This window comes from Rosa chinensis, chromosome 4 (assembly GCF_002994745.2).
Source record: "Rosa chinensis cultivar Old Blush chromosome 4, RchiOBHm-V2, whole genome shotgun sequence".
Lineage (NCBI taxonomy): Eukaryota > Viridiplantae > Streptophyta > Magnoliopsida > Rosales > Rosaceae > Rosa > Rosa chinensis.
The window spans coordinates 50026831-50087778 of NC_037091.1; the positions used below are offsets into that span (position 1 = coordinate 50026831).

The following is a 60948-nucleotide window of genomic DNA, read 5'->3' on the forward strand; positions in this document are numbered from 1 at the left end:
AAGTCTAATTTAAATATTATTTTATTATTTTTTAGAATATTTTATAACAAAGAGAAAAACTTTTTCTCTTTCTTCTCTTTCTTCTCTATCTTCTTCTCCTTCTGTTTCTCAGTTCCTCTTCATCTTTTACAGATTTCTTTCTTCTGTTTAAGTCTCCCCATTTCTTTCTCTTATTTTCTTTCAAGAAACAATAACACATGAATTCCCATAACTTCTAAAGGTCTAAAATCCTCAATTCCTCCAAAATATAATTACAAACTTGTCCCATGAAACCTCCATATCTCCCAAACATAGATGGTCAGATAGCCACATACTCTCAATGACTCAATCTTTATTTCTTTCCCTCTTTATTCCTCAAAATCGATCTCCCACCTCACCTTAATTTATACATACATCATCCTTTGGTTTAACATATATACACAACCTCTGTTGTGCCCATCGTCGGCGAAAAATGGCGACCTTTGCTACTCCCAAATTGCTCGGCTTGGATGACTGGGTTTGATGCCCAGCTCAGCGAAGACCCACTGAAGAACGGTGGTGATGCCAAAATTGCAAATCTACTGAGTTTTTGCTTTTGGTCTCGGTAGGAAGAAGAGAGAGAGGATGAGGAAAGTGGGAGAACGAGAGATAAACAATAAAAAAAAGAAAAGACAGTTTCATTTGGGTCTGTCAAATTTGACAGTTTGAAACCAAATTGTCATCCACAGTGGCAATGACATATGGGTTGGAGGGTAATCTCATGAGTCATTTATAGCTGTTGGGCTTCGAGGTGGCAAATGACCAATCCATTGGAGATGGTCTAAAATCTTCCAATCCTTAAATAAATAATACATTTAATCTAATTACGCGGGACATGAACTTTACCTCTCAAACAAACTAGTGACCGTCAATTCAAATCGTTTGGTAACGCGTTGTTGAATAAAATTGATTTTACAAAGATCTAAAGTGTACGTGTTTGGCGGTGTGTTTTTTCATAGGGTCCTTGACCCAAAGAAGCACCAAAATGAGGGAAAATTATCCTACTTACCCCAGCAAGATATTTTTATTCTCACATACCCAAATTAACAAAAAAATTACCATTTTGCCCTCAACCCAATTAAAGAATTACAAAGCATGCCACTATGTCCTCTCTCTCTCTCTCTCTCTCTCTCTCTCTCTCTCTCTCTCTCTCTCTCTCTCTCTCTCTCTCTCTCTCTCTCTCTCTCTCTCTCTCTCTCTCTGATCTGATCTAGCCAGATCCTCGAGGCTCTACTAAGTTCTGCAAGTGAAGAACAACGCGTCGTAGACGAAGATCAAGTCGGCGTATAGGAGCTTGGCAAAGCTGCACCACCCGGACGCCTCGTCGGAGGTCTAATCAGAAGGCCGGGATTTCGGAGTCAATCTGAGTTCAAGGGAAGCTCTGATTCAAGGCCGGAGTCAATCTAGGTTCGAGATGCTTCTGCTCCACCGGCAACTTCGCAGGGCTTTGCCGTCAGGGATCGGACGACATCGTTCTGTTGGACGACGTCGTTCTGATTTTTTTTTTTTTTTTTTTTTTTTAGTAAATGGGGACAGAAGGCCTATAATGCAAGAAAAAAGAAAAAAAAATGTTTTATTGGGGCCACAAATCAATTTATTTATTTCCTTTGCCTTTTTTTTGGGGTAAAATGGGGGCAGAATGCCCGGAAGGGAAAAAAAAAGGGTTCTATTGGGGCAATAGAGGTTTGTTAAAGGTCTATTGGGAGGGCAACAGACGTCTATTGGGGAGCAATAAACGTTTTGAATTTATGTAATCTCCTCGTTTTTTGTCTTTAATCAAAGTTTTATTTGTCTAAAATTAGGGAGATTATTTCTCATTCCAGCTACTGAAAGCTCTATTAGGGGGCAATAGAAGTCTATTAGAGGGCAATAAAAGTTTATTGTCCCTCTATTAGGGGGTAATACACGTCTATTGGGGGCAATAAACATTTCCGACGACCTATGAGATCTCCGACGACCTCTTTGTGGACCTCCGGCGAGATCTGGCGGCAAATGATTAGATTTCTGTGACCGGTGACTGGATTCCAGAGAAAGTTAGCCGGATTCCGACGACCGGTGACCAAGTTTTGGTGAAGTCTCCTATGGTTTCTCTTTCTTCCATTTTCTTTCTCTCTCTCTCTAAGTAACAAAGAGGTGAGGGTAAAATTGTCTCAAAAATAAACAAAAACAAAAAAGTCAATGGGGTATTAGGGAAGACTTTCTTATAATGTTTTGGGTAAGGGGGAATTAAAAAAATTTAACGGGGTAAGTGGGAAAAAAATCCCTAGAAATGAGGTACATGAACAAAAACCCTTTTTCATAATTATTCATAAGGGTTTTTGTCCATTTACCCTATTTCTAGGGATTTTTTCCCCACTTACCCCGTTAAATTTTTTTAATTCCCTCTTACCCAAAACACTGTAAGGAAGTCTTCCCTAATAACCCATTAAGTTTTTTTTTTTTTAAATAGCATTTTACCCTCACCCCTTTGTTACTTAGAGAGAGAAACCATAGGAGATTTCGCTGGAGCCCGTCACCAGTCGCCGGATTCAGACCAACTTTCTCCGGATTCCTGTCATCAGCCGCCGCCCACTGGATTTTTCCGAAAACCTCGCCGAAGATTGTTAGAGATTTCATAGGTCGTCGGAAAGGTTTATTGCCCCAATAGACGTTTATTGATCCTCATTGCCCCTCAATAGATGTCTATTGCCTCTCAATAGACGTCTATTGCCCCCAATAGAGGGGTAATAAATCTCTATTGCCCCTCAATAAACGTCTATTGTCTTCCAATAGAACTTTTGGTAGCCATAATGAGAACTAATTTTCCTAAAATTAGACAAAAAAACGAAGACATTATATCAATTTAAAAACATCTACTGCCCTTCAATAGACGTCTATTGGCCCCTAATATACATTAAAAAAAAAAATTCCTTTCCTTCTGTCCCCTAAAAAAAAAATCTAATTTGGGCACCCATGTCCTCTTCTCCCATCTTTCCGGCTGCAGACCTGGGACCGGAAGTAGTCTTCCGCCGAGGCAGGGGTCGTGGATGATGTCGCTGACGTCCTCCGAGAGCTCGAGCCCAAAGCCTCCTCGAAACCCAATCAGATTGAGCGACCTTGTCCTCCTCCTTGACGACACCATCTCCGCCGGTTGGAAGCTCCGGAGACTGGATCATGCTAGGGACAACTTCGTGTGCTACTCAGAAGCACCAGAACAGCTTTAGGAGGACATAGGCGAATCTGTGGATGCGATTAGTGTGATGACTTGGATTTCTGTTATTTAATTTTGGTAATTAATAATGGACCAGTTGTACGAATAATTGTTATTGTGCTTTATTCGTAGGTTGTATGTGAAGTGTAATGGTTTTCGTACGTGTAATTATTCGAATTTCATAGTTTAAGGGGTCGTGTGAAGTTTGACTTTTTATATGTTGGGATTCTTGGAAAACTTCCTTCATGAAAGTTGTAGAGCGCATCGATACGAGTTCGTGGACATGCGAAACGTGTCAATCGGAGATAGTATGAGAAAGTTATGACTATCAGAAGAAGTTTCCGTTTTAGTATAAATATGAAAAATCAGAAAATGAATTTATAATTCCACTTTCCTTTTCCGGAAAGCCATTTTCTCTCTCTTTTCTCTCTTGGTCGACTCCTTAAGAAATGAAACCTTTCGTCTGACCCGACCGGGATCCGGACTATCCGACCAGGCAGGAACTTGTAGCTCTGGCGATCTCTGGCCGTGAAACTTGGTCAGCTGATTCATCTCCTCCATCTGGTCGTCTCTGTGGCATCCTCTAGCGGCGATATCCACCGTGTATGGCGCAGAAAGGAGGCGTAGTTTGGTGTTTTCGGACCCGACTGGAAAACGTAGCTCCGGTGACGGTACGACTTCAAGTTTCCTCGTTTGGCTTCATGGGAGCCTTCTGGATCGATCTATGGTGTTTGTTTGGATCGATTTATGTGAAAATCGGTTCAACTCGGATTGAGCAAAAATCCAAAGCTTGTGAGGTAATTTTCGACCCTTTTTACTTGTTTTCTGACTTCGAGCTGGTTATGAAAATTCACAAGCATGCTTAGATGAACAGCTTTGATGTTGAGAGTTTTGTGAAATATTGAGTTTTGGCCGGCGGCAGTGCGCCACTACCTATGGCGGCGTTCTGGTGGCTTTCCGGCCATGTAGGGAACTGTTTTTGGTATTATATACATTCTACTCGTTGATACGAGTGTTTCAATATATAGTACGCAAATTTTGGAGTTCGTATGGATTTGTTATGATTTTTACGGTTTGATACCGGTCGATTTATTTGATTCGTGAGGATTCGAGCTTCCGATCGACTTGTGGTTTGGACATATCGATCGTGGAAGTATTCCAAAAACTTTGGGAGGTCTCGGATGTGATTTTGCCTCGATTGGCGCCACTTTGGGGATTTTAGTTCAAAACAGGAGTTTCAGACTTAAATCAAATGTGAATCATTACTGAGTTGGAACCGTATGTCACTACAAGTAATATGGGCTAATACAACGAAGTGATCTGCAAGGACTTAGCAATTCATTGCATTTGGTTGGATTATATAACAAATTGTACAAGTCTTTGCTTTTGGTTTGAAGGATACATAAGGAATACAGAAAGTCGTTGCATTAGGTTAGCCAAACTGAGAAAAAATATAAAATCGTTGTATAAACTTTTCATTTCCTTGCATTGATCGAGCGGGATCTTTGTTGCTCACATTATTTGCTTCTTTTTAATTTGTTTTCCTTTTTACTCTCTCTCTCTCACTTATTTCCCCATCTCTCCTTAGATCCGCTCACTCTCAAAAACCCAGACCGAAGAACACACCAAACAGTAAACACCAAATAACCAAAATCTGAATCAGACCTCCGCCATCCGTCTCGTCATCCTTCTCTCTCAGCTTCTCAAATCCTGTTTCACTTCCTTTGAAATCCAATCTATACCCAAATTCCTAATACCCAAATCACAAACCCTAACACCTCAGCCCCAAACACCTCCTTCAATCTCACATGCTCTCTCTTGATTCTTTAATCCTTTGTCTTCTCTGTGTTTTGATAAGGATTGGGTTAGTTCTATGAGGCTGAGTTAATCATCGACTCATGACAGATTACCAAAGACATCGGAAAATATATGGGTTTCCAGATCACCGAGCTGTCCGGCCATGACTAGCCATCTCATTCTGGTTACTCTGCTTTGCCGTTTTGGATACGTATTGCCAGACCTTTTCTGCTTCTCATTGATTTTTTGTCGCTAGTTTGGTATTTTCTGCCTTTTGGTTTACTTTTATAGTCTATTTTTGGTAAATTGAAGTTAATTTTTTGGTTTTTAATTGTGATTTTGTCAAGAGATTCTATAGGTAGTAGGCTCAGAGCAAATCTGTAGGTTGCAGAGGTCTTTGCTTTGGCTATATTTGCAGGTTTGCCCGTTTGTTGCATTTGTGTTTGGGTCTTAGAGGTACGTTTGTTTCTTCTATTTTTTCTTTGCTGGTTTTGTCATTTTCTATATTGTTCATTACACATTAAGAATACTTTCATATGAGTTGTAGTAAACACTAAGATTTGAGCTTGTTGCCTATTAGCTGGAAAAATATAATATGGAATTGATGTTATGATATCACTATGGTGTAACAACAGATATTTGTTAGTACACTGTAAGTTGATGAAGCTCACAAATGGTAATGCTTTCATATTTGGTCTGGTGCAGGGCCTAGCATACTGGTAATTGATGAGCGGAGGAGAGATTGCTTCTAAGAGTACAAAGTTCGTGGACTGTTTTATTGCATTAGATCCTCTGAAAGAACAAAACAAAGTTATCTATCAAATTTTCAATGGTATTAAGAATGCTCCTCCTTTCACTTAAAGCTACAATTTGTTGTATCTTCTTTCACTTTAATGATCGCACACATTAACTTTGCTCAAGGACACATTAGATAAACATACACACCATATATTAGTACATGCACTGACTCTTAGTCCAAACTGGCTTTGAGCTTGTTACCTTCATTATGAGCTTTGAATATCTTCTCTTCCTACTTGTCATTTTCAGCGCCTTTGCATGATGGACAAGTGAACTGACCCCAGGTGATGCTATTATGTGCTTGTTGGATTATATGGTAAGGCAATACTAGTAATCCAATACGTAATACCAAAATTCTCATCCTTACATGTAACCAGTAAGAGTGGGCTAGTACTAAGAAAGTCAATGGAGTTGTCAAGCTGATGAAGCTCTCTACATAGTTATGTACCCTAGCTAGATACCTCATTTTTTTTCTTTAACTATTACTGATTCGTTATCTCATCTGCCTTCTCTCTCCATTAGATCTAATCTTATATAGCTTTTGTTCTTTATATACATGTCTATTTCTTACTATTTTTATCTTTCTAGTTTCTACTCACTGAAAGGATATATGTACATATGGTGTGTGAGTGCCTTGTCATAGATTTCAACATGCTTGAATTCATATATTTTAAACAGTATAGCCTTTTTTGTTTGTATCAAATTTTCACTCAACTCTGGTACATGCAAATTTTAACTGGATTATGATGCATGCAAGATAAGTTTTGAGGCAAATTTGTGTTCACTGCAATAAGCTAGAGCTCTGTGAGTGAAGCATCTGCATTAGGCAACTTGGACCTAGATTCCCCTTATTTCTTGATGTTATTTTCAGGTATTCTCTTTTCCTTTACCAATTTCTAAATCTTCAATATTTTGTTGTATAACCACAGTGCTCTCATTCAAAAATGTTATCATAGCTTAGTCCAAGTTTAACCTAAGTGCATTCTGTGACTTGTGAAAAATGTATGTTTTGTGGCCAAGCCTACTTTTGATTGAGTTAATTGTAGTTAAGCAGTAAGTTATGTTTTAATGATGTTCCAGTGTGCCATCAGAATGTAAGTAAAGAATGATTCTCTATTAATCCCTTGACCTCGATTTGGCAAAGTAATGATTCTATTGTGCCAAACATGTTCTAGTGCAAATGACAATCAACCATTCCCCTGTACTCGAATAATATATTCCATTCCTATTTTTCTCTTTCAACTTTTTTTGGAAGTTGACCTCTCGAACAACTAATCTTTCTTTTCTAGTTTAAGAAACTTGTTTTTATGAGTTTTGTATTTGTCATAACGATTCCTTGTCAAGAATAGCTCCTCACTTTCCTTTTTGAGTACTGAGTCGTGTACAGTTAAGCTCTTGCCTAACTATAACTTGATATGTCGAAAATGAGTATTCTGGAGAAGTTCTCTTACACTTATTTTTATGGCTGATTGTCATGAAGTTAGAACTATAGCTTTAATTCTAAACTGCTGCATATGCACTTTGTTGGTTAGAATATATCAACTTTGGTTTTCTGTTAGCCTGTTATCATGTATACTATTTCTAATATTAACCAAGTCTATGCCAAACCCAAAATAGGTTTGGGCTTCTGATTTTTCTATGATACAAATAGGAACTTGTTTTCTGTGAGGTTGTTATCATGTATACTTCCTTCTAATGCTTGTCATTGCTTGTCTTTGTAGGCTCTATGTCGGACATCCTTTTGTTCACCATTAAATTAGCACTGCTTCAGCTAGAAGTGTTATGTGGTTGTAAACATGTAAATAAGAAGCTTTGAGATTATCTCAAAGTCTTTGACACATATCTTTGTGAACGTTTGAGTTATTACTGCTTCGGGAATTTTCCATATGTAATTATTACTCTAATTTATAATAAAAAGTAATTCATTTACTCAAAGCCTCAAATTTTTTTTACTAGATTTGGTAAGTAATTAATGATAAATTAAATGCAATTAAACTTTAAATAGCATGTTAATTGCTAAAAAGGGCCTTGCATCTACTAAATGCAAGGAATGATATGCAAGGAATTGTCCTTGTATATTGGTTAACCATAGTTAACCTCATGTGCTAAATTCCTTGCATTTGAGATTAATAATTCTTTGCATTTGCAAACTCAAATGCAAGGAATTTTCAAGTTGTTGTATTTGCTCTTTTGCAAAGGCCTCTTTGCAAGGACTCAAATGCAAGGAAAATTCCTTGCATTTGGGTTAATGCAATGAATTTCCAGCTTTTTACAAGGAAAAAATTCCTTGCAAAAAGCCTTTTTTCTTGTAGTGTGTATTAGGTACTTGACGAAGTATTTTGGATGGTTATTTTGTGGATTGGCTGCTTTGCTCTATATTGAAAACGCAGCGGGAGTTTCGAGGTGAGCAATCTCACAAGGTTCATTTATGAATGGAATTACCATTATTGCTTTGGCGTTAATTATTTAACTGCAAACTATAGTTGGTATTAGTAGGCATTCCTGAGCGAATGACTACGTGTATATATATATATATATATACACGTGAAATAAATATATTCTTGTGAATGATGTGTGATGAATAATATGCATGATGGTGTTCATATTATTATTGAAGGCGACTTTTCAGGAAACATTATTGTGGAAAAATATGTTTTCTATTGTTTGAAAAGTAGTGAATTTGATGTTACATGTTTGAGTCAAGCGTGACTCATTTTAGATGTATTGGTCCTTGTACCAAGAGCCACAGATGGTGAGCATGGATGAGGAAAGCCAAAACTAGATGTTGTAACGTTTTTAGGTCGGGTGTGACTTACTTAACGTTTGACTTTAAGACCAGACAGGGTCTAAAGATCATATGTCACAGATGGTGACAGGTCGCAGATGGTGACCTTGATGTTTGATTTTATGATCAGACGGGGTCTGAATATCATATGTCATAGATGGTGACAGGTCGCAGATGGTGACCTTAATGTTGATTTTACGACCAGACGGAGTCTGAAAATCACATGTCACAGATGGTGACAAGTCGCAGATGGTGACCAAGGCAGGAAATAGGTAATCACGTTCGTGGCCGGACGAGTGGTTACTATTTCAATAGAGCTATAGTCTGTCTACCATTATAACTTATGAAGGTAACGGTCGAGGTTGCTAGAGACTCATAAGTATATAGTTTAAATGAGAGTTCCGAGAGTATTCTTCTTTTATTGTCTAGATGAGACTTGAATTGCTTCTTGATGGTTAAGTTAACAAATAGAACATTGTCATAGCGGTAACTTATGTTGTCCTTTCTGTGGAAATGATATGGAAGGTTAGAAGGAATCATGGTTTCATGTTTTCCTTAAGTTGATGTGTGTGAGTTGTTGATTGATGTTCATGAGTTACTCGAACGAGCTTTCATAAGCTTACTGGGTTTGTTGTGTGGAAACTCGGTGCACCATTCTATGGTGTAGGGGTTAATCCTGCAGGTCAGGATAATCGTGGTTGAAGTCGAGGTAGCTTGTTGGCAGCTGAACAGGTGGGAAGCAAATTTTATTGGTTTTGCCATTGTTATGACTTCCGCTATGTAGTAAGCTCTGAGGAGCATTTACGTTTTATTTTGTGATGACAATTTAATTCGTAAGTTGTGTAATATGTGACTCTGTGGAGCGGGTCAATATTTGAAATTGTGGGTTCAGAACATCAATATGTACTTGTTGTAAAGGGAAGATGTCTCTATGTATTTTGTATTGATGGCTGAACGATCGCGCATGTATAATTATGAGATTATATATCGATTTTTATTTGTGTTAAAAATCAGGGGCGTGACAATGAGCAACGGAGACAACGACGAGTTTCAGTTTGCCGTTCTTGCAAGTCGCCGCCATGGCCAGATGTTTGGATTGGACATGATCGGACTCCACTTCCTGCTGCCACTGGTCTGTAGAGAGAGAGAGAGAGATATCGCCGGATAGGAGAGGGATGAGAGCGTTGGCTGCGAGAGAGAGAGAGAGAGAGAGAGAGAGAGAGAGAGAGAGAGAGAGAGAGAGAGAGAGAGAGAGAGATCAGAGTGGCAGATGGTAGTTTTTTAATTGGGTCGAGGGTAATATCATCATTTTATTTTAAAACGGGTTGGTGAGAATAAAAATCTCTTAGAATAAGTGGGATGATTTTTGCCTAATTTGGTACTTTGCGTCAAGGACCCAATTTATAAAATGCATCCAGGTGCTCTGCATTATCCATAATTGTGTAAAATTTCAAACATTTGTGCAAGCATTCGAGAGTTTGTCGGATATGTGAATGAAGAAAATCTCAATGACTAATCAAATTGGCTAATTAATTTGTCCTATACGAACAGGTTCTGCATATAGTTCTCACTGATATATTTAGTATTTCAATAATTGGATGCAATCAAACAAAATATAAGGCTGCTAGCTAGCTGGTTCAATTGCAATAGTAGGTAGGCTTGGGTCCAAAAGAAAAGTTAGGTATGTATGATTTAGCATCGCAACTTATTCACAGAAAATTAGCACGCGCGCGTGTATATATATATATATATATATATATATATATATATCATTAGTTGGTTAAGATAATATATAGTTAAGATAATATATTGAATAAATGTGGTTCATGCATCCTCAACCACCAAATAAGTAAAACTAATAAGCAAGTAAAAATAAACTTCTTGTTTTAGAGAATCGAAATTGGGAGAGAATAAACTGTGTATTTTATTGATAATAGAGATATCTTTATATAGAGAATTACAACCAGAGAATATAAGTCTTACCAGGAAGGAAAATTAACCGTACATTGAATAAGATATCTCCAAGAAGATCTGTAAAACTAACCCTATTATAACTTAGACAAATAACTAGAATTTGGGCCAGACACATAATCTAGATAATATATATAATTAACTGGATGAATCCCTGACGACTATACAACTAAAGTTAATCAGTTTAACTTTCAGTAAGAGCTGCATAGAGAAGCACATTCCAAGTATCAGGAACACCAGATAAGCACCAATGCGTGCAGTCCAAGCCTCTACTCCCACCAAGCCCATACACAGAGGGATGCCCATCCTTTCTTAGATGTGAAAGAGTTGTGACATTTAGCAAACTGGCTGGCTTCAACATGCTACGTAGTACTTTCTCCGCTACTTGCTCTGCCGGATGTGCACTAGGGTTTTCCGAACCTGCCGGGAGTGGTTCGGATTCTGCAGTGCAGTTCATCGCTTCGGATTTAGGGTTTAGCGTCCAGTCTGATGCATTCTGGTGGTCAGGGGAGACTCCTTGGAAGAAGACCTTGGTTTTTGCAAGGTCCACGTTCGAGTCCACCCACTTAGCCCAAGTGTTCAGAGCCTTTTCGTATGCCACCAACCGATCCATGTCCTCGTAGGTCTGGTTCCCCACCTGAATTAAATCCCATGGCTGCTTCCTTCCGACGTGAAGCCACCAATGCCACGTGTCAAAGATCACTACGCTGGTTTCATTCCACAGCTTCTGGTTTTCGAGCGAGATGGAGTCGAGTTTAAGGACTCGTCCCACCTTGGTGCTAACAACATCCACAAGAAGCGGATTCCGGGAGAACAAGAGCTGGACATTGTACTCCGGGAACGCGAATGTCGAGAGCTCGCCTTGCCTGAACAAAGTGTAGTTGGGCTGTGGAGTAATAGATGTGTACACCATGCAAGCTAGTGACTGCCATTGGTTCGAACTCAGCGAGTCTCCGACAAACATGATGCTCTTCCCTTTGAACCTCATTAGAATATCAGTGCCGTTAAAAGTCGGTAAGTTGCACTCAAATGGTTGCCATCTGTATTTGAGATAATCTTTGTCCGGACGGCCATTACCTACACAATCAAATGCTTTCAGTATGAAGGAGCAGCTGGATGCGTTATAGAGAGGATATGAGTCATCATAAACCCAGCTCCCGTTTGAAACATCGCAACCGGCTGTGTTATGTACTTGGTATGCCGAAACAACAAAAAGCATGAGAACTAGTACTGTATTCATGATGAGAGCTCCGAGAAGGAGCGTATACAATCAATGGCTTAACTGTTTCTGAATATGCATGGCGCTACGTGCCTCTATTTATAGGCCATAATTAACTTGATCGCCAAGGATCTCTATTTGCTAAGCACGTTAAACATCTGATTAATTTCCTGATTTTGGTCTTGGGAAACCTTGAAATTATCCTTTTTTATGACATCAAAGCTTAAGGTGTACGTTAACGTAAGCATTCCGAAAGCCACAGCAACTATATGTCTTTAAGTTGGGTTCAAGTTGAAATAGTGGAATTGGTTGTAACCGAAAAAAAGATAAAGTAAAATAAATTGGGTCTGTCGTGACAATCTCAATTTATATGAAGCTTAAAGTTGCATACTGCATGTTTGATGGAATTTAAAGAATTAAACGTACACTGAATGAACTAACTAGCTCTAGAGCCGGATCGAAGTGAGGCTTGAGGTCTTCGGCTGGGCCTGAATTTATATGAGCCCGAAAAAGATTTTTATGTTTTGGATATATAATAAAATAATATACGTATAATATGTATACATTTTGTAGCTTCAGCACAATTAAGCAACTTTATTTTGTTGACTGGGGCTATTGGGGCTATGAAGAAGCAGGGGTCGCCCAAGAAGGCCGAAGAGCTGGTTTTTAGCTTTTCTGGTGATGATGAGAACTCCAACTCTAAGGGGAAGGAGATTGTTCTTGTTTAGGGTTTGGTTGAAGTGGTCTAATCTAGCCTAGCTGAAGATATTCTATGAGCTTTTTTAGAAGTGTTGCTTAGTTTGCGTACTAAAATTACGTGCTCGGCGTGAATTAAGTAACAACCTATATTTTTCTTGAGGGAAAAATCCTCATATGATACCTAAATTATCGTCTATTGCCTTTTTTGGTACTTTAACTTTTAAAACTACCCTGAACCTAAACTAAAGCACCGTTTCCCAATATGGTACTTCCCATCCATTATGCCGTTAAGTTTGCTTACGTGGTGCCAACGTGTCCATATTACAAGTTAGGGAAAATCTTCATATGGTACCTTGACTATCGTCTATTGCATTTTTTGGTACCTTAACTTTTAAAATTATTTTGATGGTACCTGAACTAAAGCACAGTTTCCCTATATGGTATTTCCATCCATTCTGCCGTAACAAATTCAAAAATAATTTCATGTAGCTGAAATATAATTGATAATTCACAACCAAGGATTAAAATATATGTATCTACATATCTATCGGAACATTGAAAAAATGGAGATATCGAAACTGTCGGGGATATATCAGGGATATAGGAGAAAATATATCATCCGCCAAAATACATACATTTTCTCTCTAAATTTCAGTAAGCCTAAAAATCTGACCCTGCTCTGTTCTAATTGATAGGGGAAGATAACCATTTTTCTACGTCCTTTTTTTTTTTTAGATGAATGTCCTCCCTAATAAAAAATTTCAAAAATAGTTTCATGTAGCTGAAATATAATTGATAATTGGACTAAATACTGTTTAGTCCTTGAACTTTTGACCATAAAACACTTCAGTCCCTGACCTTCTAATTTCACACGTTTAGTCTCTGTACTTCAAAATTTCAGACCAATAGGTCCTTGCCATCTAAAAGTCGTGGTGAAATGTCTTTTATGCCCTCAGTTATTTTTTTTAATTAATTAATTAGTTTTTTTTTTTGGAAAAGAAATTTTTTTCCCTTTTTTTCTGTTTATTTTTTTCAGCTTTTTTTCCCTTTCTTTCTTTCTGTTTGAAAAAAAAAGATTAAATAAAATAAAGAAAAAAGAATAAATAAAAAAGAGAGAAAGGAATAAATTTATTATTAAAAAAAAGAATTGAGGGCATAATAGACATTTTGCCGCGATTTTTAGACAGCAAGGACCTATTGGCTGAAATTTTGAAGTACAGGGACTAAACGTGTGAAATTAGAAGGTCAGGGACTGAAGTGTTTTATGGTCAAAAGTTCAAGGACTAAACAGTATTTAGTCCTTGATAATTCACAACCAAGGATTAAAATATCTATATCTACATATCTATCGGAACTTTGAAAAAAGTGAGATATCAGAAATGTCGGGGATATAGGAGAAAATATATCGTTTTTGAAAAATAGAGAAACTGTGCTTTAGTTCAGGTACCATTACGGTAGTTTTAAAAGTTAAGGTACAAAAAAATGCAATAGACGATAGTCCAGGTATCATATGAGGATTTTTCCCTAACAGCAATATGGACACGTTTGCACCACCAATGGCAGAATGGATGGAAGTACCATATGGGGAAACGGTGCTTTAGTTTAGGTATCATCATAGTAGTTTTAAAAGTTAAGGTACAAAAAAATGCAATAGACGATAGTTCAGGTACCATATGAATTTTCTTCCCTTTTCTTTAAGGGAGAAGTTCGTTTGTTAGTTTTAGACTTCGTGCTCTAATGTCATGTGGAGTAGCGTGTGTGCCAATGTAGGTGTAACCCTATGTCATGTACGTGTATTGGTGTGTGTATTATTCCAACCTTCAAGTTGTTTTCATTTTTCAATGAACCGGTTTACCCTTAAAAAAAGAGAGTAGTAAATTGATTCTCAGAGTGCAGATATAAGAGGTTTCTATACTTTAATTAATTCATATATATATATATATATATATATATTTTAAGAGAATAGAAATCGCTCAAAAGAGTGTCCCGGATAAAAATGGGAGCATATAAAGGCCAAAATCGGCTTGACCCTAGAGCAAACGAGAAGGTGTACTACACCAACAAGTTGTCCATGTGCATTAAAACACTGCTATGAAAACATTTATAGAGAAACTAGCAAAAACTGAAAATAAAGTCTCAAACTCCTCAAAATAATTACCAACAATAAATCATGACCTTGAAATTTGTAGATCAAACCATTATAATTTGTAATTCAAGCATGTAGGAAACTAGCGGTAGACCAATCAAAACTAGACTCGTCCCAACATAAAGAACATTGCTCGCTAAAACAAGCAATTGTGGTACTCACAGAGTGATTATGCTAAGTCGACTTTTAATATAATGTAGAAATCTACCTGAAAGTAAACGCAACACACCCACAAGAAACAATAATAGCAAAATTGAGGAAAATATCAAGCAAACAATCTCCTAAGTCCCAAATCTAGATCCATAGAGAGATTAGGCCCACCAAATGAGCCCGAAAACAGCCCAAAAATTTGGCAACCACTGCATTTCGATTTGGACACCTATAAACTGCAAGGCACCTAATCGTGATAGCTGACCGGTGCCCACTCAGTCCTCTTTTATAACTCAGATATCGTATACATCAATGCAATCTTGCCTTTAAACAAATCAACCCAACGCATCTTCATAAGCCAACCGCCTCCCTAGAACACCGCTATCAACCCCAGCAGTAGCAAACCAACCCAAATTCCGATCAGCTAATCCTTATGATTGGGATGATACCAATCGATCCATAACCATAACCTGCACCTCATTAAGCAACGATGGCAGCAAGGCTGCCCACATCAGGGACACAATGTACGTAGTCCACCATCTCTCACGAGGATGAAGTCGATCTGTCGCGCTCAGTCGGCGAGATGAATGAATGGTGTAGAGGATGCTAAGTGTTCGAGTGATTTAATTGCTCTCATTCTCAGCGCTAGGTTTCATAGTTTGTGATATAGTTTTCAGTTTTTTTTTTTTTTTTTTTTTTTTAATCAAACCCATAATAGTGGTAATATCATTCATCTCAAAATAGAATGACCATTACATACCATGATGTTGCTATCTACAGACAGACAAGAAGATGTGTATCCACAGTGGTACTTAGAACAAGTCCGCTCATTATATATCAGATACATTGAAAAACAGGTCTCTCCTTCGATACTACTCCAGAAAATTTGCAAAAAGCATCTAAAAGTGCATAGGTCTCTCAACACTAGAGAATTATCGAAACTAGACTAAATTACTAACATAGGGTTCCCTAAACAAAATAAGGAATAAAGAAAAAAAAATATTTAATTAACAGCTCACAAGGCCCAAAGGGAAGATAGCCCAGAGCTAAATCCGATCCCAATTCACCATCTCCTAGCATAAGTGCGCACCCCACCCCCGCCGCGACCTGCTGTCCGCCTCCACCGCCACGCCACAAAGACTGCGACCACACCATCACAACTCCACCAGGTCATATATTAATAAATTTCAGTGATGCAATTGATTAAAGGAACAACCTTTAGTTCTATCATACCACTTGCCAACAAAATATATTTATATGGGAAAAAAATCAGTCTAAATTAGTTTGGATATGTTTGTCTAAATTCTCTCATATTTGTATACTTTACACTGCCAAATTCATGAGCTGTGCATTTAAAACTTAAATCAATATTTATAAATCATATATGAAGAACATATATGATTGGTCATACAACTCCATCAAACAAATGAACAATTGATCATGATAGTGTCAGTCATTTTTTAAATTTTTTTATAAATAATGGATGAGGTGATATTTGTTTCTCATAGAAAAATGATTTAGGAAATATGTCTTACCCTCAATCCGAAGGTGAAAGATGTGCTACACTTTGACTCTTTGAGAACCCACTACTCGTCCTCTTAATTAAAATTATATTAATAATGAAAGATAAATAAAAAAGAAATGGGGTACAACATTTTACCCCTAATAGTACAATAGTATAATGAGGAGAGAGAGAGAGAGAAAGAAAATAAAGATAGAAAGACTAAATTTTCATCTTTGAAAAAGAGAGTACTACGCTTGAAGGAGAGACCAAATAGTCCAGCAACAACAGATAGTCCTTTAGAGCAGCAACACCAAAGAATGTTAGCTGGATGTTTATTTTTACCGTAATTATTCATTTATATGATGTAATTGCTTACAAGATGTTTGCGGGTTGTATTTTAAAAAACAAAATAACTGGATTGTTTCTGGATTGTGCCAATTAAGTCGCTACAGTCATTTCCCAAAACAAAGGACCACATCAGACTATTAGTAAGTAAACATTGATCACTACACAGTCACTCCCGATCAGTTTGTGTCATGACTGTCGTCATGCTAACTATGTAATTTTATGAAAACTGAGATGGGCTCTTCCTCTTAATCATTGTGTTTTGGCCTTTTTGCGTTGCATGTTTAAAGCAATGGAAAGCCGGCCAATATCATCATGTCATGGACTGAATGACCGATTGTGTTGGCCGGTGACCAATGGCCAGAAGAAACACAGAAAGAGATAGTCCATCTGAATATGGGTCCCTAATTACAGGTGTGAAATGGTATATGGAATCAATAATCCATCCATGTCGATCTCTTCTTCCCTATTCTCTGAAAGTGAGTGATTCCGAACAGAGAGAATCTGCCCTTGATCGAAGAAGGGTCATCACGTTTAGCTTACTTTTCATCACTGCTCGTCGCCAGTGAACTTCGTACCGGATGAACCCACTACTGTCGTGACAAGCAGACAACGAGATCTAACCTAAACCTAGTACACGTACAGGACCATCACCATGAATGGGGTTGATGCTGCCCTTAATACGGCGTCGGTCAGTGTGAAAGAAACAGCTCGAGAGTTGGTTAGATTCAGCCCTCGTTTTTAAGGTGGGAACGGCGACCTGATATTTCTGATTTCATGGTCAAAAGAAGAGACACGACGGCGCCATCGGATCGTCGGCACGTTGTACTGTCTAGTGTCTACGTGATAAAGTCAATAAGTCATCAATACCCTTTCACAATTCAAAGCCCACGGGGACTTCCATGCAGCCGTGGATCACACCGGTACCACGGGCAATAAATTCATAGCACACGTGTATATGATATACATAAAGAAAAATGAGAGAAAATAATCCGATCACTATTAATACTAAGCTTATACACATGCGATACACGTATGATTAGTGAAAAATCTTAAACTGTCATCTACTTCTCTAAATTTTGGGAGCTTCTATTCATACTAGCCCCTTAACATGTGCTCCGCACATGTCAATTGGCTTTTATTTGTTTTTTTTTAATTAAAAAAGTTACTACAATTTCTCTCCTAATTTTGGGGAAGCTTCTCCTTTTTTCATGGGTGGTATTGCAATTTTTCAAATATAATATAATTTATTGACTATCTTATCCTCATAGAGAAATAATTTGTTTATTAATATTTATAGTATGTAAGGGCATATATGGTACTTCAAAAATTTAACCATTCCCTCAAGAATTGGCTTAATTATATAAGATATATCTCTAAAATTAGCAGTTTGATATCTTTTTTTTTCAAATAATAATTAATTTTGTCAACTCATGATAAATTACCAATAAACACACAAAAGAAATAAAGAAAATAATAAGTCTCTTTTTACCTCTATGAACTATAATAGTCTTCAACTTGGATAAAACTTTCTCCACCAACGTAAACCCCTAAATATATATTGGTGAAGGGCTTTGACATCATATTTTCTAACATAAAATTATACTTAAGGGATTATATCGGTCATGGAAGAAACAATGAAGGAAGAGAGCCCCATCAAGGAGTTATAAAGAAAAAACAATAATGCTAGAGAAAAGGACTTGCAAATGCCCAAGGAGGTAAATTATTGAAACTCTTAACTCTTAGATCGAATGATTGAAAAAGACTTGCATACTATTCACCATTATTTCTCACAAAATTCAAACAGGCACTCTTCCACTTCAATTCATTTTTTGATGTCTTTGAGCCCACCATTCCTTTTGAGGATCGGCAACATTTGTTTTTCGAAAGAGTAGGACATGATAGAGACAGATGAATATGTAGTGGCGTATGATGGACTGGAAATAGTTTAAAGGTCTGAGATATATCAAAAGTGTCAAGTCAGGAATGTGAGGGCTGAGTTCAAGCAGCTCCCATTAGACCAAGAGCTGTTGAGTCTTATGTCGAAGTCGATAAGTTATCATAATAATTTTAGTATTGATGAAGATTAGCAGTGGATGCTGCAGGGAGAAAAATGAAGGATCCTCATGGCTCTTTCTTTATAGAAATGCGAGTAGGAGTAACATAATCTGTTTTTTTGTTTGGTTCTCATATTTTTTCTGTAATCATATTTTTTTTTTTTACTTTTTTAAAGAGGATAAAAGGATTTCACTCCTACCCCCATGGTGACTTGAACCCAGGAAAAAGTTTTTCTATCGGGACCCTCTATATTTGCTCATTTGACCTCTCATCTCTTTACACCTTCTATTTGCTTTTTAAAGAGTAAAATTTACTAATTAAACCTCTTTTAAATACCTAACTTAACCTTACTCATAAAAGAAAATATTTTGGAGCATTAAAGATGAGTTTTAATGCTCCCATAATTATTTGTTAAAGAAACTTGATATTGTTAAAAAAAAAAATTTGAGAATTTATTGAAAAAAGATAGTGTAACTAATTAACACAAATTTATCAAGGGTTTTTCAAGCCTACTATTTCATGCTTAATTATGGATTTTCAGTGCTTAGTTTTCATGGTTGCATGCTGGATTTTAGATAGGTTGCAATATTAAATTTGTTCATGCTCTGTTATTTTGTTATTTATTTTTGTCTTATACACAAACTTATTTGGTTAATTTACATGAGGGCTCTTTATCTCATGTTTCATGATTCTCAAGATAAAGACCTTTGTTTATTTTTTTTCTCTCTTGCATCATATTTTTATTTTTATATAATTCACCAAGTAATTTTGAATGCATTTTCTCTTTATTATTTCTTCTTCAAAAACTTTTATAAACAAAGAAAATGAGAAATATGAAATGAGAACTAAAATGGAAATGAATAGTTAAAGTACTATAAATGTGTTTCCATTATTATATTTTTCTTATTAATTTGTTGTCTGTAACAGTTTTTTGTATGAGGATAAATATGTCATTGAATAATTAAAAAATGAGGGAGATCTAGTAAGTAGATTAAGAGGTTGCAATAGAAACTCTCCATAGAAAATAGTCTTGTATGCTACTGTTGTCATATTTTAATGAGTTCATTGTTACATCAAATAATGGTCTTGTATCCATGTATTCGAGATTATGGTCTTGTACTACAAATAATTTGATTATTTATGAGGAATAATTTGAGATATATATCAATAAAAAAAAGGGGATCTAATCATCTATGTTGTCGTCTTTGATGTTTACTAAATGTTCCATATTCATTTGACAAATCAAACACATTCAATTGATATATAACAGAAGGATATGGGAGGAGTAACAAATGAATTCATCGTATCAAAGGTAAAATAGAATTGTTGATGGATAGCAAGGATCCCACGTAACTAGAGTCCTTTCTGCAAAACTCGGACTGATCGGCGTCTAGGGTTGAAAACTTGTTCTCGTCCGGTGGCGCTCATTGTTGGCGATGGTTCACCTCGCCAGTGAGGGGCTGCTGACGGACGGGGATTCTAATTATGCCTGGGAGTTTCTTGGAGAAGGTTTTGGCTTGGGATTTGGGCTGGATGGCTTGGCGGCTAGTCCGAACGACGGAGTTTCAGGCCGGGTGGCTGTGTGTACATCAAGGGGCACCTTATCGAGGGATTTCCAGATCCGGCGAGTCCGAGGTGACTGGGTTGCGGTGGAGGATCCTGGATCGGGGAGCACGACGTGGTGCAGCGGGTTCTGTGGCGGCGGAGCTCGGTGTGGGGCTGTGCGACTCAGAGCGTGGCGGCGGAGGTTGTAGCAGCGTGGGTCGATTGGGGCGACACTGGGGTGCGGCGGGGGAGACCGCTAGAACTACGCCGGAGTTGTATGCATGGCCAGTTGGCTGAGGAAGATAAAGTTTGGGCTTGGGCCCAACCAATCTTTGCCAGACCCGAGTTTTGAGCCTCTTTTCATGGGGTTGTCCTTTTTGGGCTTCTATGGTGGGCTGGGGTGTTTTGCCCTAGGCCCATCTCTATGATTTTAGTTTATCTATTTACAATAATTCCTTGTATTAGGAAACTAGGCATTTTATGCTCTATGTCTATGGAGTAGTACCGAATGAGGTTATCCGCTATTTCTACGTCTTTGAATATATAATGAGTAGGACTATATGCATGTACCACCTGTGGGTACTACCACTAGCTTCTTGTCTGTCTATCAGTGAAAGGGTATGTAACGGCCTATTCTGACTTGTGATGAATATAAATGTTGAATTTCATTCAAAAAAAAAAAGAAGGTAAAATAGAATTGTGAAATATTTAAAAATTAAAGGTGGTCCAATTACAGATTTTGGAGGTATGAATAGAACCTGGAAAAAAAGAAGAAGCTTTTATTGATTTTATTAAACGGTGGGTCTTTTGAAAAAATTAAGTAGGTGTAGATACCATATTGGTTATTTGTAAAAGTAAATTTGAGGTCTATTAAGTGAGGAGATCCAAATGCTAATTTTAAAGGTCTGAATAGAAGCTCCCTTAATTTTTTTATATTTATGTTTTATGTTTTTTTTTTTCTTTCTATTTTACTAAAACAACTATTTAGATGATTTCATTATGAATTTTTATTTTTAAACTAAAAGAGTGTTTTGGACAATCCATATTAAGGTGAATCCGGAGCACTTTGCTTTATATTATAGATAGATAGATATAGATATATAGAGACGGCCTCATGGATTAAGATAAATCACCCGATAGACGGGGTTAGCTCAAGCCGTGAACTATAATAATTAAGAGATTATATTCTATTGGGTGGTTGTATATATTCAGACCTCCTTAATTGATATTTGGACCTCTATTGATTTTTATTTGCCCAAATCTTCCAATTTTATCCCTTTTTATTACTATTTACACCTCCTTTTTATTTTATCTTTTTCATCCCCATCTTCTTCTGTTTCATTTTGGAAGAAGATCGATGCGAACAAATGGGAAGAGAAACCATTTGAAAATTCAATTTGTAGGTACAATCAAGTAGAAATCAAATGAAAATTTGAATTGCATTTGTTCACAACTCATTGAAACATTAAAATATTGAAACTTTTGCCTTCTCTGCATGCTAAAAGAAAAACCATGATTAGATTAAACTTGCACAGCTATTGATCTAATCAATCATTTATATCGTAGAAAGACTTGGGTCAAACTAAAATTATCATCAGACATTGGTGACATAATTAAACCAAAACATGAAAAACATGCTAGCTTCAAAGTGAAAATTGGATGGATATTCATTTTGTGAATGTATTGCAATAGTAAGTTCTTTATCAATCAGATGAGCAACACCACCCCTCGTCATAAGTATTTTGCTTTTGCTATCTTTATCATTTCTTCTATGTATATTCTTAATTAAAGAATCAAATGATCTCCTTCGCCCATTCCCCTCTCTCTAGATCTTCTCAGCAAAGGATTCACTGTTTTTTTTTTTATATAAAGGGTACAACAGGATTTTATAAATTACCAAAAAAATTAAGATGTTCATATAACAATTTAGGAAGTCTGAATAAAACCATTCGAGAATTCAATACAACAGAAATAACGCCATATGAACGAACATACACGTGTTTCAGAGACAGTTATCCGCCACCGTAGGATTGATATCCTGTTTGAATCACATTGACCAACCCGATCTGCCCTGTCTTGAACTGTGAACAATGAACATCTCCCCTCTATTTAACAACATGTTAAAATAAGCAAAAGGCAAGAAAAGTCTCGGCCTTTATTGGTCTGTACAATTCAAGACTTGTTCTCCTTTGCAATTTTTTATTGAGTCAAGCTCCTACTCATTGAGTCATTTCCTTGGCTTCGTTTGCTAACAAATAATCATAGAGCCTGCACTGTCAGAGCTCCCTCTCAGTTTCTCTATCTAGACCTCCGTTTTTCATCAGGTAATTTCTAGTTTCAGAACCCCTTTGATGTCTCTATTTGATTGCGATCTTTTCCAGTATGAAATATGATTCATGCCCATATATAAAGTTTGGATTTTTGAGAAATTATTGTTGATTTTTTTTTTTTTTTTTTTTTTTGGTGAAGGTGTTTATGGGTTTAGGGTTTGAGTGAGAGAATTGCTGGGAAAAGTTTTGAACTTTGAGGAGATGGACAAACCGCTCGTGGGTTCTGAGATTCATGGATTTCATACAATGCAAGGTACGGATGGAAGTGTCCTTTTCTTTTGAAGAATAAAGATTGGTACTTTGTTCTCTGTGTGTGTGGAATTTGGTATTATATTTTGGAAAATGATTGGTTTCAGTAATGGATGATCGGTTTTAGTTTAGTGATTTTTTTTAAGTGTTCAATTGGAAGCAAGAGCAAGGAAGATTGGATTTTGAAGTGCCTTCAGTGAAATTCGTTTGTATGGATGCTATAAAAACTAGTTGTGTAGGTAGGAAAGGTGTGTCGTGTTGGTATGGTGATGTGTTCTGATGACTTGATTAGAGTTGGTTTTGGGTATTTTGAATTCTTGTGTTTTTTTCTTTTTGCATGCCTCTTTTGGTTCTTGTTGCAGCGCTAACTATGTGTTAGGATTCTTTATCGGAATTCATGGCTTCGTATGATGATATTGATTACATTATGAATCAGGGTGTAAGTTCTGTGGCTTATTTTTCTTGTAATTGGTTTCTTGTTCTGTGCACAGATTTGGATGTTGACACTATTATGGAGGAAGCCAAAGGACGATGGCTCCGCCCAAACGAAATTCATGCAATACTCTATAATTACAAGTATTTCACCATCCATGTCAAGCCAGTGAACTTGCCCAAAAGTAAAGTTTCTGTTACATTTAGTTGTACCCTGGTTATATTTTATGGTTAACTATAGTGTTCCAGTTTCCAACCCCAAATTCATTCTGATCTGATTTGACCAACGTCTCGTAATATCATTCAGTCATCATGATGAAACTTACAACTATGTTAGTAGTAGCCTTCCCATATCTCCTTGAAAATGTTTCAACAGATTAGTTCAAATCCAAGTGCTTTTTTCTTTTTCTTTTTTTAAAGCATGATTAAAAGTATCAACTCTCTGTGGTGAAGCTGGGTGAATTATCAGTACACCATCTACATGTATATCTTGAGACGAAATGCATTTATAAGTATTTAGATTTGCATTGAGGGCAGGCAGTTGTGGCACTTTTATTGGTCAGTATGCAATCATTATCATGAGTTGAAGTTATATCAATTAGTAAGAGAGAAACAAATTTCTTGTGTCAACTCTGCGTGCACAATCTACTTCTTCCGGTGTTAACTTTGACAGGAAATCATGTAATACTGAAGCTGTTGTTTGCTATTTTTTTAATGTAACAGGTGGCACCATTGTATTGTTTGACCGTAAGATGCTTAGAAACTTCAGGAAAGATGGTCATAACTGGAAAAAGAAAAAAGATGGGAAGACAGTCAAAGAAGCTCATGAACACTTGAAAGTGAGTTTTTTCTTTATTTTGCCTTTTCTCCTCATTCGTGCCATCAACATATCTTTTGGAATTACCATCTAGGGGTTAGTAGTATTCATCAGGCCCATGGTTTGCTCCCATGTGGTCTGGAGTTTGGATCCCTTTCATTGTACCTACCTGGCTATTTGCCAGAGTTCCTGCCTCCTAAAAATTGCAGGGTTGGGTGGGAGGCCCCCGTTTCGATCCTGGGTCCTTGAAGGGTTTGGTGGATTTCTGGGTATCCAAAATAAAAAAGAACATATTTTTTGGTATTGGTAGTGTTTTACCTGCAGCTCTAGCCTTGTTTTCTTAGGTTCGTCATGACAACAATAAACTTCTCCTGTGATTGTTCTTTGCTAGAATTATAATTCATAGAATACTAAATGATTCTAACTTAATAAAACAGATGGCCCCGAATAACTTGAGTATTCCCATCAAAGTCGATTAATTATTCATGGAATTTTCCAAAGGACACGATGCCTCAAAAATGCAACAGATTTTATTGACTCCGCACTTGCATATATCAAAGCTTGGTTGAAATTCTTTTGCACCATCCTTCATATCTCTGGATATTTAAGTTACTGCAACTATTGTTTTACTAGTTAATCTGTTGCACCATCTTGATTGTTTCCCAAGTGGTCTTTTTGATTGAGACTTGAGAGGCAAAAGTGATAGACTGACACAGTGACACTGTGTAAGGAAAAGGTGTTCGTTGCTGGTAGTTGCTTTTTTATCCTATAAGTATTGAATGACACAGTATCAGAATCTCGAGAAAAGTAGCTTAGTTTTCCACAGAATGATTATTGTTATATATAACTTCTACATATTTTTGTCATTTCTTTTTATGGTTCAGGTTGGTAATGAAGAAAGGATTCATGTATACTATGCCCATGGCGAGGATAGCCCAACCTTTGTCCGGAGGTGTTATTGGCTGCTTGATAAGTATGTAATAATTACACTTTACATGGATTCATTATTAAATTTTGTACCATTTTCTCTTTAAAAGTCAGCTCTCTCTCTCTCTCTCTCTCATACAGTATTCTGACCAACAGTTTTGTTGTTAATCTTATTGCAGGAGTCTAGAACACATAGTCCTTGTTCATTACCGTGAAACACAAGAGGTGGTTGTTTTAGCTCATCAACTATTCTTTACTTTCATTGATACTTCTAGATGAACAAAGTTTTGAGAAATTTAATCAGGGCATGAATAATTAACTCTACTATTTTCTTATTTTTTAGCAATTTTGAGTTTACACTTGTTTTAAAACAATTAACTTAATCGTAACATAAGCAGTTTATTATAACTTTTTTAGACACTGTACACTAGCAAGAGTTTCATTCATTCCAGTAAGGAACTTTATGGACTAGTGCTTCTGACAAATTGCCATAGGAGATGCCTGTCTTTTATTCTTATTTTTTACTTTTTTAATGATAAAAAAGTGAGAACGTGGTACACCTTCATGCATAAGTGGCAGAACCTAGCAATCTCTAAAATAAATGCTTTGTGCCATTCTTTTCAGTAATCAGCTAGCTTCTGACCTTATATTGGGTGTTGTTGGTTTATAATACAGTTGCAGGGTTCTCCAGCCACACCTGTGAATTCCAATTCCAATTCCAATTCAAATTCTAGTTCTATCTCAGACCCATCTGCTCCTTGGCGTCTATCAGAAGAACTTGACTCCGGGGCTAACAATTCATATTATGGTGGTGCAAATGAACTTTTAGGTGACTATAGATGAATTTTCTGCAAGTTGACTTGCAAAGTATTTTTGTTTTGGAATTGTTACTCTGTTTTATTTCAGCAAACCATTAATGGAATTTCGAGTAGCAAGTTAGAAGAAATAAATTTACCTTTTCAGCACTTCACTATTATAATTTGTTTTTCTAGTATAGTAAAGATTGTTACTTATTTTCCTATTTTTATTCTTGAAAATGGGATACTAGAAGATTTTTACCCTTGATTCTTTGATGATTAACAGAGCCTGGTATCGGTTTGAATGTTAATAATCATGAACAAAGGCTCCATGATATCAATACACTTGAATGGGATGAGCTTTTGGTTACATATGATTCCAAAGGAGGTAAGTGACTAGATAATAATTATTGCTAGAACCAGAATGAGGAAAGCATTAATGATTATTCTCTCTTCTTTTTTTCTTTTGGTGGGGGGTTCTGGGTACCAGACAAAGTTTCAGGCTTTGACCAGCAGAATCAACTTGTGGGAAGTGGCGCCATAAGTGGTGTAAGTTCTGACATTCAATTTCTAAATGTGTTTTTTTTTCTTCTTCTTATGTCTTTCATCCGTTTGCCACAAGTCTTGTACATAAAGAAGCACCATTTCCCCACAATGAGATACCTGTTATTACCTGCCATATTTATGGTATAAATCTTGTGTTTTCATTCTCCGACTTGTTGAAAAATAAAATCAGCTATATACTTTCCATGTTTGTGATAGTGAAGTTTTTCTACTTTGAGTGATGAATCTATTTCATAATCTGGATTAATATCATATATAGTAATATTTTTCAGATAGTCTCAGTGAAGACCAATCAATAATTATGGCTGGCTGATTTATTACTAATTGACCATCTTAAGTTCTAACAACAAAACTCTCTCTCTCTCTCTGTTGTCAAGGGCCCCTGTGATTCCTCGGACATTTTGGGTAATGATGGATTGCGTAGTCAGGACAGTTTTGGGAGGTGGATAAACCAGATTATGACCAACTCTCCGGGTTCAGTGGATGACTCAGTGCTTGAATCCTCATTTCCACCTTCTCAGAGTTCATTTGCTTCTCCAGCAATGGAACATATTCAATCTTCTGTTCCTGAGCAAATATTTATCATAACCGATGTTTCACCTGCATGGGCTTTCTCAAATGAGAAAACAAAGGTATTCCCTCTGTTTTATACCCCATATTGTATGGTGGTCATTGTGCTATTGATGTAGCTTTTGTTTTTCCTATAATAACAAATGAGTTCGACTGGCATAGGTTTCATGGCCGTTAATGAGCTCTTATACTGAAATCTCAGTAACCCTAAGTGGGTTAGACAATAACTTATATTGAAAAACGGAATTTTCATCCTTTCATTGTATTGTCAAATGTCATTTCAATGGAAGTGGCATAACAGAAATATTAAAAACATAACAGTATCAAGCATAGAGGATTCTTTTGACACATCAACAATGACATAACAGAATATTAAAACATCGAAGCAATTTAAAACAAAATAAACTAAATGCTTAAACTTTGCACACCTTTTAGATAGTTGAGAAATCAGATTGTATTCAGTATCAATTGCCTGGCCTCTAACTATTCTTTTTGCAGATTCTGATCACTGGCTTCTTTCATCAAGAGGTTTTGGATCTTGCGAAGTCCAATCTACTTTGTATCTGTGGCGATGTATGTATTCCTGCTGAAATTGTTCAGGTTGGGGTATATCGATGTTTCATACCACCACATGTGCCCAGATTTGTGAACCTTTTCATTAGTCTTGATGGTCAAAAACCCATCAGCCAAATACAAAATTTTGAATATCGATCTCCTGTAATGAGTAACTTAGTAGTTCCTTCAGGAGAGAACAAATTGGAAGAGTTCCAATTACAGATGCGGCTTGCTCATTTGCTTTTCTCATCATCTAAAAGCTTGAACATTGCATCTAGTAAAGTATCACCACATACCCTCAAAGAAGCCAAGAAGTTTTCCCATAGAACTTCTCACATATCAAATAGCTGGCAATATTTGATCAAGTCAATTGAAGTCAACAGTACTCCTTTACCACTGGCAAAGGATAGTTTGTTTGAACTTATTTTGAAGAACAGACTAAAAGATTGGCTGTTGGAGAAAGTTCTTGACAGCTCTAAAACCAAAGAATGTGATGGTCATGGTCAAGGAGTAATCCACTTATGTGCTATTCTAGATTATACCTGGGCTGTTCGATTGTTTTCATGGTCTGGCTTGTCATTAGACTTTCGTGATAGACGTGGATGGACGGCCCTTCATTGGGCAGCATATCATGGAAGGTATGCTTTATTCTTTCTTTCTTTTGTTGTTGTCTTATCTTGGCTTTATGCCAACAATACTTGTCCTGGCCTTACTGAATTTGTGCGTGTTGTTTGAAATACACGCAATTGAAGATAGTTTATGTGCAAATATCATGATCTTGCATGCATTCTGTGATGGGATTCGAAGTATATCTTTTACGTCTGGTAATTCTAAAACACTTGTTTTGCAGGGAGAAAATGGTTGCAGTTCTATTATCTGCAGGGGCAAAGCCAAACTTGGTCACAGATCCCACTTCAGAAAACCCTGGTGGTTGCACTGCTGCTGATCTTGCATTCATGAAGGGTTATGAAGGATTAGCAGCTTATCTTTCAGAAAAGGCTTTGCTAAAACAATTTGAGGACATGAGTATAGCTGGAAATGTTAGTGGTTCCCTCCAAACTAACACAAACTGTTATCAGCACTCTGAGAATCTCAGTGAGGAAGACCTGTATCTGAACGATACTTTAACAGCCTATAGGACAGCTGCTGATGCAGCAGCACGAATACAAGCTGCCTTCAGGGAAAACGCACTAAAATTAAAGGCTAAAGCTGTTGAATCTTACAGTCCTGAGGATGAAGCACGCAGTATAATTGCAGCATTGAAGATTCAACATGCATTTCGCCACTATGATGCACGAAAAAAGATGGCAGCTGCTGCCCGTATTCAATATAGGTTCCGTACATGGAAGATACGTCAAGAGTTCCTTAATATGCGCCGTCAAGCTGTCAAAATTCAAGTAAGCCCTCTTCCCCTACCTTGCTGGCACGTTGCAAGCTAACACAGCTAGTCTGAACCACAAGGTTACATAATATTTAATTGGTCCATCGAGTATAGTAGTTGTTTTATAGACATGGTTAGAATATTGAACTTGCAACTAAATTTGCCCCCTCTCCCTCTAATTTTTGGTGTCATAATCTGTTGTCTGACCTGTGAACGAAACATATATCCTTGAAGTGTAGGAAAAAAATGTTGATTGCACTTTTCTTTTTGTGCAGGCTGCTTTTCGAGCCTTCCAAACGCGGAAGCAGTACCGCAAAATCCTATGGGGAGTCGGAGTGCTTGAGAAAGCTGTTCTGCGGTGGCGCTTAAAGAGAAAAGGGCTTCGGGGGCTTCAGGTTGATCCCATTGAAGCTGATGGAGATGATAAGCAGGAAAGTGATACTGAAGAGGACTTCTACCGAAACAGCCGAAAACAAGCTGAAGAGCGTGTTGAGAGATCCATTGTGCGGGTTCAGGCCATGTTCCGCTCCAAAAAAGCACAGCAAGAATATAGTAGGATGAAGTTGGCTCATACTGAAGCAAAGGTGAGTGATTTAGTTGGACCTCTTTTACTATCCTAAAGATATATTAACCAAACAAATTTTTATCTTCTGCAGCTGGAATATGAAGATATTTTCGACCCTGACAATAACATGCGTGGATAGTTAAAAGAAAGTCTTGAAGGCAAATGATAACATCTGTGGTGGAGTTCTGTACTTCTGTACTATGTGTAGCATGTACATGTTGTAAATGCCTAGGATGATTAGCTTCGAGTATTTTGACCCTTTCAGACGGTCTTAAAATTGTTTGGATGGTCAGTACTTTAATACTGGTTCTTGGTTTTCGATGTTCTTGGTATCTTTAGTACTGTTCTTGTTTTTAATATTGCGGAGTCAGGCCGTTGCTTCATCACCTTTCACTTTGATCCATGTTCCACCCGGGGAGATCCTTTACATTACAGTATGAAGAGATGGATTGGTCAGACTAAAGATTTCTTAGGTCTGCAATATAGATAACAATACATAGATACGGAACATTTGAACGAACACTACCAGGTTTGAATATAAGACGACCTATTAACTTTATATCAGCCCCTATGCTCCTAGATTGAATACTTCCTATGCTTATTCTTCTTTTGCCTACTCGATATACTGAGCAAGCCACTTGAATCCTTCCCCATAACCCATCTTGCGAGCAATGCTGCACATGAACACCTCCATGGGGCGGACATTGGAATGGTACATCTTGACCTTACCCTTGCCAGTTGTGAAGTTGGTCAGGCCGAGAGAAGCACGCAGCTCCTCCTCTGAGGCAGAGTAAGGCAAGTCGATCTTGTTTCCCAAAATAAGAAACGGCACTGTTGCCAGAGACTCTTCAGAGAGAAGAGAATCGAGCTCCCTTCTCGACTCTGCAAATCTTTCCTTGTCATGAGCATCAATTACGTAGACTACAGCATCCAGCTAAACAGAGAAAGATGAAAGAAGAATTAATATCTATATGAACACATGCACATTAATTCAAAGTATAATATGCAACAACTAATATTCGAGTAAATGTACAAACCTGGGCATAGTAATCCTTCCAGACTCTGCGAGCGGTCTGATGCCCACCCAAATCAAAGGCTGTGAAGTGGACACTCCCTATTGAAAAATCATCCGAGGTTGGTTGCTGAGTTGGTTCGCTTTGCTTCAAGCTCTGCAAGTGGAACATGATCGATATGAAAATAGAGAGAACAAAAGAAGAGACCCAGAAAACTAGAGATTGATGAAGATAGAGAGAAGAAGTACGTACCCCAAATCTGAGCATGTGAAGCAAAGTGGTCTTTCCAGCATTATCAAGACCTAAGAAACAGATCCTAGCGTCTTTATGCCATAGCCCCAACGATTCAAGAATTCCATAGAACCAATCCACAAGAAACATGTTTATTTGGGAGCTGGTATGGATCAACAAGCTCAAAACCTAAGAGTATACGCGACTACGCGAGGATTGATCGACAAGAATTAAAGTTCTCGGAAGTCTGATAGAAATTTGAAGAGTTTGTGAATACAAAGAGAGTTTGTACAAAACCAATTGAAGGTTGACTAAAAGACTTGTTCGACTAGGATACTAGACACCTTGAGACGCAAGAAACCAATAACAAGTTGGATATGTTCAATTTTTAATGCTATTTCTGTTTTCTTTTTTGATAAAATTTTATTTAGGTTGTTGGTATTGATTATTTTCTAGCTGAAGAAAATTGTGGATAATATTTTCAATCAATGCAGTTATCTCTCTCTATCTCTGATCAGTATCCAATCAAATCAGTAATACTAGTCCCCACCTGGTGATCAGTTTGCGTTAGAGAAATTAGCACCTACTCTTCCACCTTGTGATCACTGTGTTTTTGTGAAAGCCTTTGATACAAAGTTTGACATAATGACATAGAAGAAATTTTCAATTGCCTCCAGATTGACTTCAATCTTTATACGAAGCTATACCAATAACAATCAAGTCCTGCTCCTCACTTCACCCAGATATCTAGTGTAGTACTTGTTTAGCTTTAACTTCAACCTATATACTTTTTGTTGACATGGTCACTTAGCATTCAGGAAATCAGGAAATAAACTTAGAAAGGGAAAACAATGCACACTGAGAGTGAGATTGAACTAATCAAATACATGTCACAATCTTTAAAAGAGCATCTGGCTTAGTACAGAAACAAATTTAAGGACTCGATACTGTTGTTGCCCCTTATTATCTAGCGTGTAAATGACACATACAATAGGAGCCTCATGCGCCTATTAAGTAAAATATATGCCCTCTCAGCGCAGCAACTTCCAACATTCTAACTTCTAAGTCTATAATACAATATCACTGCCGAGGAGATTGGGCAGACTACTTCATCTCTGGCCGCTGGCAATGGCTCCATTCATTAGCACCATGAGAATACTCAGAAGCAAAAGCCATTTAGCTTTCAGTGAGCTAGGTAATCTGGGACAAGTTTACTCAGTCAATACAAAAAAGAAAATCTCAAACACGAAAGGATTATAGCAAGGAACTTAAACAAACTAAGAAAGTATCTCTCCATTATCCTAAAAGAAGTACTACGAAGTAGTTAATGTTACCACCAATCCCAGAAGAGGAAAATAAGAGAGAGAGGTTAAGCATTCAAACCTTGGGACAGCCATTGTATCTCTGATTGTCTATCTGGTGTATCTTTGAGACAGCGGTAGCATCTTTAGTTTAGCCGGTATGGCCTAGGAAAAAGTGAATGATTAATAAACAGGATGAGCTTTAACCTGCCCCAAAATCGACCAAGTTATGTGGGCAAACATAAGAGAAAAGCCCTGAGAATTGAGTTGGGATTGATTTCATGCATGCTCATTGATTTGAACAAGATGGTGATGATGTGTCATGATGGCGTAATCATCCTGACCAGAAACTTCAACAGGCTTTTATTCGCTCTCCGAACCTCCACTATTTTTATACTGCTTTCACCTTTGCAATGCATACCTACCCACTGGCCACAGTTTCTTTAACTTATGTTAAACCACCTTTTTAATTTTTCGCTTTTTCAGTAAAATCTTGACTTGGATGAGTTAGATCTAATATATATATATATATGGATGGGTAAAAGTTTCATCTGACCATCAGGAGAACACTGCATTCAACAAGTTATTTCCTCTTTCAAGTAGGAATGTTGGATAAGTTAGGAAAGATACTAACTTTTCAGTTTGATTAGGAAAGGAAAGAGACGCCCATGCCAATTCACTTATTGATAGATTTTCTTTGGGGTGACACTACTGATAAGAAGAAAATTCAGTTATTGAATTGGGACTGTCTGCAAACCCAAATGCAAAGGTGGTCTTGGTATTAAAAAATCTGCTGAGATGAATAAGGCTATGCTAGCTAAAACTAGTTGGAGAATGATCAACGGTGATAGTGGTTTATGGTGCAAGATGTATAAGAAAAAGTACCTTCGGAAGGCTTCCCTTCTTGATAAGAATTATACATACCATCATAATTGTTCTAGCACTTGGACTCTTGGAGTAGTGTGCTGCATGGTGCAAAACTTCTTAGAGATGGTTTACTTTAGAAAGTAGAGAATGGGAATACTATTAAGTTTTGGACCGATGATTGGACTGGACATGGAGCCCTCTCTTCTTTTGCCTCTGATGTTAACCTTGTTGACCATAATGCTCATGTCCAGGATTTTTGGCTCAATAATGGATGGAATTTTGATCTCCTAAAGGTATGCCTCCCTGATCACATCATTGATATTATCAGTAAAGTTTCTATTTGTCTTAATGGTTCTATTGCTGATAATCTTATTTGGAAGCATACTTCTAATGGTGTATTTACTGTTAAAAGTGCTTACATGTGCTCTATTGATTCTGATCTTACTCCTGATTGTTTTTGGAAGAAAATATGGAGTTTTAATATCCCTCCAAAACTCAAAACCTTTGCTTGGATTATTGTTCAAGGAAAACTCCTTACCAACTCCCAAAGACTTAGAAGGCATTTAACTACTAATGAGAGTTGTCACTTCAGCCTTGGCATCCCTGAAACCATGCTCCACCTTCTCAGAGATTGTACCCATGCGTCTAAGATTTGGAAGAGCATTGCTATCCCTGTAAAAATGAAAGGTACCTTCTGGCTCAATTGGAATGACTGGATCGCCGCTAATCTTCTCTAGAAAGGATGTAAATGGCTTTCCTTTGACTGGAATGAATTCTTCATCATTGTTTGCTGGAACATTTGGAAATGGAGGAACAAAGGGATATTTGATGCTCATTTCACTTTTCCTCATAATCCTAAAGAAATTATTCTTCAGTATGCTACTGAGATTTCTATTGCTTCCAAGCCTAGTATTGACAATAGGCCTCATCAGTTTGTAACCCTTGAATGGATGAAACCTGCTGCAAACAATTTCAAATTGAACATTGATGGTTCCATATCTTATGCAGGAGTGATTGGAGTTGGTGGTCTCATTAGGAACAGTTCTGGTGTTTGGATTAAAGGGTTCACTCACAGTATGGGAGTTGGTGAGATTGTCGAAGCTGAAGCTTGGGGCCTTTACATTGGCTTAAAGCTTGCCCTTGATCTCCACATTAAACGACTGGAAGTTGAAAGTGATTCGGCCATTGTGGTAAATCTCATAAATTCTGGAAATATTGATAGTCACTCTCTTGGAACTCTTATTGCCAATTGCAGAGATATGATACAAGAGTTTGATCTCTGTTCTATCCACCACATCCATAGAGAATGGAACTTTGCAGCGGATATTTTGGCAAAAGATAGTATCAACTTCTCTAGATGAATAATTTTTTGGGATCAACCTCCCCCTCATACAGTTCAGACCCTCCTTGATGATATTGCTGGCATTGGCCATACTACAGTTGTAGGCTCTAACTTCCTGTTCTCTAATTAGTTTCCTTCTTTCCTAGGCCCTTTCGGGCTTCCTTGTAACCAAAAAAAATAATAATAATAAGAGACGCCCAATTCCGAGCCTATTAATAGGCAGCTTATCAGTAACAAACCAAATCTCCCAACTTTTCGAATCACTGTTTGCTGTTTAAAATTCTCTTTAAGATACGCAAGTTCCTAATGATACGCTAGTTTAACGAGCCGACGTATTGTTTAAGCTTGGCTTATTTTTCTTATTGTGCTTAGTGCTTACCATTGAGTTCATGCTCAACTCTTTTGCAACCACAAGTAGAAAACCAATTTACAGCAATATGTACGACTGTACGAGTATAATTAAAACAGATGGAAATAATCAAGCTTTTGGTATTGTGGTTATGTTTGTCAAATTTGAGCGTCAATTGTTGTAATCAGCTATGAGATGAACAATTAAGATAAATGGTGCAGAAAAAAGTAAGGGAAAGTAAAGGCTATGTGATTGTGTATCTGAAGTGGATTGTGGATATATATACATATAGAAACATTTCTGCATAACTAACTAATTGCACAGCTAACTGAATTTTTTGCAACACAGAATGAATGACTGCTATGTGTACTAGCTTGAACAACTTGACCTGACGGTAACGAAGACATGGAGTTATACCAGGTTTACTCTGCTGCATTTCTGCCTCGTGAGAATGTCATGAGCATTAGTAGATGGACTTTGGTATTACCAGAAGTTCTAATGCATAATGAAGGATCTGCATGAGCGCATTGAAACCCAACAGGAGGGTAAATGAGAAGTGGGTCACTCTTTATGCCCTTGGAGGTCGTTTAAGTCCTAGTTTACAGAAGTGCTCACCTCTATACCCAACACAAAAAAGGTTAAGGATACAGCACAAACTAAAGCCAACCCATACTATTCGAGTTGACTCGCAAAGAGATTTCAATCTTCAATTCAAGCTTACTACACCTGGAAATGGATGTTATGGGAATTAAAGTCAGGAGGGGCAACTGGAGAATTGTAAAACCAGAATGGTGGGCTTTCTCAAATAGACGCTAACAACTTCCCACGTAAAATTCATATTTTCCATTGCATAAGACAACGAAGTCATGAGGTAGAGTATACAATCTAACACTGCAAATTACACAAGTAAGAAAACTAACTTCTCACTAGCACAACTTATGCAACCTGAACCCAAAAAAGAAGAAGGAAAAAGCACCCAAAAATTGAAGAGCATAAAGCTACATTAAGGTAACCTATCCTTTACATGAGCACATAGCTTAGAAATAGCAAAACATTGAATTACTGAAGAGTGTATCAGTGGTAGGAAAACTACCATCTCAATTCTCTGCAGAACAGCTGCTTGTCCATTCATTTGCCTACTTGATGTATTGAGAAACCCACTTGAATCCTTCGCCATAGCCCATCTTGCGGACAATACTGCACATAAACACCTCCAGTGGACGGACATTGGAATCCGCCAGATTGACCTTCCCCTTCCCAGTTGTGAAGTTGGTCAGGCCCATATGATAACGCAGCTCATCCTCTGAGGCAGCATAGGGTATGTCAATCTTGTTTCCCAAGATAAGAAACGGGACAGTGGCCAGTGACTCATCGGAGAGAAGAGCGTCAAGCTCCTTCTTTGACTCTGCAAATCTCTCCTTGTCAAAAGCATCAACCAGGTAGACAACAGCATCTACCTACACCTCAAAAACCATAGATATCCATCAGTCTATGCTCATCACATAAGACAAATAAAGCATATATCTTGACCAAGCCCCGTTTCAAACAAAGCCCCGTTTCACAAAGAGAAAAAAAAAAATTCTAGGTTTGGACTCTGACGTGCTATAATCAATTTAGCAATAACTATCAATTTACATTATTAAAAGCACATCAACCAAATGCTTGACTGCAACAATGCAACCATTAACTACAAAATTCAAGCACTAGCAATTAAATAACACGAAGTTCAATAATATGTCAAAACCATGTATAGGACTACAAAACCATAGTTGGGATTGAATATTCATCAAGTAGCTATCACCAACGAAAACTCGAATCTTTGTTTCTATAATCCTCTAGTATTCCAATCCATTACATTTAGACAAACACAAAATCCATGAATTGTAAAATTTTCATAGTTTATCAGATATCTACAACAAGCAGCCACTATTTCAAAGCACGAACCAAATCAAACACTAAATTACCAAATCAGAAGCAACAAAAAATTGAAATTTAGGCTAGTTTTTAAGTAAGATTAAAAAAACCTTGGCGTAATAATCCTTCCAGACTCTGCGAGCGATCTGATGGCCACCCAAATCAAAAGCCTTGAACTTAATCTTCCCTATACTCAACTCCTCGGAGGTCGGGTACTGAGTCGGTTGGTGCTGAACTAATCTCTGCAAATCAATCAAGCAAACCCTAACTTCAATCCAAAGCCGAAACGAAGTCGTTTCACAAAATTCAAACCAAAACAAAAAAGAGAAAGAAGAAGAAGAAGAAGAAGGAGTACCTCATCTTTGAGCATGTGAAGCAAGGTGGTCTTCCCGGCATTATCGAGCCCCAAGAACAAGATCTTAGCTTCCTTCTGCCACAGTCCTAGGGATGCCAGAACACCGTAGAACCAATCCACCAGAAACATTCTTCTTCTTCTTCTCCTTCTCTGTGAGAAATTCAATTTCAATTTCAATCTCAAGTTTGAAAGAAAATGACGGAGAATCCTTTACGGGTTGAAATTTTGAAAGATTTTCTGGGGATTTATATACAGGGGAAGCTCGAGTGGGAGACTGGTTTGGCAGGTAGAGTGGGGGGTTTTGGGGAGGTAGGGTTTGCTGACGTGGAGCCGGTGGAGAGGGAGGGGTGACGGGGAATTGCAGGTTGGAAGAGTGGGGATCCTACGTGGAGGAATTTCAGTGGCTGGTACGCGTCATTGGCTTTGTGTCTGTGTGTGCTGGGTTGCTAGCCATCGAATTAGAAAACTGGTGTCCTTGGACGTATAGGTGTCGAATTGGGGGGCCGTCATAAACGCCGTGATGGTCGACACCACACTATGACAGCCCGCCTAATTTAAAGTTGAAAAATTGTGTAATTTTATTAATTCGTGTCTGTTGAGTTAATAGTTGAAAATTTGTGCTTAATATTTATTAATTATGACCTAAACTTGATTCATGTACTAATTATGACCTAAACTTTGATTCATGTAGACTTGTCACTAGACTACATTTTTTTTTTTTTTTTTTGGAGAATAGTCACTAGACTCTACATTTTAAATTGTACTCGGTTAAATTTCTTATAGTTAGACACCCAGATGGATTTGGTGGTTCAATCCCACGCATTAGAAGTGGATGTGGATAATAATAGTCTCCACAGAATCATTGTAGCAAAACAGATCTACACTTTTTGTTGATTGTTAAATTTGGATATAGGTTATGGTTTAGACCTTGAAAAAGGATTTAGGTTACGTTGGTGTGCATATTTGATCCAACTATTCATGCACATAATTTAAAGAGGGATTGTCTAATTTAGGTAATATCATTTAGTCAGTTACTACTTATTGATCAGATGAACACCAATGTACGTGAAACAAGCATGTTCACCTGGTCAGTAATCAACTTAAAAAAACTATGCTCAACCACCTTTCAGTATAAATTCAATTGCGGATAAAATTATTTTTAAGTTGAATTGTTTTATTTTCAACCCTCAGATGTAAATCCACAGATGATTGAACATAATTTATTTAGTAAGTTACTGATAAAGTGTACACCACTACGTAAAAAATTTGACACACCAACGACTAGATAAAAAATTATAATAATAAAAAAGGACGTACAATTGAGAATATGGAGCATGCTCATCAAATGTATGTGCCATTGGAAATTTGGGATAGAATGGAAGAGAGATCATAAGTTCTGCATGCCAATAGAAAGACAACAATCTACTGCGTCATGAGAAGGAAAAACTGATTTCTAAACAAAAACTGCAAAATAGAAAGAACGTGAAACTATTCAGAATCCAAAAGCAATCATTGAAAGAGAATTTATCAGAAAAATAAGCACACTCCACTGTGTTCTAGAATAACAAATTTCTGAGATGAACATTGCAAAACAAATCACATACTATGATAGTTGTCAATCCTTCAATTGTGATCAAAATCAAACAACAAATTCCTCTTCCATTATAATTGTGGTCAGACACTACAAATTGGCAGGGAAAATACCACACAAATACTGAACCAAAATGTTATCTCCCTACTTACTCTACTTTCTATTTGATATATTGGGAGACCCATTTGAAGCCATCTCCATACCCCATCTTGCGCACGATACTGCACATGAAGACCTCAAGGGGCCGAACACTAGAATCAGCAAGATTCACTTTTCCCTTGCCAGTAGTGAAATTGCTCAGTCCCAGATGATAGCGCAGCTCATCTTCTGAAGCAGCATAGGGGATGTCAATCTTGTTGCCCAGCACAAGAAATGGAACAGTTGCCAGGCTTTCATCTGAAAGGAGTGCATCCAGCTCCTTCTTTGACTCTGCAAACCGATCTTTATCATATGCATCAACCAAGTAAACTACTGCATCCACCTGTTCACAACAGCCAAACCAGTAAATATGCAGCATTTACTTACTTTGGCATGATACTACCCAGAAATCTAAAATTATAAACAAGAACTGATGCGAACAATATGAACCACAGAGGCCACAGGACAAACAAGATACATGAACTTAACACAACCACAGGACTTCATACCAAGTAGATCTACTTGCTGGAAAAAACGCTTATGCAATCAGAAAATCAGTCGGTATAGACTCCACCTAGAGTAATGAAGACACTCAACAAGGAGGAAAATTGGTAATTACAGAGCACTTAATCCTTATGAAGAGGTCCTCTAGTTTGACCAATAAAATCTTAATCTTATGAAGCAACCTCTTAAGAAAGTCTTCTCTTTTGCACTTTTCTCTATGAGCAACTAATCCACTAGGAAGCATGGAGTAGGTCTAAAAGTTACTTTAACACAAATTACACACACACCCAAAAAAAAAAAAAAAACTCATGAAAAGCGTTAGGGAAAGACGGGAAGAAAGGAAAGAGACTACCAAATACATGTGCAGGTATCCAAATTGAACCAGACAATTTGTTCTTTTCTGAAAATTATAAAACAATTGTCTTGGAAAGAAATTTCAATTTTCTTTGCACCCCAGTTCTGTAACGAGAGAATAGGCCATCAACTCTAGCCTGGCCCCATTTATGAATCCTTGCGGCCGTCTATAGAAAGCACATCATGTATGTAAAGACACTAGTAACAACCCCTGGAAAACTGATTATCGTGCTCTGAACAAAACCTCCACTCTAACATCTGCTTCCCATAAATCAGAGAAATGCAAGGAAATATTATCTGGGATAACGAAGGCAATCACCCTAAAACAAATCGATTAAATCTACCGAACACCAACCTAATAGTTGAGCTAGAAAAAGTATGAGTATAAGGAACCAAAAGTCAGATGCTTAACTCCATATCAACAAAACATGGAATAGTTAGTCCTTACTGGAATATCAAACCCAAACTCTTCAACGAAGCTCAAACATAAACATAGAGATAAAGAAAGTTTAAACGACCAGTTACTAGGTTCGATTCCATGCAACCTTTATAAACTACTGAGGTTCTTAAATCAAAATAAGTAACACACCAGGCAAAAGTGTAAAATTGTGATTCACATATTAGAGGTGGCTATCATTATAGTATAATCATGAAGCCCACGGCAACCAATGTGCAGATCATACTTGAGCTGAAAGTTGCAATCCATCAAACTTTGAGACACCTAGTTTAACAAATCAAAGATTGATTGAGAGTCCAAAAGGAAGAAGAATTGGAAAAAGGCCTTAGCGATAGCATATTAAACCAATATCACTAAGCAGTGAATTTGAGCATTCATACATGCTTTTGGCTTTCCCATCTATAAAAGTCCAAACCAATGGTAGGGTAAAAATTTATGCAAACAAAGGTCAAATGCCCAAATAAGATGGAAAATAAAGACAGAAAAGCCAAAAGACAGAAGAAAGTTACACTGAAATCCATTCCAAATCTTATAAACTCTAGCATCTTATGCCCTTCGTAATCAAAGAGCACAGTTGCCACTCAAGTAGAACAAGAAATTACGTTTCACATAATAGAAATGCCCATCCTCATAGTTTTCAGCCCCGAAGTCCAATCCATCAAATATCGAAACAATCAGTTTCGCAAATCCAACAGAAATACATCAAAATACAGAACAAAATCACCTCAAAAATGCGATAAACTAGAGCTCTTGTACCATTTCAACACGAAAAAACAGCAGTCAAGTAAAGCAAGAGCTCACGATTCACATATCAGACTTTAGGCATAAACTCATAGCAATTAATATGCAGATCACATCCCAGCTCAAAAGTAATAATGATCCATCCAAAAATCGAAAACAAACGAGTTCAGCAAATCGAATAGTGAAGGAGGGAAGCAAAAGAAGACCTTCGCATAGTAATCCTTCCAGACTCTACGAGCGATCTGGTGTCCCCCCAAATCGAAAGCCTTGAACTTAATCTTCCCAATGCTCAATTCCTCCGACGTCGGATGCTGCGTCGGCTGGTGCTGCACTAGTCTCTGCAAACCACAAAATCAAATCACAATTAAACCACCAAATCACCATCACCAAATAGAAAAAAAGAAAAAGAAGAAGAAGAAAACTCACCTCATCCTTCAACATATGAAGCAGCGTGGTCTTTCCGGCATTGTCGAGGCCGAGGAAGAGAATCTTGGCCTCCTTCTGCCAGAGGCCCAGAGATGCGAGGACGCCGTAGAACCAGTCGAACAAGAACATTTTAGATCGGAGAAGAAGAGTGCCGAATCAAAATCGCGGCGATCGAATCGGGGGAGGGCTTTTGTCGTTTTTGGTGTGCCGGTAGAGCGAGGGAGCGTTACAACTGGAACCGAGAGGACATTAATGTGATCAATTTTTGTCTATATAGTAATAATAATAATACACTTTTTTTTTTTTTTTCTCCTCCTCTCTCTTGCTCTCTTGTAGTCTGCAATGCCATGCCTGTCTGTCATTTTTGACTTTTGACCATTTTGGGGAAGCGACAGTAAATGCTGAACGGAAATTTACTCTGGGTCATTTTTGGCTGGCAAAAATATTAGAAATGTAAAATTATGGTTCTGGGAAGAAATACTCCAATTCATTTGTTGTCCATGTAAAGTCCCAAACTTTGAATGAGTACTAATTGTTGGACCGTGGTTGAGATGCATTGTATATTAATCTTATTTGCAATGTATTGGATATGAGCGGTTAAGAAATAAATGTTCATATGTAAATTGATAGATGAACATAGCATGTCGGACTGATATATTGGACTATTGGTATGATTTTTGGATTATCCAATTTTAAACTTTTCCTCCATTTTTGTTTCAGTCTTTTATCAATTATTTTGTTAGACTTGATGTCAAACTAATGCTCATTAGGTTAGAAGAAGTTAGTTGGGAGGAGATGGATATCTGTCCATCAAAAAAAAAATGAAAATGACTAAAGTGAGATACACAAGTGTTATATGCACTCACATTTAAAGCAGGTTATAATGTTATATGCGTCCCTAATGTATCACTGTTCATCTAATGAAGTTATGAGTGTGAGAGATCAACCTTCTTAAGAGCGGTCATAGGTCTTTTTTTTTCTTTTTTTCTTTTTAATAAAAAAAAATACCCAATTAAAAAAAAAAAACTTTAAAAAAAAAATCAAAACTATTGCAAATACCACATCAATTTTATGTGAAATCTTTTAGAAAACAATGATTTAGAAAGAAGCGCTATTGAAAACAATGGAACATTACCTCACAGGGCCTCCGCAAAAATAGGAGCGATCTAGGGTTTTGAAAAAACAAAGGAGGCAGTGTTGCTTTTCCGGCTGCGCCCTCCCGTCGATTACGGCTTCCAGCCCATCGATGTGGGATGGGTGCAGCCAGATGGGCGAGGTTTCAATTGGAGGCAAGAGGTAATCAAGTTTGGGGGCTGCAACAGGAGACTGCTTCTTTCTCGCAGATGTTGGCAATGGTGGATCGGTGCTCCGCTGGAAATCCGTTGTGGTTTGGCGTTGGTAAGGGACTACATGGTCGATCTGGGCTTCAACTTTTGGATCTGACCACAAGGTCGCCTACCTCTTGGTGGCGAGCTGCAACGGAATGGTTGGGGCAGCGAGGAGTGGTTATCTCGGCATGGTTGCAAGGCATAATGGCATCGGGGCTTGGTTGGGGCAGTGTTGGGTCGGAGAGTTTTGCCGGAATATGGGTTTATAGTGGAGGGAGACATCAGAGCTGGAGGTGCTGGGCAAGGATGCTAGAAGTTCCACGACCTCAGGGTCTGGATTGGTGCAATGGGAGGTTAACGCTGATGTCTGGTGAAGCCTGGTTCTGTGGCGTTGGGGTTGTGGTTTGGGAATTCTCTCCATGGTGGAATTGTCCTTGGCTTGGATGGCAGAATATGGGGGTCGAGTTTCACAACCTCAATCCCAACTTTACGGTGGCGGTTTCTAGGAAGCTAAAGTCAATTTTGTGGAGATTGAAAGTTAATTGTGGCAGCTCATCTTATTTTTTTAAGGTTTTACTTTTTAGTTTGTGGTTAAGCTTAATAAGTCCCTCCTTTTTTTAGCGAGGGTTTGGGTGTTTTAGTGTAGGGTCGATGCCATTGTTCTAGTGTCATGGTCGTTCTGCTATGTCATGGTTTGGTCTTTTGTTGGTGCTTTTTGGTTATCAACGTGATGGTGAATCACCCTTACACGTGGTCTGGTGGTTTTGCACGTGGTCTGGTGGTTTTGGGTAGCAGTGTCCGAACGGGTGAAAACAGTTCATCTTAATGTTGGTGGCTGGGTTGTATCGGTACATGTTTGGTTGTTACTCATTGTAGCTCGCGGGTATGAGCGTAAAATTTGGTTAGGGGTTAGGTCTTTTTGGCTCATGGAAGTCACTCATATTGACGGTCCCGTAACTGCGGATCTAATGCTATGTAATCTGTTTGGTTATTAATGGAATTTTCTTCTTCTAAAAAAAAAAAAACAAAAAAAACAATGGAACGTTTTGCAATTAAACCCAACTTCATCAAGACTGGACCGAGACCTTTGAACCGAGCCGAACCCAAGCCCAATCTCACAAGTCGGTAAAAGGGTACTTAAGACATTACGTACGGCTAGCTAGGGTTTCACTCAGATATAAAGGACCACCTTCTCGTTTTGCTCCGCCAAAAGAGAAGAAGAACCCTAGCGCAGATCGAAGCCCTCACTCTCTTCTCGGTTCGTCCCGCCTCCCTCCCTCTCTCTCTCTCTCTCTCTCTCTCTCTCTCTCTCTGTGCTGATTCTAATTCTCTGTTCCATTTCTACTTCTAATTGTTTTCTTTTGGATCGCAGAAATGGCCAAGTCAAAGAATCACACAGCTCACAACCAGTCCCGCAAGGCCCACAGGAATGGCATCAAGAAGCCCCAGAGGCACCGCCACACCTCCACCAAGGGGGTAAGCTTTCTATCCTCTCTTCCCAGTTCTTCAATTTTTGTGATTTTGTAGTTTTTTTTTTGGCTCAATTTTTTGATTCTTGGATTTATTTATTTTTGGATTCAGATGGATCCCAAGTTTCTGAGGAACCAGAGGTACGCCAGGAAGCACAACAACACCAAGACCGAAGAGTCGGCCGAGGAGTAGAGCGGGACCTGCCTAGTGATGATGAAGCTCTTCGGGTTTTATTCTGATTAGGGTTTATTATTTTTTGTTTTCATGTTGTTTGAAAAACGTTGATGTTAGTAACATGGTAGTTTGATGTTACTGTACTGGGATTTATGTAGGAGCTGGAACTCCTTTTTAATGCTCATTATGCTAAAGATGTTATAAGCTTTTTGGTTAATTCTTCTGCGCTTGATGATTGGTGTTTTTATTGATTCCGATTGAGTGATTTTAAATTGTAGTAGCGGATGCTTATGAATATGAATAGGGTAGTGATTTTTTATTGTGTAGACAGATTGATATTGTTTAGAGTGTGCAGGAATGTCGCCCTGTTATGTAGGCTTAAGTGTTTATTGTTCAGCTAGGTTATTTGATGCTATCTGAGTTTGGTTGTAGCGCGTCTGGGGTTTTTGTTGTTATTGTTAGTCATTCTTGCAAGTTGTCAAGTCCATAGTCTTGGCTAATCTATGATAGCTTGCATTTGAGATCCTCTGGGTTGTGGAAGAGTAGTGGTTCTGAAGTCTTGAGTGATGTCATTTTCATAATTCTGTTACTCTGTGACATTGTATTGCATGTCCACAATTGTCGGAAGATGGATATTATGATGCGAATTTTGTTCATGGCTTTTGAGTTTAGACGGATGTCGTAATACATTTTTCTTTTGAAGCCATTAGTGGTCATTTTGCCAGCAGAATGGCAATGACCTGAGTTTGTAACTGAGAGCTTGTGAGATCTCTAGGATAGGAAATTTGCCTTTGGGAGTGATGGATGTAATTTGTTTCAACTGCCCTGTTTGGATAAATGGTATCAGAATCCATTGCTTATGATTCCTTTCTTTTGATCTTATTGAAAGGTAATTTTAGAGTTCTTGCAAAGCCTTATAGCTTATAGCAGAGGCTCAAGTATCTTTCATTCTGGATTTTTTTGGTTTTAGAAGCTTCATGTTGCTCTTGTAGTATATCATGTGTGTGGTAGCGGCAGAGCAATCGAGTTTGGTAAGACGGTTGTAATGGATTGACATTACCATTAACCATGCAGTGAAGCACATTTCTATTATCATTTATTAACGACAGAGCTGTACCTCAGTTGGGTATGGAAGCAGCTAAGAAAACATTCCGTTCGCCTTAATTTCCCAGCTCTTTTGAGCTTTAGATCCAGAGGCCTTTATGTTGGCAAAAGAAAGACTCAAAATGCAAATTGGGATTTTCAAAACCAGTCAAAACAGCATGCACTATTATAAAGCCTCTTTTATGAATTATTGTTGTCTAAACTACAGAAACATGTTGTCTAAACTACAGAAACAAGCTTCCGTATGGTAAAATGAACGAAAAAATTTCTCCTTAGCTGCAGTCCTTTTCGACCCTAGCCTCTTCCTTCCGGCATATCAAGCTAGAGCTCGTCCGGCGGTGGCCTGCGACAAATTCACAATGTTGTTGCCGGATGGTTGATGTTTCCAGCCATTGTCTGTGGCTCTTTGGGTTTGCTGAACGGGGAGGGACTGGCAGTGTTGGCAGCTCAACGCATCCAATTTTGCAGGCGGCAAGGACGATTGCAGCACAAGAATTCAGGAAGGTGGTGGTAGTTTCACGAGGCGTGTCGACTTTCTGAGGGCGGCTTCAGCAGTAATAACCCTACTGGTCGGGTTTTCTTATGGGTAGTGCGACTTTGGCTAGTGGAGTCATATGGGAGATGCCGACATTTCTTGAATTATAGCAGCGAGGGTCACGACGCCGTGTTTCATGTTTTAAGTGGTGGGATGGGGTTTTGGCCAGGTCAGCCTTGTTAGGCCTTGGCCTTGGGCTGGTACTCTCCATTAGGTCATGTTAGGCTATATTTTTAAGTTTTTATTTTACATACTGTTATTTTCAATAATTCTCTATTTTCTTAAGAAGAGTTATGCACTTGTGAGCACCTAGGTTGCCTGTAGGTTAGAGGCTTGCTAGTTTTTAGCGAGCATAAATCTACATTGCTATGGTTTCTTTTACACCAAGTTAATGAATTTCCTTGAGTATAACAATTGAGTGCATTGACGAAGGAAAATTCAAGGTAATTTTCTTAGTGTAAGCTAAGATTTATAGTTGTGTAGGCTTTTGAGGAAGAATATACGAGTGGATGGTACATTTTCCCCTTTACCTACTTGACCACAAATATAGGTACAAACATATGGGTGTTTAATTAAATCCAAATTGTGTCTGACCCAAACTCTAGGTTACTTGACCTAGTGGTAATAGAGTTATTAATTAGAGATAATCTTGGAGAATATCTTAGAGATATCCATTCATTTTATGATTATCTTTCCTTGTACAATTCAGATTCTATGCATTGTAATCTTCTATATAAAGAGGCCCCTATTATTAATTAGAATACACAGCAATTTTCTCTCAATTCTCGTTTCTCTAAAACACGTTATCAGCACAAAGCTCTAACCCTGAAACCCTAAATTCGTAGCATTCAAATCCCAGAAACCACCGCCACCCACCTTGAAGCTCTCAACTCCAAGAGTCCAGAACCGGCCTGAAAAACACTGAACCTCCGGAAGTGATAGAAGTTCCTCTGCCCGGTTCAAGGCCTTTCCCTCTGCCTCCAACAGCCATACTTCACCACCAACAGCGCCTCGTCCCCAGATTCCGGAAAAATCACCACCGGAACCGGCCTAGAAACATCCGAACCGCCCTCCTGAAGCCTCTGCGCCCTAAACCACCGCCAGCCCTTCCTCTTACAGCTTATCCTTCTGTTCCGAGCCCAATCCAAAAGAAGACAAGCCCAGCCTAGAAGGAATCCAGCCCTAGGCCCAAAAGCAAAGGAGCAACCCATGGCCCAGAAGAAAGAAACAGGCCTGAAGCCCAATAACTCAGCCCAGAAGCCTCGTCCACGTCAGCATCCAGTCAACTTGCCCCGTCAGCGCCCACGTCAGCATCATACTAACACGTCAGCAGCCGGTGCCACGTCAGCTCCGGTCAACTTTTCCGGCGATCTATTTCGAGGGGAGACCAAATTAAGCCGAACTGTGGGGGTTCTTGCTCACTCCAAGCTTGGAGCTTGCAGAGTCCTCCAAACTTAGAGTTTGTTGAGATGAAACGATCGACCACAATCATCATTGTTTTGATCTAATCCAACCTCTCTTGGAATCGAATTTCTTGGAAGTGACTACGCTCGGAAAGTCCTAATTTCTTGGAAGCGATTACGCTCAGAAATTTGTATTGTTTTCGTGGAAGCCTTTTCGCTCTGAAACTAACACTAATCTTTTGTTGTTTTTCAGGATGAGTAACCTGAACAAGTTGAGCTTTGCTCCACTAGAGACAACAGGCACAAGATACCACAAGTGGGTCCGTGATGCGCGCCAGCATCTTAAGGCTGATGGGATCCTAAGCACGATCCAAGTGTAATGCCCCATACCTTAAAAGTTTTACTATTTATATCTTCATCGTTATTGACCGAGGAGTTGACTTTTTCCTTGTTCGTTGTGTTAAGAAAATTCTTTGAGAATGTTGTAGTATACGGAAAATTGAGTTCGTGGACACGACGTTTGTTTAAATCGGAATTTTTACGGGAAAGTTGTGACTTAAAATATGAGTTACTATTTTTCGCTTGGGTTTTATTTAAGAGGTTTCCATTTAGGGAAGAGAGAGGAAGTGACAGATTGGAAAAACGGGACAAGCCCGAGCTTCCCCTTCTCTTTTTCTTTCTCTTTCGCCGCCGGCTTTCTTCCACCAAAATCGACGCCGTCCGGCCACCTCTGTGCGCACCCCTCACCATGGCATGATCCTCCCTCCCTCCTTTACCTAGATATGTAAGTTTTTCACCTTGGGTATCTTTAGTTTTTGAGTTTTGAAGAGAATTGCAGAAATGGGGAAAACCGGAGTTTGGCTCCGATCTCAATTTTCCGGCGGTTTCCGGTCGAATTTCTTTGGGTTTTGGTTGTTGGTAAGTTGCTGAACGTGTTCCTAACCTTGTTGCAGCTTGTTTTGGGCTGTGGAGGAAGAATTGAAGGTGTTTGGGGACGTGAACAGTAGCGTGAACAGTTCCATCTGAGTTCCTGAGTTTGGGTTTGGAATTCCGGCTTTTTCTGCTTGTTTTGGTTGTGATTGCAGGTATAGAATTGTTGGGGGTGTTGTGGAGATAATTTTGAGCTAAATAGGTTGACCGGAATTGGATTTCACCTTTGAGTTTTGTGTTAAACTTGAGGATTGTTTGGTTTGAGTTTTTTTTGGAATTTTGTTGTAGTTATTGTTATTTTGGATATTATGGATTATAAATTTTATGGGTAAATCTCTTGTTAATTTACTATTAAGGTTATTGTGGAATTGTTCTATTTTGTGGAGGAGTTTGGAGTGGAGATTGTGTTTTGGAAAAGAAAATTTAGAGAGGAGTTGAAATTTAGAGATGGAATTGTGAGTGAGAAATAAGGAAAGCTAGGAAAGAATTTGGAAATTTTGGAAAGGATATTATATTAGAATTTGGTGATTTATTATGGTTAAGGAATTGTAATCTAATTGGCTAAGTTATCGGAGCGATCCTTGTGAAGGTTAAAGATTTAATGAGGGCGTTGAGTTGTAAAGAGATTTCCGTATTCGAGAATTTAATCCCAAATTGAAGTGTGGGAGTTTTATAACAATTTATGAATAACGGATGCTTATTCCGAGGGGAATGAGTTGATTTTGAGAGTATTTCCGTATTATGGTTAATTATATCCTATTCAATTGTGACAGGACGTACTGAGCCCTCGAGCGAGGAGGACACGGGCAGGCGGCAGGATTAACTGCGGGACTCACTAGTGAGTGGACTTTTATTTTGTTTAAATAATGTATGCAGCATGATATTAAGTTTTCAGTTGGTTTGTTATTTGAGAAAATGTGACTCTGTGGAAAGTAAAGGATTTAAAAAGAAAGCAGTTGACAAGGAGGCCAGTTTTGGGGCATGCGTATCTTACCTAGTTGGCAGTCCCTTCTAGGTAATAGTCTGGTTGGCAGTCCCTTCCAGATGACATGAGGTAGTTAGTCGGCAGTCCCGTCTACTACCTGTGGCTAGTTGGCAGTCCCAACTAACCACCGCCTCCTATTCCGGTTGGCAGTCCATTCCGATGCGTCATCTGGGTGGCAGTCCCTCCCAGATGGCATGAGATGCCTAGGAAGCAGTCCTTCCTAGTCATCAAATGAATTTTCTTGGAAAAAGGATTGAGTTGGAAATTTTTATGGAGTCTCGCTGCATGTTTGTTTTGTTGAAAAGAGAAATGGGGAAGCATACCATAAATTGTTCTGATTCTTGTTTCGGTTTTGTCCACTCACTCTAATGGATTTTATATGTTTTCCCCTGGGCCCTTCGTTTTCAAATGCCCAGATTTCAGATTTGCCGAGATCGTGTCCAGGCTCTAGAGACTTTGGAAATCAGCGCTTCCGTTTTTGTCAGTAGGTTATTACTTAACCACCTTGTATGATATCGGCTTAGTTATTAATGTTGCTGTGATAACCCTTTTTAAATTTGATGGATGTTGTTGCTTACGGAGGTTATGTTGGGATTTGTACATTCCGAATGTAATATACGTGCTTGGATTGTAAATATGGAATTGTAGGTTGAGTAGAAGTTAAAGTTTTAATCTTGTCCAGGTTTGTGAATTTTTGGGTAGCCCATATTTAGGGGAGGTTCTGCCGAATTTTCGGTAGGATTTCGCTTAACGTGGGCCCTGCAGGCTCATATCCAGGTAATTGGGGTGATTCCTGGGTCAGGTCCTGTCACCAAGAGCCAAGTCAGAACATGCTTACTCCTTAACAAGCTGCTGCTTTTGAAGCGAATAGAGATACGAGAGAGGCCAATGAAGCTAAAGCCATAATTCTCATGACAAGACACATGAATGACGCGCTCCAGAATGAGTACCTCAATAAGGAAGACCCAAGAAAACTATGGGTAGAACTCGAGCAGCGTTTCAGCAACGTTCGTGACTCCCTGCTTCCAGACTTAGAAGTGAGATGGCATAGCCTCCGCTTCTGTGATTTCAAGTCTGTACTTGACTACAATTCGGAAGCACTTCGTATCAAGTCTTTGATGGAATTCTGCGGGCAGAAAGTCACTGATACGATGTTGATCGAGAAGACTCTCTCTACCTTCACCGTCTCTGCATTTATGATAGCCAAGAACCATCGGATTGATGTCAATCCCGGATGCTTCACAAAATTTCATGAGCTTATTGGAGCCATGAACGTAGCTGAAAAGCACGACAACATACTTGTGAAGAACTAATTATAGTCGCGCCCCTAAGGGAGGGCGCTAGGAGCGAAACCTTAAGGAAATGGATTATTCTGGACGTTCTGATCCATATTCTGGCTCCAAAGAGGAAGGAAATCGTCAAGATAGGCGTGCACAGAACCGTAGAGGTCAACGTGTGAAGAGAGAGAGAGAGAGAGAGAGAGAGAGAGAGAGGCAGAGCCTCTGGCTATGGTGGTGGACCCACCAAGGATCATAGCCGTCCCCAACGCGCCCTAGGAGCGCCTCGATCAAGGGAGCCTGACCATGATGATGTTTGTCTTCGGTGTTGAGAGTTCGAACATTAGGCTAAAGCATGTAATGCACCCCAGAATGTTGCTAATGCGTACAAGACGTATCGTGAAGCAAGAGAAGCAAATTACATGGAGCAAGAAGATCAAGATGATGATCTTGCTCTAAGGGTTGAAGACTTCAAAGGCCAAGATGCAGAGACTGGCGATTTTGATTAAGTATTTTTATTTTCCAAGAGATGTAACAGGCAATTGCCATATATTTTTGTAGTAGATGCCAATGGTTTAGTCTTTCTTCAAAGTAGGCTCACCCAAAATAAGTGTGACATCTAGGAAGGTTCTGAGATTAGTGGTACTTAAGCCAGCCTTGCTCCACCGACATCTCTCTACTCACCTGGTCACATTTATTTTTGGAGTACCGAAAGAAGTTAGACGACTACCATTGTTTTGCATTAGCTAGTATTTTAGATTAGATTTTCTTTGGTCAAAGAGACAATGATGTAACTTTGTTGGCTTATGAATAAAATTTCGAGTTCTTTCATTATGACTCCATTTTGATTCTGAACATATTACTTTGTGACTACGATGATTGGGTCATTAGTATTAATTCAAGGACATGGAATAGCCCAAGTTACCCCTGCCAAATGTCACCTTGATTACTGTCACAAAACTCTCTATGCTCCTAGGGCAAATCGCACCTATGAATAGCCAAGGAATTCCATGCAAAAACGTATATAGAGAACAGAAATGAGTTCCTTTGCGACACCTCTAATGATTGCGAACAAAGGCGCATCTTAGAGAAGTTTATGTGTCTCTCTAGTGGACTCTATGTCACTATTTGAGCTATTAAATCCAATAAATTTATGAGAGAATATCTCTTGCATTTAGACACATATTGGCTTTGTCACGACATGATAGGTTATCCTAGTCATGATATGATGATCCGTCTACTAAAGACTTCACATGGACATCCTTTCTCTCGAGCGAAACGAAGCATGAATCAAAAGTTGATTCCTGAACTAAGTGTGACTGCCGCTGCCGTCCACCACCACCCTAGGGCTAGCACAGTCCCTATCCATGACGCCATGGATGGCGCCCATCATGGTGATGACGCCTTAGATGATGATGCGATCACCAACTTTGCTTCAAATAGCGTTTCAGACGCTCAGGCCCAAGCAAAATCCTCATTGGTTGCTTCTACAGCCACTCGCTCGTTTTACAAAGCTTGTTCCTTAAGGAAGTTAGGACTGAGACCGTCCTATGCAAATGATATAAAAATACTCATTATGTTCTTACATAGAGTCCGTGGGGACTCTGTGGACTAGTTCAACCAACTCGCGGACATTTAAATATCACATGATGTTGGTTGTCACACAAACAAGCTGGTCACGTGTTGTGCTATTGTCCACCTGTAAATGTTGTTTATGCTACACTCTTAGCACATATTATATGACAACGGGCTCATTCTCCGGATCATCCTATTCCGTCAATTGAATTTGACGATGCTAGAGAGTTTACATCAAAGACTTTCGATGGTTATTGCAATGGGACCGATGTTGGACATCATACTCCCATGAACACACCCAAAGGATCTTGTGGAAACGACTACGATGGTAGTCCGGACATTGGTAATGCGCACCAATCTCCTTATATCCTCTTGGGGTGATGCAATATCGCATGCAACTATGCTAATTCGTCTACTACCCACTACAACTCAATCTACATTTGCGTTACAGCTAGTGACTGAGTACAAGTATCGTACTTACGCATATTTGAGCGTGCCAATTGGGCCGCCACAGCGCTCTGTGATGGGTCTTTACAGACGAATGGGAAACTACGTTGGATTTGAGACTCCAACAATCGTCCGCCACTTAATGCTCTTGCTAGGCGATCTCCTTACCGCTAAATCTGCGGATGTCATTTTGATGAGACAATCTTCCAGTCGTTAAGAGGAGATAAGAACACGAATGTTCAGCAGGAACGACATGAATTATAGTGGTCTGTCCCCACTATGTCTCATCTCGATCCCTGTTAAAGTGACGAGATCACACAAATATGCTGCAAACATGCCTGCAAGGATGGACGTCCCTACGAAAGAACGTAGCGTCACTCTACATGGAGGTAGGCATAGCGCCAACGCCAAAGAGAGTGGCACTCCGGCGTCACAGGCCATGGCCCCAACTAGGATGCGTGGAATGCCCGTGGGTTCGAATGATACTTTGGCACAACTCTATCCTTTGATCATTCATACTGAAAATCCGTCTCATGAGAATCTTCCGGGTTATGGTTATCGTTGAGAGACGCCTCAACGTCAGAACCTATTCTTGAGAATATAGAGCTCTATGAAAATTACACTAGTGTACATGAGACGTGGGATAGAACTCCATCATAATTAATGATGTAGTTGCTCATTTCATTGCGCATGAGTTTGTTGAGTCTGATGATATAGAACAATCAGTTTGGTAGTTTCCGAATAACTGAACATGCAGCTTACAAATGTGGTCACTACGTATCTCTATGGGGATCTAGATACGGAATATACATGAAGGTTCATGGTGAACTTCATTTACCCAAGTCAAGTGGCTCTAGACCACAGAGCGCGTTTACAACAAGGTTGAAACGCTCACTAAAGTGATGACTTGATTGGGAAGGGATATGCCCGCGCGTTTCCATAACAAGTTTCGGATTCTATCGCAGTTCATGTTGGACATAATCTTCATTGGAAGCCCTTAAAGAGTTAAGGGAAACCGCTGAATACTTGAAATCCGAGTTTGAGATTAAGGATTTTGGGAGAACACAATTATGTCTCAGTTTGAAACTTGAGCATCGTGTTAATAGATGCTTAGGCATTTTGACAAGGTCAAACCTTCAAGCACCCCCATGATCGTCCGTAGTCTTGATCCTAAAAAGGATCCTCTTCATCTGCAGGATAATGAAGAAGATGTGCTAGAGGCAGAAGTGCCTTACTTGAGTACAATAGGCGCATTATTGTACTTAGCTTAATGCACAAAACCGGACATCTCATTTGTCATGAACTTGTTAGCTAGATATAGCTCTACGCCATGAGATTGGTGTAAAAGATATCTTTCGGTACTTGAGATGTAAGATTAATATGGGCTTGTTCTATCCCTACAGAGAGATGATGGATTCGGACCCATCACACACTGGGAACTCCACCAACACTGGCCTGCGTCCACTATTCCCATCCCAAAACGACATGTGTTTTGGAAGGTTTTGCTGATATTGAGTATCTCTCTAACCCACACAAAGGTCATTCCCAAACTAGTTAAGTGTTCACCATGGGTAAGACCGCGATATCTTGAAGGTCTACAGACCTAGTTGCTATATCTTTGAACAATGCAGAGATTATTTCTCTTCACGAAGTGGTTCGTGAATGTATATGGATTGGATCCATAATTATGCATGTTCGAACAATTGTGGTTTGAAGTCTACCACAGATGAGCCTACGAGCATATAGGATAATGCTGCTTGTTTTGAACAAATGAAGCAAGGCTACATCAAACAACACCAAGTATAATCAGCAACAACAGACTCTCCTCAAGATCAAAGTGAACTAGGTTCAATTTGAGGACAGTGCGGCAGGCTCGCTCACTAAGTCATTGCTTAAATTCCACTTTCGAGAAACATGTTGCTAGCATCATTTGTGGAAGTTATCTGAATTCCCATGACCGTAGTCATCAGGGGGAGATATCTACATGTATGGTCTCGAAACGTGAAGGGTGTGTTGTGCTCTTTTTCCCCTTCGACCGAGGTTATTTTTGTCTCACAGGGTTTTTGTTACTCGACAAAGTTTTTAACGAGGCAACGAGAGAAGCACCACGTTTGGGCGACACAAGGGGCAGTGTTTAAGTAAATCCAAATTGTGTCTGGCCCAAACTCTAGGTTACTTGACTTAGTGGTAATAGAATTATTAATTAGAGATAATCTCAGAGAATATCTTAGAGATATCCATTCATTGAATGATTATCTTTCCTTGTATAACTCAGATTCTATGCATTGTAATCCTCTATATAAAGAGACCCCTATTGTCAATGAGAATACACAACAATTTTCTCCCAATTCCTATATCTCTAAAACAATTGACATTATTTAAAAGTGTCGCGCGCGGGAGAGGAGAGAGAAAACCTAAAATGATTTATAATTTTATAGTTGAATTAAGCCCAAAACAGTTATTTTGCATTTAAATGGTGGTGCAAGTGGAAATACGTTGGCCTAATTCTGTGCATTAGGTCAAAGCCCCTTGAATAAATTCTCTATGTGCCATGAAAAAAACTCATGAAGCCTCCATGCTATAACCATTAAACATACAAGTATCTCTTCAAGCACTTTAACAAAACTACGAATCTCGACCACGGCTGATTCCCACGGGTCCCCACTTTTCTCTGGGTGCTGATCTCTTCTCTCCTTGTAATTTTCCATGTAATTTGACTTTCTGAAACTTCCTATCACAAGCAAATATCTTCAAAATTTATACCGAGTATTGAGAACCTTAGACTGCGACTGCTTGAGGGCTAGAAACATGCTCTTTAACCTGCCCCAAGAATTAAAAAGATATGTGGGTAAAGACATACTGCAGATATGCAGAGTGAGGTGAAAACTGAATGTCAGCAACTCACCTTTGCTGACTTGAAAAGTTCATCAAGCACTTCAGACAAGGTAGGATGTGCATGGACAGCAAGTTTGAGATCCTGCAAAATCAAAGAAACAGTAAGTAAAATATATACAAACTCAACAACTTAGCTGTTTGAGGAACATTATCCCAAAGAAAATTCTACAAATGAAGGTATGTGCATTAACACAGTAGCTTGAGGACAGTTGATTACTTGAATGCGTGTTCCCAATGCTATTGCATTGGATGCCTCGTGAATCAGGTCTGCAGCATGCAATCCAAAGATATGAACACCAAGGATCTCTCCGTTATCTGGTCTGTATATCAACTGCACGAAAACAAAGCAGTACAAACATTGTCAATCTCCAAAATAGATAACAACGAAAAAGGACAATTCATTGACCACGCCAGCCATAAGACAGAAAATCACCTTAGCAAGTCCCTCTCCTTCATTTTCTGCAAGGGCCTTTGTGTTGGCCTTGAAGCTTGTCTTGGCAACACTTACTTCAAATCCCTCCTTCTCAGCCATCTCCCTTGCTTGGGGCTGCAAATTGTTATGTTCAGTTAAAACTATCAAAGTTCATAGAAACCTACTAGATCTCTTATTTCACAACTAATCCTGGAGAAGTAAAAAGGAGAGTAAATCCAGGTACTATATCAAAAAACAAACATAAAATTTTGATAGATGTTTTACAATACACATGGCACTACATACTCACCTCTGTCAATCCAACCATACTGATTTCAGGATGCGTGAAGCAAGCTGCGGGGATGCTCAAATGGTTGAGCACGTGGTCTCTTCCTGTGACTTGTTCAACCACTGAAGGAAAATTTATGAAGAGAATCAATTTGAGTTTTGAGAGAGAGAGAGAGAACCACAGGAAAAACAAAGTTGGCTATACTATACCAACCTGAAATGCCTTGTGCACTTGCTGCATGAGCAAGCATCATCTTGCCGTTGGCATCACCAATGCAAAACAGGTGAGGAACCTGATATCCAAAATTCAAATTAGAAATAATTGATAGGGTCTGCGCTCATAAGGAACTCGCAACATTAGGCCAAAAAAAAAAAAAAAACGAATCCACAACCTACCAATTTGCCATTTGCATCTATTACCCTCATGCGCTCATCAACAGGAATAAAACCACGTTGTGTTGCTACATCAATCTGCAGAACAGCAATTTCAAAGATTATTGCTGCAATTTTTCTGAGAAAAATATAACTTAAAACAAAAAAAGTAGTAAGTGAAGATGCCATACATTCTCCAATCCAAGACCGTGTGTGAATGGGGCTCTTCCGGTGGCAATTAATGCTGCATCTACCTGGGAGAGGAATAAAGTCAGGGCCCATAATAATTGTCTTACAAATAACCTTTTATGCCTACGAATATGAATAGCATGTCAACAGGATATAAAAGCAAAACACTCGGGTATCAATTTGGAATTCTAAACATAAGCCTCACTTCAAAACTGAGTTACTAGCAGACTACTACATTAGCCTGTAACTCTCTAACAGATGGAAATATGATCATGATGAAGGTATATATCACATCAGTTCAAACACTATCAGTTACCTCTAGAGTATCTCTTGGTTCCTTGGTCTTTGCGTCAATTAGTTCAATTATGACTGGTTTCCCATCCTTTGCTGGGGTGATCTATAACAAATCAAAGAAGACACGAAAAATTGATTCAACAATCGAGAGGAAAATATTCAGAAAAAAAAAAAAAAAAGACAACCGGTTACCTTGCTTGCAAATACTCCAGTTTGATAGTCAATCCTTCGTGGATTTATTAGAACCCTTTGGGCTAACTTCCCAATTTCAGGATCAAAACCAGGCATAAGCTGATCCAAAGCTTCAATAAAAGTAACCTGCAGAATAGCTTAGTCAACTAGAATGCCTGTTGAGATAAGAACTGCCAAATCATACAAAACCATATCTAAGAAATTTAAAGTAAATAAAAGTTAGGTATGCCATACAGAAGACAATCCATAAAATTAAAACAAATAAATTGTGCTGGAAGACTCAAAGAAAAGTTACAGATTGACCTGGTCAAGGTCTGTATTTGCTGTAAGGCCTAAATCAAATTTCATTGTAACCCTTGTCTCAACCGAAAGTCGTGCCTCATTTCTTAGAGAGCAGTGGTAAAAATATAGACAACAAAAAGGAAGATGCGGTACATTTATCAAGGTTTTTATTGTTATAAGAACCCAAGTATTTATTAAAAATAAATCATTTGCCTCAAATGGTAGATGTGCTCCATTCTTTTGCACAGACTAAGTAAAAGTTCACAATACGAAAATGAAAATTAAAGAAAGAACTACCTCACTTCCAAGTGCTGTATACACATCACTGAACTCAAGACCAATGTAACCACTTCCAACGATAGCAATCCAATCAGGAACAGACTCCAATTTTAGTGCATGGTCGCTGGTAATGACAGTCTTCCCTGCATGTGCATTACACAGTCACTATCTATCCCTTAAACATAGTAACCAAGGGTCTCAAATTAATCAATTTACATGCCTTCTAAAAACCAAACAGGCTTTGATCAACCATTGTATACATGGGAGGGGGAAAGTATATTCTTACCATCAACTTCAATGCCCTTAGGAACGAAAGGAACAGAACCAGTGGCAATGATTATATTTTTTGCAGTTACTACTTTATCCGATGCTCCAACTTTCACCTTTTGAGGGCCCTGAATTGTTTCATTAGAATAAATGTTAGAATAATTATGAGGATACCAGCACTTACAATATTATAGATCGAATTAATGACAACCATGTTCTAACAAGCTCAGCATTGGATAAAACTAGATTTATTGTTCAACTGAGTACCGCAACTTTTGTTCATGTTGCCACAAAATCATACATATGACTTACCAGGATTGTACCAAAACCTGTTAGTATGTCCACTCCAAGCGACTTCATTGAATTGGTCAAACTAGAACGGATTTTTGATGCAAGATTGTTTGCATGATCGGCCACTCCCTGTCTGTCATAACCAGCTGCTGAAACCTGTTGTAAGGCACAAAAGAAGAATGGTAAGACACAAACAAGAATGGTAAGACACATAGGCTGTCACAACTAACAAATACATTAATACATGCATTTCGTGTTTTACCTGCAAACCCAAAGCCTTAAGGTGATGTTCATTTTGAAGCTCCCGCATCCGACCACTAACTGCAAGAAGAGCTTTAGATGGAACACATCCTCTGTTAACACATGTTCCACCCACCACATCTCCCTCTACGATGGCGGTTTTCAGACCCTGCAATTGTTTCATCAAGAGTCATAGTTAGCAAAAAAGGATCGTCAAGATACTAACTGGTACTAGCCAAAGTAAGAGCAGGCAGATCATAGATCAATAATTCCCACAGAAGTATGATGTTATTGTCAGTGTGCAGTCAACCAATAACCACGGTAGTTACTAAGTGACAAATATACATGTAATATATGTATCGCTTTCATGCATGTAATACACACTGTATGTATAGATTATACGGTATCAAACTACAAAGATTTCGTACCTAATGCATTTGTGAATGCACGTTGTGAGTGCAATTGATCGAACAAACAACTTATAGTAGCAGCAGAAGCCAGAAAGAAATAACCATTTCTAGCTAATACAGTTGCTAGGTTAGGGTTTAAGCTAGAAAAGCAACTGATCAGTGATAATCCAGCTGATTCCCAACCTCAGAGCCACAATTTCTTATCAAATTCTACGGCATCAAACTACAAATGTTTAGTAACTACTGCAATTCTTGCATGCACACTGTGAGTGTATTAGATCGATTACAAAGCTCACAGAAGCAGAAGCAGACAGAAATTAACCATTTCTAGCCACTACAGTCTATTCAAGCAAAATCACACACGATCCAAGCTACCTCGATAAGGTTTAAGCTAATAATAGCAACTAATCAATAATAACAACCGAGCAAAATCCCCAGCTCAGAGCCACAATCTCTCAGCAAAATTCAAACGAGTGTCACTGTCAGAAAACCGTACCTTCTCGACAGCGTGGAGAGCAGCGCCGTGGCCGCCGACGCCGGCTCCGATGATGAGCAAGTCGTAGTCGAACGACTTCGGAGGGCTTCCATTATCAGACAAGGCCGTCGAAACCTTCTTGGACCGCGAAGCCACCGCGAGCCGGAAACGGTGCGAGTCGGACTGGCCGAGCGAGGAGAACCCGAAGGCCTCTCGCCGGAGACCGCAGAAGCGGAGATTGATCGGCTTGGAGGGAGCGAGAGGCAGCGTGGACTGAACGACGTAGTTTGATCTGGGAATGGTGGGGGAGAGAGTAGGGAGAGAAAGCGAGGCCTGCATTTTTGAGAGCGAGAGAGAAAAAGAAAAAGAGGGGGATCTAGGAAATGAGAATGAGGGGGATTGGGAAGGGTGGTTAATATGGGAATGGGAGTAAAGGAGAGCCTCGAATAGTCCGTAGAGGACTGAGGAGTTGAGAGTTAGTAGAGAAAGGGACGGAGATTTCAAAGCGCGGCGGATAAACTAGTCCCTGTTCTTTCTGGTTTTCTTTATATTTTACAGCTATATTGATTTTGTTAGTTGTCCGACTTGTCCCGGATGCTAAAATGCGCGCGGCGCCTGTTGTTATGCTTGTGGTTGGAAATGTCGTTACTGGTAATTCTCGGTGAAAATGTAATCGGAGAAGAGATCTCGGTAAACTTAAGGAGGTAGAAGTTATAAATCATCTATGTGGTAATGTTACTGGTAATTCTCGGTGAAAATTTTAATCGAAGAAGAGATCTCAGTAATTTTTTTTTTAAGAATAGAGATCTCGGTAAAATTAAAGAAGTAAGAATTACAAAAGATTTTTATGGTGTGATTTGGGGTGAAAATCAATGTTGTCCTTCGGGTTTGAGAATGTTTGATGTAGTTCATGCGGTTTAAGCAAGATCGGTTGTGAGTTTGTTATAAAAAGTTTCAAAATTTTCAATTTTTTGGTTTGTGGAGGCTCTCTTTATTCTTCTATAGTTGTCTTTGACAAACTTATTGGAAGGTTGTCGTTTGATTTATGGAGGTTGAATGCGGGTCACATTTGCATAGCTACTTTTATTTCTCACTTCTTCTTTTTTTGAGAAAATTATAAGTCTGTTTTAGGTTATTAGTTAATTGAAATAAACCTGTATTATTTTAAGCTATGGTTTCAAGTTTATTTTTAGTTGTCTTTTAGTAGGGATTTTAGTTAGGGCTGTCAATGGGTCGTGTCGGGTTGGATTCGTGTCGGGTCAAAGTATTTGTCGTGTCACAAGAGACAAACCCAAACTCAACCAACTTAATAATCGTATCAAAAATTTAAACTCAAACTCAACCTATTTATTAAACGGGTTACCCGTTTCCAACCCGCTTAACTCATTTAATGTTAGACAAAATGACTCATTTAAGGGTTAACAATGCGACCCATTTAACTAAAAAAATGCATAAATTGATTAAATTCACTAAAAACTCCACAAGACGAATAATATAAATAATTATATATAATTCATAAATAATTAAATCCAATAATTATAAAACAAAATATTTCAAATTGTCTAATCTTATGATCAAATACTCCCAACATCCAAAATTTCAAGAAGAAATATAGCATAATTGGGTTATACAGGTTCACTTCGTGTTGGTGGGTTGACCCGTGGCCGACCCATTTATTAAATGAGTCATGGTGGGTTCACCCACGGCTGACCATCTTTTTAATCATACGGGTTCAACCCGCTTTATTTCGTGCGAGTTTCGTGTCGTGTCAGAATTGACAGCCTTAATTTTAGTGTCTCAGTTTGACATTTGGTCGTAAACTTCATATTTTTGTTAAGC

The 60948-nt window shown here is 38.6% G+C and overlaps 7 protein-coding genes across 7 annotated transcripts; 2 read left to right on the plus strand and 5 right to left on the minus strand.

The window, feature by feature from the left end:
- Window positions 1-10598: 10598 nt before the first annotated feature.
- Window positions 10599-11833, minus strand: LOC112199478 (protein trichome birefringence-like 43). The gene has a single exon (XM_024340495.2). It carries the CDS (start codon window positions 11797-11799, stop codon window positions 10744-10746), a length of 1056 nt encoding a protein of 351 aa, XP_024196263.1. The 5' UTR covers window positions 11800-11833; the 3' UTR covers window positions 10599-10743.
- Window positions 11834-22344: 10511 nt separating this feature from the next.
- Window positions 22345-29769, plus strand: LOC112197616 (calmodulin-binding transcription activator 5). Its single transcript, XM_024338358.2, has 14 exons — window positions 22345-22549; window positions 22695-22808; window positions 23296-23421; window positions 23960-24075; window positions 24938-25026; window positions 25160-25205; window positions 25656-25809; window positions 26064-26165; window positions 26268-26326; window positions 26719-26973; window positions 27410-28104; window positions 28317-28863; window positions 29123-29431; window positions 29504-29769. Exons 2-14 carry the CDS (start codon window positions 22757-22759, stop codon window positions 29549-29551), a joined length of 2598 nt encoding a protein of 865 aa, XP_024194126.1. The 5' UTR covers window positions 22345-22549; window positions 22695-22756; the 3' UTR covers window positions 29552-29769.
- A 215-nt stretch (window positions 29770-29984) lies between these two features.
- Window positions 29985-30806, minus strand: LOC112197620 (GTP-binding protein SAR1A). The gene is made up of 3 exons (XM_024338361.2): window positions 30678-30806; window positions 30450-30581; window positions 29985-30346 (listed from the first exon to the last, which is right to left on the minus strand). Exons 1-3 carry the CDS (start codon window positions 30804-30806, stop codon window positions 30026-30028), a joined length of 582 nt encoding a protein of 193 aa, XP_024194129.1. The 3' UTR covers window positions 29985-30025.
- A 4517-nt stretch (window positions 30807-35323) lies between these two features.
- Window positions 35324-37017, minus strand: LOC112197617 (GTP-binding protein SAR1A). Its single transcript, XM_024338359.2, has 3 exons — window positions 36785-37017; window positions 36540-36671; window positions 35324-35972 (listed from the first exon to the last, which is right to left on the minus strand). The coding sequence occupies exons 1-3, from the start codon at window positions 36911-36913 to the stop codon at window positions 35652-35654; spliced, it is 582 nt and encodes a 193-aa protein (XP_024194127.1). The 5' UTR covers window positions 36914-37017; the 3' UTR covers window positions 35324-35651.
- A 1301-nt stretch (window positions 37018-38318) lies between these two features.
- On the minus strand, window positions 38319-41256 carry LOC112197618 (GTP-binding protein SAR1A). Its single transcript, XM_024338360.2, has 3 exons — window positions 40996-41256; window positions 40776-40907; window positions 38319-38856 (listed from the first exon to the last, which is right to left on the minus strand). The coding sequence occupies exons 1-3, from the start codon at window positions 41122-41124 to the stop codon at window positions 38536-38538; spliced, it is 582 nt and encodes a 193-aa protein (XP_024194128.1). The 5' UTR covers window positions 41125-41256; the 3' UTR covers window positions 38319-38535.
- Window positions 41257-43470: 2214 nt separating this feature from the next.
- LOC112198296 (60S ribosomal protein L29-1) lies at window positions 43471-44184 on the plus strand. Its single transcript, XM_024339391.2, has 3 exons — window positions 43471-43581; window positions 43696-43799; window positions 43905-44184. The coding sequence occupies exons 2-3, from the start codon at window positions 43698-43700 to the stop codon at window positions 43983-43985; spliced, it is 183 nt and encodes a 60-aa protein (XP_024195159.1). The 5' UTR covers window positions 43471-43581; window positions 43696-43697; the 3' UTR covers window positions 43986-44184.
- Window positions 44185-54661: 10477 nt separating this feature from the next.
- On the minus strand, window positions 54662-59656 carry LOC112200427 (dihydrolipoyl dehydrogenase 2, chloroplastic). Its single transcript, XM_024341458.2, has 15 exons — window positions 59131-59656; window positions 58247-58393; window positions 58006-58140; window positions 57713-57821; window positions 57445-57569; window positions 56866-56991; window positions 56696-56776; window positions 56382-56444; window positions 56215-56289; window positions 56033-56111; window positions 55841-55941; window positions 55552-55665; window positions 55336-55449; window positions 55129-55200; window positions 54662-55043 (listed from the first exon to the last, which is right to left on the minus strand). The coding sequence occupies exons 1-15, from the start codon at window positions 59446-59448 to the stop codon at window positions 55002-55004; spliced, it is 1701 nt and encodes a 566-aa protein (XP_024197226.1). The 5' UTR covers window positions 59449-59656; the 3' UTR covers window positions 54662-55001.
- Between the last annotated feature and the right edge of the window lie 1292 nt (window positions 59657-60948).

What these genes read in the sequence shown, in the direction of transcription:
- LOC112199478 (XM_024340495.2), bottom strand. Translation starts at nt 11,799, where the DNA reads ATGAATACAGTACTAGTTCTCATGCTTTTTGTTGTTTCGGCATACCAA.
- LOC112197616 (XM_024338358.2), top strand. Translation starts at nt 22,757, where the DNA reads ATGGACAAACCGCTCGTGGGTTCTGAGATTCATGGATTTCATACAATG. An exon ending in ATTACCGTGAAACACAAGAG is followed by an intron (nt 25,206 to 25,655) that starts GTGGTTGTTTTA and finishes TTTATAATACAG; the next exon opens with TTGCAGGGTTCTCCAGCCAC. An exon ending in TGGGCAGCATATCATGGAAG is followed by an intron (nt 28,105 to 28,316) that starts GTATGCTTTATT and finishes CTTGTTTTGCAG; the next exon opens with GGAGAAAATGGTTGCAGTTC.
- LOC112197620 (XM_024338361.2), bottom strand. Translation starts at nt 30,806, where the DNA reads ATGTTTCTTGTGGATTGGTTCTATGGAATTCTTGAATCGTTGGGGCTA. An exon ending in TTCACATGCTCAGATTTGGG is followed by an intron (nt 30,582 to 30,677) that starts GTACGTACTTCT and finishes TTCCACTTGCAG; the next exon opens with AGCTTGAAGCAAAGCGAACC. An exon ending in GGAAGGATTACTATGCCCAG is followed by an intron (nt 30,347 to 30,449) that starts GTTTGTACATTT and finishes TTCTCTGTTTAG; the next exon opens with CTGGATGCTGTAGTCTACGT.
- LOC112197617 (XM_024338359.2), bottom strand. Translation starts at nt 36,913, where the DNA reads ATGTTTCTGGTGGATTGGTTCTACGGTGTTCTGGCATCCCTAGGACTG. An exon ending in TTCACATGCTCAAAGATGAG is followed by an intron (nt 36,672 to 36,784) that starts GTACTCCTTCTT and finishes ATTGATTTGCAG; the next exon opens with AGATTAGTTCAGCACCAACC. An exon ending in GGAAGGATTATTACGCCAAG is followed by an intron (nt 35,973 to 36,539) that starts GTTTTTTTAATC and finishes TTTGAGGTGTAG; the next exon opens with GTAGATGCTGTTGTCTACCT.
- LOC112197618 (XM_024338360.2), bottom strand. Translation starts at nt 41,124, where the DNA reads ATGTTCTTGTTCGACTGGTTCTACGGCGTCCTCGCATCTCTGGGCCTC. An exon ending in TTCATATGTTGAAGGATGAG is followed by an intron (nt 40,908 to 40,995) that starts GTGAGTTTTCTT and finishes TGTGGTTTGCAG; the next exon opens with AGACTAGTGCAGCACCAGCC. An exon ending in GGAAGGATTACTATGCGAAG is followed by an intron (nt 38,857 to 40,775) that starts GTCTTCTTTTGC and finishes TGTTGTGAACAG; the next exon opens with GTGGATGCAGTAGTTTACTT.
- LOC112198296 (XM_024339391.2), top strand. Translation starts at nt 43,698, where the DNA reads ATGGCCAAGTCAAAGAATCACACAGCTCACAACCAGTCCCGCAAGGCC. An exon ending in GCCACACCTCCACCAAGGGG is followed by an intron (nt 43,800 to 43,904) that starts GTAAGCTTTCTA and finishes TTTTGGATTCAG; the next exon opens with ATGGATCCCAAGTTTCTGAG.
- LOC112200427 (XM_024341458.2), bottom strand. Translation starts at nt 59,448, where the DNA reads ATGCAGGCCTCGCTTTCTCTCCCTACTCTCTCCCCCACCATTCCCAGA. An exon ending in TAGATGCAAATGGCAAATTG is followed by an intron (nt 56,112 to 56,214) that starts GTAGGTTGTGGA and finishes TTTGGATATCAG; the next exon opens with GTTCCTCACCTGTTTTGCAT. An exon ending in CATTGGGAACACGCATTCAA is followed by an intron (nt 55,201 to 55,335) that starts GTAATCAACTGT and finishes TTGATTTTGCAG; the next exon opens with GATCTCAAACTTGCTGTCCA.